Source organism: Eulemur rufifrons, chromosome 24 (genome assembly GCF_041146395.1).
Source record: "Eulemur rufifrons isolate Redbay chromosome 24, OSU_ERuf_1, whole genome shotgun sequence".
Taxonomy (NCBI): domain Eukaryota; kingdom Metazoa; phylum Chordata; class Mammalia; order Primates; family Lemuridae; genus Eulemur; species Eulemur rufifrons.
The window spans coordinates 7,791,534-7,863,622 of NC_091006.1; the positions used below are offsets into that span (position 1 = coordinate 7,791,534).

The 72,089-nt window shown below is 45.8% G+C and overlaps 1 protein-coding gene and 1 pseudogene across 1 annotated transcript; both read right to left on the reverse strand.

Annotated features, from left to right (window-relative positions):
* Positions 1–12,594: 12,594 nt before the first annotated feature.
* On the reverse strand, positions 12,595–37,567 carry LOC138374645 (cytochrome P450 2B6-like; annotated as a pseudogene).
* A 13,556-nt stretch (positions 37,568–51,123) lies between these two features.
* On the reverse strand, positions 51,124–69,345 carry LOC138374643 (cytochrome P450 2B6-like). Its single transcript, XM_069457674.1, has 9 exons — positions 69,050–69,345; positions 61,293–61,455; positions 61,018–61,167; positions 58,961–59,121; positions 58,389–58,565; positions 57,723–57,864; positions 55,649–55,836; positions 55,314–55,455; positions 51,124–51,770 (listed from the first exon to the last, which is right to left on the reverse strand). Exons 1-9 carry the CDS (start codon positions 69,218–69,220, stop codon positions 51,589–51,591), a joined length of 1,476 nt encoding a protein of 491 aa, XP_069313775.1. The 5' UTR covers positions 69,221–69,345; the 3' UTR covers positions 51,124–51,588.
* Positions 69,346–72,089: the final 2,744 nt, after the last annotated feature.

Here is a 72,089-nt window from a genome sequence, read left to right on the forward strand (position 1 = left end):
TTCAGAGTGCAGGAAATTTCTCTGACACTGTCTTCCTACCTCCTTCTAACTTCACATCTCTGTTTTCCACTTTAGACTCTGAGTCCAGGAGTGCAGACACTGGGTCCACTTTGATTGATGTACCCTGGCTCCCATCTGTCTCCATTGCCAGTGTGAGCCTGGACCCATCCAGCCTGTGGCAGGGTCAGTCCATATTTTCCAAATATGAGAATAAATGTGTCCATGTTCACTTGTGTCTGCCCAGCCATGACTTTCCACCATCAGGTAGTAACAATTTTGCAATGTTAAGCAAACCGCTGCTGGACCCGGGACCTTGACCCTGGCAGTTCCTTTGACCCAGGAGTGAGGTACAGACAGATTAGGTTCTTAAGGGGTGGAGGGTGTACTTTCCTGACCTTGGAGAGCTACCAACGTGGACTCTCTTGAACCTACGACCTGAATCTTGTTGTGCTATGCAATGTGGCACTAAGTTTAGGTCACAGATTACAAAATAAGGATATACAAATCAGTGGACTTTTTATATACCAAGAAAAGTTAAGCTGAGAATAAAATCAAAGCCTCAATTACCATTCCCAGTAGATCAAAAAAATGCTTTAAGAATATACTTAATCAAGGATGTGAAAGGTCTGTACAAGGAGAACTACAAAACACTAAGGAAAGAAATCACATATGACACAAAGAAATGGAGGAATATATCATGTTCATGGATTGGTAGAATCAACATTGTTAAAATGTCCATACTTCCCAAAGTGATTTACAGATTCAGTGCAATCCCCATCGAAACACCAGTGTCATCTTTCACAGATATAGGTAACCTATGCTTCGTTTGTAACCAGAAAAAGCTTGAATAACCAGAGCAATTGTAAGCAAAGAGAACAAACTGGGAGGTATCAGTCTACCACACTTCAAGCTGTACTACAAGGCTATAGTAACTAAAACAGTATAGTACTGGCACAAGCACAGAGATATACACCTTTGGAACAGGACTGAGAATCCAGAGATGAAACCTTCCACATATGGTAATCTAATCTTTGACAAAGCAGACAAAAATATACACTGGCGGAAAGAATCTCTTTTCAATAAAATGTGCTGGGAAAACTGGATAACTACATGCAGAAGATTGAAACTGAATCCCCACCTCTCACCTCTTACAAAAATCAAATCAAGATGGATAACAGACTTAAATATAGGGCATGAAACCTTAAGAATCCTAGAAGATGATGTAGGGAAGACCCTTTCAGACATCGGCCTAAGCAAAGAATTTTTGAAGAGGACCCCCAAAGCAATCACAGCAGACACAAAATATGTTCTAAGTTCCCTTTTTATTTCTTCTTTGACTCATGCGTTATTGGATCTGTTATTTCAATACTTTAAAGATGTTGCTGTCCTGTCTTCTCACTTGCACAGTTTTCGATGAGAAATCTTTATCTTTATTGCTCTTTATACAATGTGTTTTTTTTCCTCTGTTTGTTTTTAAGATTTTCTTTTTACACTGAGTTTGAACAATTTACCTATGATACATACTAGGTAGTTATATATCTATATTTCTTGTCTTTGTGGTTCCTTGACATTCTTGGATACATATATATATATATATATATATAGTTTTCATCAGATTTGATATTTCTTCAGCCTTCATTTTTCTAATGGTGTTCATCTTCCCAACTCTCTCTCCTTTCTTTTAGGGATTCCAGTTATACACACAGGAGGCCACTTGATGTTGTTGCATGGATTTATTTTGCTCTGTTTCTCTGTTTATTTTGTTTGAATTATCTTTTCTCTGTGTTTTATTTTGAACAGTTTCTATTGCTATGATTCAAGTTCACCATTTCTTCTCCAATTTCTCATCTGCCATCAATCCCATCCAGTGTATATTTTTGTCTCACATACTGTAGTTTTCATCTCTACAAGTTTGATTCAGATATTGGTTATATCTTCCATATCTCTATTCAGCTCTTTGAACATATGAAATACAGTTATAATAGCTGTTCTAATGTCCCTGTCTGCTATTTATAACATCTGTATCCATTTTGATTGGTACTTCTCCTCCTCATTAAGTCATATTTTTTCTACTTCTTTGCATGCTTGTCAATTTTTGTTGGATGCCAGATGTTATGCATTTTTCCCGATTAGGTACTGGATATTTATACTCATATAAATACTCTTGAGTTGTGTTCTGGAACCCAGCTAATATGGAAACATTTTTTTTTTCAAGTCTTGTTTCTAAGGTTTGTTCAGCAAGTTTGGAAAAGTGTTCAGTCTAGGAATAATTACTGTGCTCCATGAAGGCAATACTTTCCTGAGTCCCAATGCCCTATGAATTATGAACTGTTTTCTTTCTGCGTGATGGTAGCAGGCATTATTCCTGGCCCTGTGTGAGCAAGTGAGACTGTTTCCTCTAATTCTTTCAGCTGGATCTTTCCCCATCTTCAGATAATTTCCTCGCACACATGCACTGAACAGGGTCGCCTGAATCCCCACAGTGCAGCTCCTAAACTGTGCTCTGCCCTGTAAAGTTGATCTGCCTTGGCCCCTCAGACTGTCCATTCTATCTCCTCAATTCACAGCTTTGGGCTCTTCCTTCTTGCTCTGCAGCTTTGAAACCCTCTCAAGGCCGTAAAATGAGGCTTCTCTCCTTTGTCTCCTATCTCTTGAGGATCGCTCTCCTGCATTGTCTGAAGTTCTTTCTCTTAAAAACTGTTTTGTCTTGTGCTGTTTTGGTGTATGTTTTCCATTTTGTGGTTGTTTTGGTGGGAAGGTTTCTCTGGTCATTGTCACTTCGTCTTGACCATAAGATGTCATGTGTCTGTATTTGTATGATGCTGTTGCTGTAGATTCTTGTGGATGAGTCAGTGTAAGCCTGTATGTTTGCATGGTTTATATGTGACGGTGTGGTTATATTGGTGTGGTGGTGGTATATGTTCCTGTGTGTCTTCATGTGCTTGTAGAGTGTGTGGGTGTCTTGGCACCCATCTTTTTTTTTTTTTTTTTTTAAGTTTTTTTTTTTTTCATGATAAATTATTAAGTGAACAGTGCAAGTTAAAAACAATAGTTTCATATTTTTTTCCCCACCCCCCCTTTCCCGAGTCAGCACCTTCAAGTGTTACCACTCCCCAAACGGTGCGCAATGCACTCATTGTGTAGGCATACCCCCATCCCCTCCCCCACCCCCCACCTCAGTCTGATGTCCAATTGGTGTCGTTTCCAGATTTGTATTTAGGTGATGATCAAGGAAACCAATTTTCTGGTGAGTACATGTGATGCTTGTTTTTCCATTCTTGGGATACTTCACTTAATATAATGGGTTCCAACTCTCTCCAGGAGAACCATAGAGATGTTGTATCTTCATCATTCCTTATAGCTGAGTAGTATTCCATGGTATACATATACCACAGTTTACTAATCCAATCATGTATTGATGGGCATTTGGGTTGTTTCCACATCTTTGCTATTGTGAATTGTGCTGCTATAAACATTTGGGTACACATGCCTTTGTTAAAGAATGACCTTTTTTCCTTTGGGTATATGCCCAGTAATGGGATTGCTGGGTCAAATGGCAGGTCTACTTGAATCTGTTTAAGATACCTCCATAATGCTTTCCACAGAGGTTGCACTAGTTTGCAGTCCCACCAGCAGTGTATTAGTGTTCCTGTCTCTCCACACCCACGCCAACATGTGTTGTTTTGGGTTTTTTTGATAAAGGCCATTCTCACTGGGGTTAAGTGATATCTCATTGTGGTTTTGATTTGCATTTCCCTGATGATTAGAGATGTTGAACACTTTTTCATATGTTTGTTAGCCATTTTTATATCTTCTTTTGAAAAATTTCTATTCATGTCCTTTGCCCACTTTTTGATAGGGTTGCTTGATGTTTTCTTGCTGATTTTCCTGAGTTCTAAATAGATTCTTGTTATCAGTCCTTTATCTGATGTGTAGTATGCAAAAATTTTTTCCCATTCTGTAGGTGGTCTGTTTATTCTCTGGACTGTTTCTTTGGCTGTGCAGAAGCTTTTTAATTTAATCGGGTCCCATTCATTTATTTTTGTTGCTGCTGTGATTGCCTTGGGGGTCTTCTTCATAAATTCTTTGCCTAGGCCAATGTCTGTAAGAGTCTTTCCTACATTTTCTTCTAGAATTCTGATTGTATCACGCCTAAGGTTTAAGTCTGTTATCCACCGTGATTTGATTTTTGTGAGAGGTGAAAGCTGTGGGTCCTGTTTCAGTCTTCTACAAGTGGCTAACCAATTCTCCCAGCACCATTTGTTGAATAGGGATTCTTGTCCCCAGAGTATGTTCTTTCCCGCTTTGTCGAAAATTAGGTGACTATATGAGGATGGTTCTATATTTGGATTTTCTGTTGTGTTCCACTGGTCTGTGTCCCTGCACTTGTTGGCACCCATCTTTGTGTGGCCTGCAGATATCCAGTGTCTTTCTCCTTCCCTTCTCCTTTTCTGTGACAGCCATAGACACAGAGATGATGACAGAGGGGACGAGAATGACCAAACTGGTGAAACCTAGAGGCAACGGTAGAACAGGTGGGGAAAGGCAGAGAGCCTGTGATATGGGGACAGCCAGACACAGCCCACTGTGGAGCCTTTCTCTCCTGGACTCCTTGTGTCTCCCTGCTTGAGCTGGACAATTCTCTCCCTGTCTTTTGCTGTCTGTGCCTTTTCCTGGTGTGTGGCCCTTTCCGCTTCTCTCCCTCTCTCTTTCTCTGTATCCGTGTTTCTTTCTCTAAACTCTGAGCTCCAGGAGCACAGAGACTGGGTGCAGCTGGATTGACATCCACTGGGTTCAGCTCTGTCTCCACCATCGCTGTGAGCCTGCACCTCTGCTGTCTCTGCCTGGCTTCTTCTTTCTCTCTTGTTTAAAATTGGGAAGTAGTCTGGGCAAGATGGAAGGATCACTTGAGGCCAGGAGATCAAGAGCATCCTGGGAAACACAGTGAGACTCAGTCTCCACACACACACAAAACTTAAAAATAAACCATGTGTGGTGGCACAGCCTGTAGTCTTACCAACTCAGGAGGCTGAGGCAGGAGTGTCTCTTCAGCCCAAGAGTTCAAGGTTACAGTGAGCTTTGATTGTACCACTGCACTCCAGCCTGGGTGACAGAGTGAGACCCCGTCTCTAATAAATAAAATAAAATGGGGAACTGGCACCTTGCTTGCAAAGCTAAACAAACCACTTGCTACAATCAAAAATGCTGATCTAGGGAATAGAGTGGCTGAGTCACCCCACATGCCTGAGGGTGCTACAGGACAGTGCTTTATTTGAGTCTGACCGTCAAAGTTGCCAGGCCCAGCCTCACCCTGTACTCCTCTGACCCAGGACAAGGGGACCAACAAAGGGCCACCTGTACTTTCCTGACCTTGGAGAGGAGCCACCATGGACTTTCCTGACCCTGGGACCTGGCTCTGTTCTAGAGCTGAGGGTAACACTGAGAACAAACAGACAAAACTCCTTGTACTTGTGGCACTGACATCGTGTATGGAGGGGAAGGGGGAGGGGCACATAATAATCAAGAGACATGAGAGGTAACTCTTTGTATGTGATGCCAGAAGGTGCTAAAAGCTGTGGGAAAATAAAGTCCGAGCAGGCTGAGGGGGAGAGGAGTGTGGGATGAGGCCAGGTGTAGTTAGGGAAGATCTGGCTGAAATCAGGACATGTGAAGAGAAACTTGAAGGAAATGAGGGAGTGCTCCAGGGGGCGAGTGTGGCCTGCGAAGGATGAATGAGTCCACCAACGTGGGGGACGAGGACAGAGAGGTAATAGAAGAGTAACCCATGGAGGGATTTTTGAGCAGAGAAGGGACTTGATCTGAATTATGTTTAAAAGGACTTCTCTAGCTGTATCCCTGTCTGGACCCAGCAGCAGTCTCCTCTGAGGCAGGTGTAGGCAGAGGAGGGGCCCAAGAGATCATCCCCTCAACCCTGTGTTACCACCCAGATCCTACAGGAGCAGGGTGCCAGGCCTGGATCCCCAATCATGCTCTTGGCTCTGAGCTGCAGAATGTAGGCATTGCCTGCTTTCACCTGGCTCTTGCCTAACTCTCAGTGCTTGATTAAGTCCTGTTATGCAAAGAGAGCTAGCATGGTGGGTGACTCAGAGAATGCTGTTTTGTAACATCAGCCAGGGGGAGTAGTCAGTTTATAGCAAAGATGATCCTTCATATCTGGATTTGCCAGATTCATTCTGATGGATGCCTCCTGTCCCGGTTTAATCATTATTCATTTATTTTTTTAAAAATGGAGTCTCACTCTGTTTCCAAGCCTGGAATGCAGTGGCATCATCATAACTCTCTGCAGCCTCGAATTCCTGGGCTCAAGGAATCCTCCTGCCTCAGCCTCCCAATGTGCTGGGAATACAGGCATCAGCTACTGTGCTGGCTTTGGCTTAATTATTAACAGTACCTCTTTAACTCTCAAAAAAATCCCAGTATGTACAATAAATTATGTTGTCTCTACTTTTAATGCACTTTGATTTTACAGCCCACTTATCTCAGGAAAAAATGGATTTATGAGCTTCAAAGAGTAAATAATGTCACAAGTACGTTGAATGTTAGAATTGTGCACTCCTCAAACAAAAATAGCTGGCATTTATTAACTTCTTACTCTGTGCCAGGCAAGGTTTTAAACATTTTGCAATTATTAACTTCATTAATCCTCCCACAACATGAAGAAGGAGGTACTAATGTCTCATATACAGAATCTGTCTTGCTTGTCCCCACACAGTTATTTGCCAACTCTTCCTAGTTGCAGGAGCCACAGGGGTCCAGTGGGTCCCAGTCGATCTGTGGGACTCCAGAGCCCGGTCATTCTGGGAGGACTGCCTCCTGGAGAGGCTTCCGAGTCTACTGGTGTGGACTCTTTCCCCATCCTAGTCCTTCATTCTCCCATTCATTCTGCCCTGCCTGTGGCTGCGGAGACAGACAATTTAGCCACCACTCGGAGGCATCCACTGTGAGCAGGGTTCGCACTTTTCCTTTTCGGGCCCTGCAGTGGACTGAGGGGTGCTGGGACTGTGAGCTCTATACTCACCAGGACTTCCTGGCACTACTTGCTCAGTTAGTTACTCCAGCAGAGTGGGGCAAAGACCAAGGCGCAGAGACACTGATCCACCTTGGGCACTCCTTAGGAGACTTGGCACTAGCATTTTTTCTCCCTGGCATGGTCAGAGGAATTGATTTCCATGGCCTGGGGGACAGGCCTGCAGGCCAAATCCCATACACCCAGGTCTCAATTGCATGGCCCAGGACCACAGAGGAATATTTGTGAACTAGTGTACTGAGGTGTGTGTGCCTTCAGGGGCAGATCAGAGTGGGTCCTCGCTGCAGCATGCTCGAGGGGCACCCCTCTTCCCATGGGAGTGCTGTGCTCCCAGCTGAGACTCTCAACCTGGGCAGGGAACATCCTGGCCACCATCGCAGTCATGGGAGAGCTCAGCTGGGTTAAGCTCCTGCCTGCTGGCAGTGGCCCTGAAGAAGCTCTGGGCATGGTGGAAAGGGGCAAGTCCTGCTCCAGACCACCAGACTGTGGGTCTCAGCCAGCCCCACCTCCACACACAGACTTTCTGGTTGATTGGAGGCATTTCAGCCCCTCCCTGGCAGCTTTGCCCAGAGGCAGGGGTCAGACCTTTGACGCTTGCTAAAAGCATTTGTGGAGCTAGAGTGCAGGCTCCCCCAACCCAACTGCCACTACGGAGGGGGAGAATAAGGACACATCTGCAAGTCCCAGGGCCCCAGCCACCACCTGATGCATTAGAGTGTTTTCCAGAGGACCTAGAGCTGCTTACAGGACCCAAAAACAACATTGCAGCTTGCTCCTCCTAGCAAGCACCACCTACTGACAGGAGAGGTCAATTTGCAAGCCCTTTTGCCGCATTTACTGACTCATGATACAGGGTTGGTCAATTCTGACCCACAACCTGTTGGTGGGCGAAGCTTGATCATGTCCCCAAAACGCTGGTGCCACTGGTGCTCTGCTGGGGCAGACCACCAACACTGGGATCCCTAGATGTTGGGGGCATGCAGTGGTCTCGGGCAACACCCCGCTACCACCCTGAGACATTCGTGCCCTTGGAGGCAGGGAGAAGCAAGAGAAGCCGCTTTCTCTGTGGGACTGGCGTGAATCTGCCTGGCCTTGTGGCTAAGCAATAAGGGGCAACCTGTAGATTCCGTCGGAAGGACCAGTGTAGACCATCTGATAAGAATATAACTCTAGGGCTTGCTATTGGTGTCCAGGTGCTGCGAGCTTTTGGGTTTGTGGACTGGGAAGGACACTCCTGGTCAGAGTCCTCAGCAATTGCACCAACTGACCCCTCCTATCAGGAGCAGCCTCCCAAGTGTGGCAATAGAGCCCTGAAAAAACAAATTAGTGGCTCCACCTAGTGGTAGATCAAGCAACCACAGAAGCATACAGTCTCAGGCTTGTAGGCACCAGTTGTGATCTATCTTACCCTTACCCCACCTAAAGGGGGAACAGGGTTCAAGTAACCCTCGGGTGTGGCAAGACCCTTCCAAAAGATCAGGACATTCCTATACCCCATCAAGGGGTCCAGGGCCCAACACAGAGGAATCAGATTACCTTGATAACTGGCTCCTTCACACAAAATACAGTCAACAGAGAGGACAATCTCATAGGTTAATACAGTACCTTCCATCTGAAGCTATTAGAGGGCAGTGGATCACACACACAAGTGCGATTCACCACCTGAGAGCTTAAGCTGGGGGACCAAACTCATCAATCTCCATTGGCAAGAGGTGAATACAACAGGTCAGAGGTAAGCCAACTTGCTAAAATACCACTAAGGCAATACAAGACCAGTGTGCCTCTCCCCAGCACTGTCAAGGAACATCCCTTTGGGGACTTGGAGATAGGGCCATAAACCAGTCCCATCACCCCCAATTCTCAACAAAGTATCCTGATGAGAAATAATCAGTGAAAGAATGCAGGAAACATGCAAGATCAGAGAGAAAAGTCACCCCCAAAACAAATCATTAGACCGTCAACAATGAATACCAACTTAAACAAAATGATTAAAATGATGGAGGAAGGCTGGGCGTGGTGACTCACTCCTGTAATCCTAGCACTATCGGAGGCTGAGGCAGGAGGATCACTCAAAGTCAGGAATTTGAGAGCAGACTGAGCAAGAGGGAGACCCCGTCTCTACTAAAACTAGAAAGAAATTAGCAAAATATATAGAAAAATTTATCCAGGCATGCTAGTGCATGCCTGTAGTCCCAGCTACTCGGGAGGCTGAGGCAGGAGGATCACTTGAGGCCAGGAGTTTGAGGTTGCTGTGAGATAGGCTGATGCCACGGCACTCAATCTAGCTTGGGCAACAAAGCAAGACTTTGCCTCAAAACAAAAAAAAAAAATGATGGAGGAAGAATTCTGAATATGGATTTCAAGAAAACTCAATGGACTTGAAGAGAAAATAGAAACCAAACACAAAGAAGCCACAAGAACAACACAGGAAATGGATGAAAAATTCTCTAAAGAAATTGAAATACTATGAAAGAACCAAACAGAAATTCTGGAAATGAAAGAAGCATTTTAGGATCTACAGAACACAGTGGAAAGCCTTAAGAATAGAATTGATCATACGGAAGCAAGAATCTCAGAGCTTGAAGAGAATGCCTATGTGCTAAAAAAAAATCATATGAAGAAAACCAAGAATCAAGAATAAAATGTACAAGATTTATGGTATTATGTAAAGAAACCAAATATAAGAATTATAGGTGTCCCGGAGAGAGAAGAAGACACTACACAAGGGCTGGAAAATCTATTTCTTGGAATACTGGAGGAAAATACACCTGGCCTTCCCAGAAATCTAGATATTCAAATACAAGAAGCACAGAAACTCCTGGGAGACTCAATGTGAAAAGGCAATTACCACGTCACCCAGTTATTAGGCTGGCCTAAGTAAACATGAAAGAGGGCACCCTTTAAGCAGTAAAATGAAAACAGCAGCTAACCTACAAAAGAAAACCTATCAGACTAACTGCAGACTTATCAAGTGAAACCTTACAGGCCAGAAGGGACTAGACACCTATCCTAAATCTTCTAAAACAGAATAATGGCCAACCTAAAATTCTTGAGACAGAGTCTCACTCTGTTGCCCAGGCTAGAGTGAGTGCCGTGGCGTCAGCCTAGCTCACAGCAACCTCAAACTCCTGAGCTCAAGGGATCCTCCTGTCTCAGCCTCCCGAGTAGCTGGGACTACAGGCATGTGCCACCATGCCCGGCTAATTTTTTCTATATATATTTTTAGCTGTCCATATAATTTCTTTCTATTTTTAGTAGAGATGGGGTCTCGCTCTTGCTCAGGCTGGTCTGGAACTCCTGAGCTCAAACGATCCGCCCACCTCGGCCTCCCAGAGTGCTAGGATTACTAGGCGTGAGCCACCGCGCCTGGCCCAACCTAAAATTCTTTACTTGGCAAAATAAGCTTCATCTATGAGGGAGAAATAAAGACTTTCCCAGACGAGCAATCGCTGACGGAATTTGCAAACACCAGACCTGCCCTGCAGGATGTACTCAGATCTGCATTGTATACTGAACAGCACAATAGACACCAACCAAAATAAAATCACTCAAGAGTTAATTTCCAGAACCTGGATTCCATGATGGCTTGAGAGGTAAAACAAAACAGTAAGAATTTATCCAACAATATGAACAGAAATCTACCCCAACTATCAATTCTCTCAATAACTGTGAATGCTTTCAATTGTCTTCTGAAGAGATATAGACTGGCTGAGTGGATAAAAATTCACAAGCCAAGTATCTGCTGTCTCCAGGAAACACATCAATCCACCAAGATGCTTTCAGACTCAAGGTCAGGGGTTGGAAAACAAACTTCCAGGCAAGTGGAAGCCAAAAGAAAGCGGCAGTAGCTATGCTTATTTCAGATAACATAAACTTTAAAATACCAAAAGTAAAGAAAGACAAGATGGTCACTATATAATGGTGAAAGGAAAAATCCAACAAGAAGACTTAACAATTCTTAATATTTATGCACCCAACACAGGAGCGCCCAGATACATAGAGCAAACCCCGTTTGATCTAAATAGCATGATAAACAGTATTGCCATAGTAGCTGGGGACTTCAGCACCCCACTGACAGAACTGGACAGATCCTCCAAGCAGAAAATAAGCAAAGAAACAACGGACGTAAACAGAGCTCTAGAATAACTGGGTTTAACACACATCTACAGAACATTCCACCGAAATAAAACCGAATATACATTCTTCTCAACAGCTCATGGAACTTTCTCCAAAATCGATCACATCCTAGGCCACAAATTGCACTCAACAAATTCCAAAAAATAGAAATTATGCCATGTATCTTCTCAGATCACAGTGGTATAAAATTAGAGTGCAAGTCCAACAGAAACACTCACCACTTCACACAGTCATGGAAATTAAACAATCTATTGCTGAATCGCTGTTGGGTCAAGGAGGAGCTCCAGATGGAAATCAAAAGATTCTTCGAACTAAATGATAGTAGGGACACAAGTTCTCAAAATCTATGAGGTACAGCAAAAGCATTCCTGAGAGGAAAACTAATAGCATTAAATGCTCACATCCAAAAGACAGAAAGCTCACAAATCAACAAAATAATAAACCATCTCAAGGAACTGGAAAAGGAAGAGAAAATTCATTATATTTTTTATTTTTACATTTTGACATTGCCATGGCATTTGTATTGCATTTTATGAAAGAATATGTCTGCAGTGGATTAGGGGGAGACACAAGCAGGTCGCTCACTGCAAGCAGTTTGAGGAGCCCTGTCCTACATAGATAACTCCTGCACCCTCTTTAGCTCTCAGCTAAGGTGGCACTTTCTCAAGACGCCTTTTCTGACTGCCTAGACTCAAGTCAAATACCCTCATCAGGCCGGGCGCGGTGGCTCACGCCTAGTAATCCTAGCACTCTGGGAGGCCGAGGTGGGCGGATCGTTTGAGCTCAGGAGTTCCAGACCAGCCTGAGCAAGAGTGAGACCCTGTCTCTACTAAAAATAGAAAGAAATTATATAGACAGCTAAAAATATATATAGAAAAAATTAGCCGGGCATGGTGGCACATGCCTGTAGTCCCAGCTACTTGGGAGGCTGATACAGGAGGATCCCTTGAGCTCAGGAGTTTGAGGTTGTTGTGAGCTAGGCTGACGCCACGGCACTCACTCTAGCCTGGGCAACAGAGTGAGACTCTGTCTCAAAAAAAAAAAAAAAACCAAATACCCTCATCAGAATCTGGGTCTTCTGCTCCATTCGTCACAGTTGCAGTTTTATGTGAGGAAGGTTTTTTTTATGACTGCCCCCCCCCATAGTAGATATGAGCTCCGTGAAGGCGTTGACTATTTCCGTTTTTACTCCCACTTGCATTCCCAGTGCTTGGCCCATAGTAGATGCTTACATAGTATATACACACCTACTGGGTGCAGTACGCACCACCTGGGGGATGGACACGCTTGAAGCTCTGACTCAGGTGGGACAAAGGCAATATATGTAACCTAAACATTTGTTCCCCCATAATATGCTGATATTAAAAAAAATTGTTTGAAGTGAATGACACCAGACACAAAAGATCACATACTGTACAGTTCCATTTATAGGAAACATGTAGGTGAGTCCACCGAAACAGAAAGCAGATTGGTGTTTTCCAGGGGCTGGAAGGAAAGGGAAATGGGGCGTGACTGCTTAATAGGGCTGGGTTGTAGTTGGGTGGGGGAGGGGGGATGATGAAAATGTTTGGAACTAAGTGGTGCTGGTTGGACAGCAGTGTGCATGAACATTGCCACTGCATCTCACATTCTAAAGGGTTAATGTTATTTTATGAGAATTTTCTCTTAATTTAAAACTATGTATATGAAAAAGAGGGAGCTGTGATGAAGAGTTTGGATTCTAGAGCCTGAGTGTGAATCTTGCTCCTCCACTGACTAGCGACGTGACCTCAAACAGCAGATGCTGTCGAGGGGGAAGGACATGGGCTTGTAGCAGGTCTCTCAGTGGCAGGGAGTTGTGGAGAGAGTCGGTGCCATTGTCTTCAGAGGTGGGGACACTTAGTGACCCTGGAATCTTTTGACCTCCTTCCCTCAGCCCTTTCAGTGAGGCTGGAAGCGGATCTGGTATGTTGGGGCTATTTTGCCCACACCACTCTCCTGGGGTGTGAGGTCGATGTCCTCAGGTGCCACGGGGCTGGCCAGGGAGAAGTTCTGGAGGATGGTGGTGAAGAAGAGGAACAATTCGGCCTTGGCGATGCCTTCACCAAGACAAATGCGCTTCCCTGTGGGTACAGAAGGAAGGTCACCAGTGAGGGTACAGGGCGGGTGAACATTCTTTGCCCTGCCACACTCCTCAGCCTGGACACTCCTGTCCATTGCAACAGATTTGCATGAGATTGGCCTTTAACCTGGAATTCAGGGTGGACTTGTAGGTGGTCCCCAAACCCTCTGAAACTGGGTGCAAATCTTTGGGCGGATATGCCAAGTTCATTTCTCTAGCAGGGAGTTTGTGTGTGTTTTTACCTCTAAGTATGTAGGTGTGAGCATATTTCTGACTTCACATTTTAGTGTTCTTCATTTCTCATATGGGGAGAATGGTATCTATCTATGAGGGCTCTTGTGAGATTAAAGAAAATGTCTGCAAAACTTCTTAGAATAGCACCTGGCTCAAATTAAAGATCCTCAATGTGCAGTTCCTGTCTTGTGTTTGTTTCCGGGAGCATGTGTGGGGTGTATGTTTCTGGCACCATGTGTGTGTCTATCCCTGGGCTGTCTTCTCGCCTCAGCCTGAGATCCATGGGTTTCAAGACTTCCCAAAAAACATCCAAATTATATATAAAGTTGTGATTGGGATTGGTGCACATGGCAGCAGGGGGTGGTCTATGGTGCCCATCAGCCTCAGAGGTGTAAGGAACCCCAAGAGCATAGAAACCACAGTCTTGGAGAGAAATGAGAACAAAAGGGGCTGGAAACCCTGAGGCACAGACACAGCAGAGCCTCTCCCTTTACTTCAGTGTTTCCTACTCTGCAAACTGACAGGCTTTAAAGGCCATGTCTCGGGTGGGTTTCCAGGCATTGCCCATGAGTTCCAGGTGGCTGGACATCGTGCCATGTGGAGGTATCTGGGGAAGGATCCACGTCCTTTTGGCACATCCAGAAGACAGGAGACGGGACACATGAGTTTTAAAATACTCAGGGCAGGTCTCTGGGCTGGTATTTCTGTAAGTATTGCCGTGACTTAGCTTTTCCCAGAACAGTCCAATGCCTATCATCTCCCTCCCAACGCACCTGCCCACCGCTGGGGCTGTCCATTTGGGCACCCTCTGGAACCTCGTCGGCTCCAACAGCCTCTCGGCTTGTTTGTCTTTCTTTCCACCTGGAGCATTATCACTGTCTTTTTCTGTGTCTACACCTATCAGGCACTGTTTTTCTACCTCTCTTTTCTTCCTCTTTATTTTGGTTTTCTTCCATGTTGTTAAACTCCCTGTCTCTGTCTAGTGGAATCGCATACTCTCATTCTCCTTCTCTCTCACTCTCATTTTTCATCTCCCTCTAAAAATACCTTGTCTCTCTCATTCATTCTGTTTCTTCCTCTCTACTTATGTCACTGTCTTTCTTTTATCTCTTTTTCTGTTTCTCTCTTTCCTTCCTTCCTTCCCTCCACTTTTCTCTCCTCATCCTTTCTCCTCTTTCCTTGTCCTCCACTCCTTCCTCCTCTTACTCCTCCTCCCTCTCCATGTCTGTCTCCCTCTGTCCTCTTCTCCCTCTATTGTCTAATGTTCACTTTTTGTCTGTCTCTTCCAGCTACTATCTCCCTATGTCTGTCTCTCTTTGTCCCTCTGTTTCTCACTCTCCTTAGCTCTCTGCTGCTCATTTATCTGTCTCTGTCCTTATCTCTCCACATCTCTGCCTCTCTTAAAACTTAGGATGGGGCCAGGCGCCGTGGCTCACACCTGTAATCCTAGCACTCTGGGAGGCTGAGGCAGGTGGATTGTTTGAGCTCAGGAGTTCGAGACCTGCCTGAGCAAGAGTGAGACCCCAACTCTACTAAAAAAAAGATAGTAATTAGCTGGACAACTAAAAATTTATTGAAAAATTCAGCCAGACATGGTGGCACGTGCCTGGAGTCCCAGCTACTTGGGAGGCTGAGGCAGGAGGATTGCTTAAGTCCAGGAATTTGAGGTTGCTGTGAGCTAGGCTGATGCCACGGCACTCTAGCCCGGGCAACAGAGTGAGACAACAACAACAACAAAAAAAAAAAAAAAAAAAAACACAAAAAAACAAAACTTAGGATAGGCCTATCAAATGAAAGCGTTGACCCTTATGACGCCACCCCATGTGTTCCCAACTCTCACTGAAGTTAAAGGAGGAAGAGGGTCACTGCATGATGCAGAGACACAGGCTGACCCAGAGCCCTGGGTGACTGAAGCTGATGGGGAAACTCAAGACCAAGGACTTGTTCCTGGGAAATTCCTTCCTCTCAAAGGGTAAGAAACCTGAATACTGGGCTTTTCTGTGTGTGGAGCATGTAAAATTAAATTATATTTGGCCAAAATTGCCTCTATACATAACACACTGTAACCTAACATAATATGTAAACAAACTACAATGTAACTTGAGCATATACTCTCTTAAAGAGTAACTGAGCCTTGGCCAATCATAACGGCCCAGCTTCAGCCAATCATAGGCTTCAAACCGCTCAGACAGGTCAAAACGAGGCAAACTTTGAGCTATAATCCATCCGGCTGTGTCTGTGGGCCGCTTCCTCCTTCCCGGGATAAATACTGCTTGCCCACATGGCTGATTACATCTCTCTAAACTTTTACTGGCTCAGGATGCTGCCCAATTCATGAATCATTTCTTTGCTCAAACAAACTCTGGTAAATTTAATGTGTCTACACTTGTTCTCTTATGAAGCCAAGGAGTGGAGGATGGGAAGTGGGCCAGGTCAGAGCATGTCAAGACCTTCCCCACCTCCCCAGTGCTGGAGTATAAATCCAAACCTCTCCCACAGTTTTCAAAGCCCTGCACAGCTCAGCTCTTCGCCTTATTTCCTTCTGGAATCTACAACCAAGTCTCCCTGGCCTTCTTATAGTTTCTCAAATGTGTCATCAGTTTTCATCAATCCTCCTGCCTCAGCCTTCCGAGTAGCTGGGAGTGCAGGCATGCGCCACCATGCCCGGCTAAATTTTTCAATATATTTTTAGTTGTCCAGCTAATTACTTTCTATTTTTTTTTTTAGTAGAGATGGGTCTCACTCTTGCTGAGGGAGGTCTCGAAGTCCTGAGCTCAAACAATCCGCCTGCCTCGGCCTCCCAGGCTTTGCCTTTGCTGTTTGCTCTGCCAGGAAAAAACTGTTCCCAGTGGCTGATTGGCCCCACCTATGAGCATCGCAACTTGGATGCCAGCTCATCCGGTTGGCTCTTCCTCACAGACCCACCAAAGTTAGCCAGTGTTTCCTATTTTGTGCTCCCCAAACCCCTTTAGAGCACTTATCATGATTATGATTCATTATGGTAATAATGGCCCCTGTGAGCATTTATTTTATGCCAGGCAGTTCTAACCATGTTAAATGCATCAATTCATTTACTCATATTATTATTTTACTACTATTTGACAGATGCCCATCTGCTCTGCTGGACTGTAACTGTCCTGGGGCAGGAACTGTGTCTCTATATGATTTGATACATTATCTTCAGCCCCCAGTAGAGCACTGGACTCAGAGTAGTGCTCAGTAGACTTTTTTATTGAAGAAGATGAATTGCCTAAGTTTAGAGAGATTAAAATACTTGCCCAAGGTCTTACTTGCCAAGATGTGCCCTTGGGTTTTAATCTCATTGCTCAAGCCCTCTCATAGGATAGTGGTAAAGATGGAATGGGATCACACAGATAAACAAATTAGACTATACTAAGTGCTCAATAAACAAGGACGTGTCATTGTTTGTGTAAGGAGGGAATGGAACGCACACTCCGATGTCTGGGGAAGGGATCTCAGGCCCAGCTTACCTAAGGAAAAGGGAATAAAAGCTTCATTCTTCTTCAGTGCCCCACTGGCATCCAGAAAGTGGTCAGGGTTGAAGTCGTCTGGTTTTTCAAAGTAACGTGGGTCACGGAGAGCAGAGGTCAGGATGGGAAATACTTCAGTGTTCTGAGGGAGGATCACAAGATCAAAAGATATCCTATTGCCTGGCCTCCCCACACAACAACAACAACAAAAAATCCAAAAAAGAAACCCAAAGACAAGGGTACTCTATTGAGAAAGCAACAAAAGTTTGCGATATAGGATAAAGAGAACCCAGGATGCCCACATGGGAGACATGCAGGACCTCCACTGGTCTCACCTTGGGGATGATGTACCCTCGGAAGTGGGTGTCTTTGGTGACTATATGGGGCACACCAAGGGGGAGAAGGTCTGCAAATCTCTGAGTCTCATGGATGACAGCGTCCGTGTATGGCATTTTGACCCGGTCTTCGAGGGCTGGAGGGCGATGTGTGCCAATCACCTGTTCAATCTCCTTGTGAACTCTCTCTGCACAGACAAGGGGACCAGTGAACCCCATTTCCAAGAGACATCTCATTGATTTCTATGGGCCAATGATCCAGGAAAATCCTATATTAAAGGGTTAAATCACTGATACACCTCAACCCAGTCAGCTTGGGGTGAGGGAAGGAGGGAGAAAGGAAAAATAATTCTTACCCTTCTAGATAAAATGAATGTTATTGATTCTATCTCCACATTCACAGGTACACACACACACATACACACACACCACAATTTTACACGGAATTTCAGATTAAGAACTCTAGGCTACAAACGTACTGAAATTCTCTCTCTGAGTAGAAAACAAACTAACATTTGTTGTGTGTGTATGATAAGTGAGGCACTGTGTTAGGTTCTCAAGAATATAAGAGTGAAATCAGTAAGTTAATGCATGAACAACTGGATAAATGAATGAATACTTCAATCAATCAATGGATAGACCAATTCATGAATGGAAAGATGGATGAATGAATGAACAAACCAATAAATGGATGTGTATATTCACTTATAAATCAATAGATGGCTCAATTAACAAATCACTAGCTAATAGAAGGTCCATAAAGAAATCAATGAACCTATTATAATTAATCAATAATCATAAGAATGGCTAGATTTCTGGAAGATAAGGGATTGAAAAAATTGGTGAAGTATGAGTAAATAAATGAATGAGCAGATTCAATGATAAATAAATAAGGAATGAATAAATGAGTGAATTATTTAGTGGGTAAATTAAGGAAGGGATGGATGGATATAGAATGAATTAAAAAATGAAGTGATGGAAGGATTAAGGAATGAAATCTCGTTTATAAAAGGATGGGTGGATGCTCGCATAAATGAATGAGCCAAGGAATTAATGACAAATAGTGCATTCAACATATCACTGTTGCAAAGGATCAACTCATGGATCAATTAATTCAAATAAATGATGAAAGTGTATTTCCTTGGAGGAGTGATAGATGAAAGAATCAGTGAGTATGCAGGTGAATCAATGAATAAAAGGAAGGACAGATGAAAGGATGGATGGATGAATGGGTAAATCTTTAAGTGATGGCACAGAATGTCAAATATCCCATGTTCTCACCCACACATGGGTGCTAAAACGTGTGTACACGTGGACGAAGAGAGTGGAACGATGGACAGTGGAGACTTGGAAGGGTGAGGGAGGTGGATGATGAGAAATTACTTAGTGGGTACAACACATGTTATTTGGGTGATGGATACCCTGAAAGTTCTGACATGACACTACGCAGTCTATGCATGTAACAGAATTGCACATATATCCCATAAATTTGTACAGATTAAAAAATGTAGAATGTCATCCCCCCTGAAAAAAGTCTTTAAGTGATGGGGTAAAACAGTGGGAGAACAATCCAACAGATTCTGCGAGCCTCCACCAAAAAAACACTAAATGGAACTGGAGACTGTTCTAAGTGATGTATCTCAAGAATAGAAAAACAAACACCACATGTACTCGCTATTACAGTGGAACTCAGCCATGAGCACACATGTGCACAGAGGGAAGTAAAACTCAATGGAGATCAACCTGTGGGGAGAGGGAAGAGGGAAGGTGGGGGAGGAAAGGAACAATACCCCACCTAATGGGTACAATGAACACTCTTTGGGGATACCTGTAGCCGGGACTCAAGCATTACAAAGGCTATCTATGGAACCTAAAATATTTATACCCACAAATACAATGTTTTGAAAATAAACAGAAAAAGGTATGGCTTAGTTGGAGACTGGTCCAAAGCCTGCAATACTTCTGGAATGACCCAGTGTCTCCTCTCTCTTCCAGGCAGGACCCCTCGCCCCACTTGTGTGGCTCACAATGAAATTGACAAGGAAAACCCTCATCTATTACTTAGCACAGCAGCCACCTGAGACCCCCACCCCTCATGGAAGACCCACATTAGCATATTACTAACCTAACACCTGGCACATTAGCGTATCACTAACCTAACATCTGGCACATCAGTATAACACTAAACCTATTATCTGGTGCAGACACTAAATCTATTACCTGGCGGGCATCAGTCACCTGAGACCCCTCCCCTTGGATCACCCCAACTTAATAAAAATGGGAAAAATTGGGTAGACGGGGCTCAGAATTTGGTGGTGAGACCCCCTCTGAGCCGGCAAATAAACCTTGATTCTCCGACTCTCCGTGTGCCACTCTGTTTGTCCTCGGGAGCACTCGTTGTAACACTTGCTGTAACATTTTGGTTCCTTGACCGGGATAACAGACCGCGCTGGCCCCTTGAAGCCACCAGTTCAGGGATGGGCACAGCGACTGGCGGGACCTCAGCAACAGAAGCGTACTAACGCCAACCGCCTTTTTGCGGAATATCTTCGCTCCTCGGGAGCTCCAGCCGGCTGCAGGGTCCCAAACTCGCCCGGACACACCAGAGAGAAGGACAAGTCAAATCAGGTCTGGAGGCATTGGACCAGGTAGGGTCCGGGGACCCGTCCGAGTCAGGCCCGTCAGACGACGGAAGAGGAGCTTGATCACCTCCTGAGTGCAGGGAATTCCCAGGGTGGGAATGTGTAACCTCTGCCTGTCTGAGTGAGTGAGTGAAGAGTGACTGTTTGTGATTCCATGGCTACGGCTACGGAATCTGAATGGGTCCTCACCTGCGGTTCTGTGGCGGCGGCGTACGGCATAACGGTGATTCACTCCCCTAAAAGGAGCGACCAGGCCTGGGGTTTATACGGGCACACCTTAGCCAAGATGCGCCTAAGTTCCCGTGAGGGACGCAGCCAGGTGGACACCTGAGAGAAACCCCCCCCCCTTTGTCTGTTAAGCTGCAACACTGTTCAAGGGTCTAGGATGGGTAGTGTAGAATCTAAGCCTACAGCCCTTAAATGCGTGTTAAAGAACTTTAAGAAGGGTTTCATGGGAGATTATGGCGTCACACTGAGTCCCAGCAGACTTAGGGCCCTCTGTGAACTCAAATGGCCCACATTTGGGGTTGACTGGCCTGTGACAGGAACCCTAGACCTTCCCACCATGCGAGCAGTTTGGAAAGTTGTGACTGGGACTCCTAGCCACCCCGACCAATTCCCTTACATAAATTCATGGCTAGAGATTGCTCAGACCCTGCCCCCTTGGGTCCGGTTCTGTGCTAATAAGGCACAGAGCAGGATTTTTGTGGCCCAAAGGACCAGAGACTCCAAACTATACAAACCCATCCATCAGGAAGCTCCTGAAGAGGAGCCACCACTGCCACCCTACAACCCTACCGTGACACCTCCTGAAGTGCCCCTGAATCCACCAGATGCCCCACCACCGTCAGTCTCCCCACCGCCAGTTCCAGACCAACCGGGTGCCGACACTCCCATCACCTGCTGGCTGCGGTCAGCTCAGTCCCCAACTTCAGCCCTCCAGATGCCCCTGCGTGAGGTGCGAGGTCCGATGCAGGTTACAGATGATGGGTCCATTCAGCCAGGGCAGCCAGTCCTGTACTACCAGCCCTTCTCCACCACTGACCTTCTGAACTGGAAGCATGACACCCTGCCTTACTCCGAAAAACCTCAGGCCCTCATTGACCTCCTAGAAGCCATCTTTCAGACCACTGTCCCACTTGGGAAGACTGCCGCCAGCTCCTTCTGACCCTTTTTAACACAGAAGAACGACGCCGGATTGTTGTTGGGACCCAGAGGTGGCTCCAGGACCAGGAGGCAGTGGGCACTGAGAGCAGCACCCGAGACCAACCCGGGTTGGGATTTCAACTCCCCGAGTGGACAAGAGGCACTCGGAAGGTATCGGGAAGCTCTCCTCCACGGGGTCCGGGAGGGAGCCAGAAAAACCAACTAACATGAACACAGTCGCTCTGATCACCCAGAAGCCAGAGGAATCACTGAACAAATTCTACGAGCGCCTTTGCGAGGCCTACCAAGTCTATACACCCTTTGACCCAGAGGCATCCGAAAATCAGCGGATGGTGAATGCTGCATTTGTTGGGCAGTCCTATACTGACATCCGATGGAAACTCCAGAAACTTGACAGGTTTGCAGGAATGAACATCACTCAGCTGATGGAAGTGGCCCAAAAGTTCTACATTAATCGAGACTGAGACCAGACTGTCCATAGGGAGAAGGACCAGAAAATGAAACAGAAAGCCGCTCTCCTGGCTGCTGCCCTCGGAAGACCTGACCCAGCCAAGAAACCTGGCCCACCACAGGAAGCAGGACCCAGGAGACGAGGGACCCTGAACCCTGACCAGTGTCCCTATTGTAAGGAGTTTGGTCACTGGAAGCATGAATGCCCCAACAAAAGAAACCACCCACCAACAAACAGGAACCTGCCCAGGGGCTTCCAGCAGGAGCTGGAGACCCAGGACCTCATCGGTCTCACTGGGGTCGACTCAGAATAGGACCGACTGGCTTCTCTGACTCTTGGCCCCCAGGAACCTATGGTTGTAATGGAAGTGGGGGGCTGACCAATAACATTCATGGTGGACACTGGGGCAGAACATTTGGTGGTAACAACCCCCGTGGCTCCACTTACAAAGCAGGAAACCACCATTGTGGGAGCCACTGGAACTCGAGTAGCTCGACCCTTCTGCCAATCCCAAATATGCCAGATGGGTGGCCACCAGATAAGACATGAATTCCTATACATATCAGACTGCCCCATGCCCCTCCTAGGTCAAGATCTCCTGAACAAACTGGAAGCCCAAATCACCTTCCACCCAGAAGATACTGCAAGCCTCATGCTCGGTGCTCCAGAGACTCTCATAATGGCGGTCACCATGCCTTGGGAATCGGAGTGGAAGCTATACAATGAGGCCAAAGAGGAACAGAACTTGCCTGACTTCCAACAGGACTTTCCACTGATATGGGCGGAGGACAACCCTCCTGGTCTTGCATAGCAACATGTACCCCTGGTGACCGAGATGAAACCGAGCACCCAACCGACCAGGACAGTATCCCATCCCCAAGGAGGCTCGAGAGGGAATTCAGGAACACATCGATAGGCTTAGGCGGGAGAGAATTTTGGTGGAGTGCCAATCCCCATGGAACACTCCCCTCCTGCCAGTCAACAAGCCCAACGGAGGTGGATACCTGCCCGTCCAAGACCTGTGACTGATTAATGAGGCCACAGTGACTCTCCACCCAGTGGTACCGAACCCATACACCCTGCTAGGCCTCATTCCTCCTGATACTGCCTGGTTCTCCTGCCTGGACTTAAAGGATGCTTTCTTCTGCATGCAGCTCGCTCCGAAGAATCAGCCCCTGTTCGCCTTTGAGAGGGAGGATCCTCAGACTGGAAGAAAAACCCAGCTCACCTGGACACGACTACCACAGGGATTTAAAAATTCACCAACTCTGTTCAGGGAGGCCCTGGCCACTGACCTCATCTCCTTTCTGCGAGAAGAAACCCGCTGCACACTTCTACAGTATGTCGATGACCTCCTTCTAGCGAGCCCAACCAGGGAACACTGTAAACGGGAAACCCGGTGCCTGCTCCAACTGCTCACTGACAAAGGATACAAAGTCTCCTGGAAAAGGGCACAGATGTGCAGGCCACTGGTGAAGTACCTCGGTTTCCACATCACTCAGGGGCGTCGGACACTGGGACATGAACGTAAGCACACCATCTGTACAATTCCCAGGCCGACCAGTCGGAGACAACTCAGGGAATTCCTCGGCGCAGCAGGATTCTGCCGCATCTGGATCCCAGGTTTCTCCTTAAAGGCCAGGCCTCTATAGAAGGCCCTATGTGGGCCTGAAAACAAAGAACTGTACGAGGCCCAACTCGGGCCTGAAAACAAAGAATTGGAATGGGCCAAGAATCAAGAAAGGACTTTCCAGGAAATAAAAGACTTACTAAAAAGAGCCCCCGCACTAGGGCTACCGGACCTCACCAAAGACTTTAACCTGTTTGTACACGAGAAGAAACAAGTGGCTCTGGGGATTTTGACGCAAACTGTGGGCCCTTGGCAGAGACCAGTGGCTTACTTGTCAAAACAATTGGATCCGGTAGTGGCAGGATGGCCACCTTGCCTCCGAGCACTGGCGGCCACCGTCCAACTAGTCAAGGAAGCAGACAAACTCACACCGGGACAAAACCTCCGTATGCGAGTCCCTCATACAGTGATATCTCTAATGAACACCTCGGGGCACTGGTGGCTCTCAAGCAAACGGTTAGCACAGTATCAAGGACTGCTATGTGAAAATTCGCGGGTCACGCTGGAGACTGTGTGGACCCTGAATCCTGCCACCCTCCTACCCAGTAAGCCAGGGCCCCCAGACCATGACTGCACCGAGGCGGTAGAGGAGGTCTATGCCAGCCGGTCAGATCTGAAAGATAGTCCTCTACCGACACCAGACTTAAAACTCTACACAGATGGCAGTAGTTTTATCCAGAATGGGAAACGACTGGTGGGCTTCGCGGTCACCACAGTGGATGAGGTCATCATGTCAGCCCCTTTGCCCCAAGGGTGGTTGGCACAAAGGGCGGAGCTATGGGCCCTCATCCAAGCCCTCAGGCATGTACAGGATAAGAAGGCAAACACATACACAGACTCTAAATATGCCTTTGCCACAGTACATATCCACGGGGCAATATACAGGGAGAGACGAGTGCTGACTGCAGGTGGAAAGGAGATCAAAAATAGGGATGAAATCCTCCAACTGCTGGAGGCAGTTTGGGAGCCAAAAGAAATTGCGGTCATCCACTGTCGAGGGCACCAAAAGGGCACAGATCCAATTGCCACCAGCAATCGCCTGGCAGACCAAGCAGCCAAAAATGCAGCCACCCGAGAATGTTCAGAGGACAACACTGCAACCCAATGCCAAATCTTGTTGGCACCTGAGTGGCCTGAAAAAACAAAATATACTCCAGAAGAGAACCAGTGGGCAGAGCAGGAGCAGGCCAAGAAGGATGCAGATGGGTGGTGGCACCTACGAAACCATAACATCTTTATCCCCAGTAAATTAGCATACTCTATTGTCTCCTGATATCACAACCTGACTCACTTGGGGAAAACAGCCCTCACGCGGCTACTCGCTTGGTACCACTACATCGCCAAACCTCCCTCCATTGCAGCAGCAGTCAGCGCCTGCTGCCAGACCTGCGCTGAAAACAATGCAGCAGTCAGGCTGAGACCCACCCCAGGAATTCGGTACACCCGAACCTCTCCGTGGAAGTTGATTTCACAGAAGTAAAACCATGTTGGGGCTATAAATGCCTGCTGGTAGTGATATGCACCTTCTCAGGCTGGGTCAAGGCAGTCCCTACCCGGACCGAAAGGGCTAGGGAAGTGGCAAAGTTTCTGTTGAGAGAAATCATCCCCCAGTATGGTCTACCACTCTCATTTGGCAGTGACAATGGACCAAGCTTCACTGCGGAGGTCATGCAAACCCTCACCAAGGCACTAGGAATCAAATGGAAACTACATACAGCCTACAAGCCACAGAGCTCAGGGAAAGTAGAGCGCATGAACTGGACCCTCAAGACCACTCTAGCAAAGCTATGTCAGGAAACACAATTACCCTGGGTAGACATGCTAAGCCCAGCCCTGTTCAGAGTCAGGTGCACACTGCGGCCCACAGGATATTCACCCTTTGAAATTCTGTTCGGTAGACCTCCCCCACTCATCAAGCTATTAAGGGGAGACATCAGACAACTAGGGGAATTAAATATAAACACACGCCTCCAAGCATTAGCCAAAACTATGTGCCATATCCACCACACCGTCCTAGGAAAAAACCTTATTGCCCTGGGTCTCCCTGTCCACCCCCATCAACCTGGGGATCTAGCTGGGTAAAGGACCGGAAAAAAATACCCCTAGAGCCCACCTGGAAAGGTCCCCATACTGTGATACTAGTTACTCCCACTGCTGTTAAAGTTGCAGGTATCACTTCGTGGATCCACCACTCCCGAGTGAAAAAGGCTGAACCAGACAACGAAACTGATCTCTGGACTGCACATCAGGACCAGCGGAACCCACTGAAGATCCAGCTTAACTGTCTGCCAACGAGGACAGCCACACCCAGGACTGAACAGGAGTAAATGGGACCACTGGCCCTGACCTTCACTGGGGTTGTAGTGACTTTACTGGGTATTGGACTCTTCTCGGTAGCTCCGGAAATTGGACTGTACTGCAGAGGGCATCTCTAATTGTGATATATTGGCTCATTGTGGGATGTCTGCTCGTGCTTCAGTCACTACCCTCCTCCTGGTTGGGGCACTCACCCTAACAACTATGGCAGAGAAACCCTGCCCTGAGACTTGCTATGCTAGGACTTGGATTCCCTCCACTAACGGGATTACTTGAGGCTTCTGGACCATGGGAGGTTTCACAGTCAGCACCTACATGTCAAAGACATGTTATAGTGAAGCTCAGGTGTGCCACAGTGGGGGAAAGAAATACTGGACTGGCACCATTGTAGGTGATACTCGAACCTGTATAGCCCCAAGGGGCAAACCAGCTTGTTGGACTTACTACACCCACTGGGGAATGTCTGATGAAGGAGGAGTCCAAGAGCAGGCTAAAATCCAACAGATTGAGGACACAAGGGCTCAGCTAATTAAGACAGCCTCAGTAACAGAGTCGACTTATAAGAGGGCTGATCTTACAGGCATACGAAAGATCAGTGAACCCCTGGAAACCTCTCCCCTAATAACTCGGTTCCTCAGTGTGACCCTCCAGGCCCTACCCAACCATACTTCATGTTGGGTCTGTTTACCCCTCCAGAAACGAGTCTATATTGGGGTCCCTGTACCTCCAGGCTGGAACTCCAGTATCTTAAACCCGGACCCAAACAAAACATCCCTCATGGGCCCAGTAGCATGCAATGTCTGTTTAGCCATAACTTCCCACATGGATATCACTTCCACTACTAACACGGGAGAAAATGAAATATTGGGATTCATACCGGGTGAGCTCTGCACAAATAACCAAACCTTACCCAGTAATGCCACTGCCACCTGCTCCCGGGATGACATATTCTTTCTTTGTGGAGACATTGCCTACCTCTGCCTCCCAGGAAACTGGACGGGGACCTGCACCCAGGTCTTCCTCACCCCAGATGTTTCTATCTTTGAAACCCAGCAACTGGAAGCTCTACTAAGCCCCCACCCAAATACCCAGAAAAGGTGGGGCTTACTAGCATCAGTCCTCATAGCAGGAGGAATTGCTACTGGGATAGGAGCAGGAGTAGGAGGCATAAAAACATCCCTGAGTATCTACCACAAGTCATCCCAAGAACTAAATGAAGACATGGAACGAGCAGCAGATTTCCTACTGTCCCTCTGGAGTCAACTGAACTCACTAGCGGCAGTGACCTTACAGAACAGACGGGCCTTAGACCTACTCACTGCTGAAAGGGGGGGACCTGTATATTCCTAGGGGAAGAGTGTTGCTACTACATAAACCAGACAGGAGTAGTGACCACAAAAGTCAGGGAGCTAAGAGAAAGAATCCAGAAAAAAAAAACAAGGAATTAGAACAAATCTGGGGTTTCGACTTGGGACGATGGACTTCATGGCTACTACCTCTGGCTGGGCCGCTAATAACTATCCTTCTCCTTGTCACTGTAGGCCCCTGCATACTCAGCACAGTTATAAAATTTATAGAAACAACTGTAACCCGGAGAGCAACAGCTCACATAATGGCCTTTTGAGGCTATCACCCACTGGGAAATGATGCCCTATAATAGACCTATACAGGCATGAAAGGGGGGAATGATAAGGAAAACTCCCCTCTATTATTTAGCACAGCAGCCACCTGAGACCCCCACCCCTCATGGAAGACCAACATTAACATATTACTAACCTAACACCTGGCACATTAGCATATCACTAACCTAACATCTGGCACAACAGCATAACACTAAACCTATTATCTGGTGCAGACACTAAACTTATTACCTGGCAGGCATTAGTCACCTGAGACCCCTCCCCTTGGATCACCCCAACTTAATAAAAATGGGAAAATTTGGGTAGGCAGGGCCCAGAATTTGGTGGCGAGACCCCCTCTGAGCCCGCCGGTGAATAAACCTTCATTCTCCGACTCTCCATGTGCCGCTCGGTTTGTCCTCGGGACCACTCGCTGTAAACTTGCTGTAACAAAATCAGAAGACCCCCAGTTAGCTGTCCTTGGCCCACCTGCAACATGAGGGTGTTTGAGCATGAACAGGAAGCCGTAGCGGAGGGTGGTGCTGGTGGTCTCTGTGCCAGCAAAAAAGAGCGAGAGCGTGTTGAGGATGAGGTTCTTCTGGGTGAACTCGCTGTGTGGGTTGGATTTCTCCTGGGTGCAGAGGGAGAGGAGGGGAGGGTCAGGGGAGGCTGTGGCCTCACTGTGCACATTTCAGTGTCTCTGGGTTCCCTCCACCTGTTTCAGGGTCTCCCCCTCTGTCTGACCCGCTTTGCTTTTCTCTGTCCCCTGCATGTCCCGTCATGTGTGTCTGTCTCTGTCTTGCTCAGCTCACTTTGTCTGGCTGTTTCCATCTCTGTACCCATCTCTGGTGTGTTTCTCTCCTTTCATTTCCCAGTCTCTTTCTGCCTCCGTGGGTCATTTCTCCTGTTGTCTTATTTTTGTACCTTGCCTGGAATTTCCTCCTCACCTTTCTCTCTCTCTCTCTCTCTCTTTCTCTCTCTCCTTCTGCTGGTCAGTTTCTCTTCCCTACTTCTCCTTCCTTTCACCTCATCATTCTTTCCCTTCTACAGCTCCTCCTCTCCCTTTTCCTTACACCCCCCATCTCCTCTTCATTCCTCTTCCCTTCCCCCTTCTCCCTCCCCGTTTCCCTCCCTTCCCCCTCCCCTTTCCCTCTCCCACACCCCACTTTTTCCATGCGCAGCAGGTAGGCATCTATGACGCCCCGCGGGGCACTGGGGTCCAGGGTTTCCCGGTGCTCCTCCACTCTGCGGCCAATGAAGGCACTGAGTTCTTGCAGGTTTTTATAGACCTGCCTGTGTGCGCCAGGAAAGAACTTCAAGAAGTCAGAGAAGAGCTCAAACAGCTGCAAGAATGAAGGGCAATGAGGTCAGCCTGGGGCAGGTCACAGGGAGAGGGCAACCCTCCCACATCCCAATTCCTCCATGGGGAACCTCTGGGTCTCTGTGTCTGTTTCTGTCTCCTTCTCTCTCAGTCCCTCACTCCCTGACCCTATGTCTCCTTTGATCTGTTCGTGTCTCTGTACATATCTCTTTCTGCTTCCTGCTGCCTGATCTTTGTGTCTTTTCCTTGGTCTCTGCCACACCTCCCTGTCTCTCTCCTTTCTCCCTTTCTTTATCTCTCTGTCTCCCTTTCTTACCATCTTTCCCTGTCTCTCATTGTCTACCTCAGCCTGCTCCTTTGTTTGTCTCATTCTGTTCTCTGCTTCCTCCTTCCTCTCCTCATCTCCCTGGCTGTGTCAGGCACTGATAAAATGGTGCTTACATAAGATGAAACTGTCAGTCTCCTAGAAGTATTTATTTATTTTGGAGCATATTTCTATTGCTTTATCTGATGATAAATTGAATACCTAACTTCTTGCAAAGAATGCAAAAATGTATATAATAAGATGTAAAATTCCTTCTTAATCCCTCCCTCTAGAGATAGCCATTGTTAAGTGTTTGGTGGATCTCTGCCCAGATTTTCATCTCTCCATGATTCTCCAAGGGAGGAGAACATTGGAATCCCCTGTGGGGCTTGACCCAGGTAGTCCCTGGAGGCCCCAACCCAGCCTTCAGATCAGACCCTCCAGTAGGATGTGCTGGGAATCCACACTTGTGACAGTCCCACGTGGGAATCAGACACACCCTTGCTCAAGAACTATAGCTTCACCTGCAGCTCTGCATGAGTTTAATATTGTTAAACTTAATATGCAGTAGGAATGCTTCCAGGCTAGTCAATTAGAGAAATTTATTATTTGTTTTAAAAGAGCAGCATAGTACTTTATAATCTGAGAAAAGTTCTGTAAAGAAATGCATACAGGCCGGGCGTGGTGGCTCACGCCTGTAATCCTAGCACTCTGGGAGGCTGAAGCGGGTGGATCGCTCGAGGTCAGGAGTTCGAGACCAGCCTGAGCAAGAGCGAGACCCCGTCTCTACTAAAAATAGAAAGACATTATATGGACAACTAAAAATCTATATAGAAAAAATTAGCCGGGCATAGTGGCGCATGCCTGTAGTCCCAGCTACTCGGGAGGCTGAGGCAGTAGGATCGCTTAAGCCGAGGAGTCTGAGGTTGCTGTGAGCTAAGCTGACGCCACGGCACTCACTCTAGCCTGGGCAACAAAGTGAGACTCTGTCTCAACAAAAAAAAAAAAAAAAAAAAAAAAGAAAGAAATGCATACAAATGCATACAAAGGGAAAAGGAGAAATGGGAAAAATGGAACAAATGTGGTTCACTACTGTGATACACCGAGAATTTGCTCAGATGAGGGGATTTACCTAGGACAGAGAAGCAAAGACACAGGAATCGGGGTCTAGAGAGCAGAGAGGCTGAAAGTCTAACTGAGGCTCCTTCTCTCTCTCTCCTCACGCCCACAGCCCCTCCCCACACACATACTACTATCAGCTCCAACTCTCAGGATTCCCTTATCGCTGCCCTTCCTTGTCCTGTTTTCACTCATTTCTCTCTATCCTAAACCCTCATTCTCTTAGTCTTCCTCTGAGTCTCTATTTCTACCTCCCATCACCCCCTGTCATTTCCCTCAGTCTCTCTGACCCTGTCCCCAGGTCTCAGTGTCCCTGTCTCTCCACATGTCCCTGCCTTTCTTCTAGCCATAAGCTGCATTTCTGGCCCCCAAAGAAGATCATCCTTTCCCCTGCCTTGGATGTCACCTCATCCCCCTTCCCTGTCCTTCTCCATCTCTCTGACCTGGCCAGATAAAGAGCTGGTGAGTGAGAAAGACTGGTAGAACAGGTCCAGCAGCTTCAGAAATTCTTCATCTCTGTAGTGGAAGCGTTTTCCAAAGACAATGGAGCTGATGATGTTGGCAGTGATGGACTGGAAGAGGAAGGTGGGGTCCAGGAGGGCTCCAAGGAGGAGGAGGAGGAGGGGGCAGGTCAAGGGACATGGACTCAGAGGGTGGGGAATGTTTGGATGTCCCCACCCCATCTCTGTGTGACTGTCCAGCATTGCTCAGTCATGGTAAAGACAAGGAAAACATCGCAGTCGACGCTCACTCCCATTGTGCACCAGGCCCCATTCTAAGCACTTCACATATCATTTTATCTACTCCCAGAGCAACACTGTGAAGTAGATGCAATTCTACTACTTCTCCCATTTTTTAGCTGGGAAAACAGAGAGTTTAAGTAATTTGACCAAGATAACACAGCGACTCATTACGGGGGCCAGGATTCCAATCTAGGCAGCCCAGCGACAGAGTCTGTGCAGTTGGTCCTCACCCTGCACCTGTGAGCTAAGAGGGTTAAGTCCCAGGGCCAGGGGTGGGGCAGAGTAGGTGTTCAATCAATTGCTTATGCAAATCTAAAAGCCCTGATCTCTCTCTCCCTATTGTGATTTCCCCTTAGCCGCTCCTCTCCAAATCTGGGGCTCTCTGGGCATCAGGAGTTGCTCCGCACCTGTTAGTTGGGGTCTGTGCACACAGGCTCAGCCCTGGCCCCGGCTGCACTAACACTGGGCTGTCAGCACCTGAGAACATCAGGCTGCTGTGGCCTCTCTCTCTGGGTCTCACCTGTCCGTCTTCTCTCGTTCCTCTGCAGACCTTTTCCTGAGCCTCGTCTGTCTGCGGCTCTGATTTTCCCAGCCTCCATTTCTCTCTGCCTTCGTTTCTTCCTGGCTCCCTGAGTCTCTCTCCCTGTGTGTCTGGGCACATCTCTGTGTGCCTTTCTCTTTGTTTTGGTCCCTCCTTTGCTTTGTCTTTTTCATTTCCTGCGTCCAACCGTGTCCGTCTGTGTCCTTCTGTTTTTCTTTTCAATCTCTCTGTCCCTGTTCCCTGTTGCCCCCAGGTCTCTGCCTCTCATCCCAGAATCTCTTGAGAAGTTTTGATTATAGAGATGGTAAAGACCTGGCATAAATTAGGTGGAGATTCTAACTAAGGACCCTGTCACCTGTGTGTCACATAAATACTCAGTTATGCAGAATTAAAGAACAACCACAGGCCAGGCACGATGGCTCACGTCTGTAATCCTAGCACTCTGGGAGGCCAAGCCTGGAGGATCCCTTGAGGTCAGGAGTTCGAGACCAGCCTGAGCAAGAGCCAGACCCCATCTTTACTAAAAACAGAAAGAAATGATTTGGACAGCTAAAAATATATAAAGAAAAAAAAATTAGCCAGGAATGATTGCACATTCCTGTAGTCCCAGCTACTCGGGAGGCTGAGGCAGAAAGATTGCTTAAGCCCAGGAGTTTGAGGTTGCTGTGAGCTAGGCTCACGCCATAGCAAAAAAACAAACGAACAAACAAAAAGAACAACCAAAGTGCTTCCCTGATGCCCCTACTGGCTGCCGGAGAACAGAGCACCCACCTGCCCTCTACTCACTGGTAGTTCATGAGCACATCACCCCAGGAAAGGAAAACACTGTTCCCTGTCTTCAAATTGTCTGCAGTGTTCCCTTTTCTCTTTTTGATTTCTTTTACATGGTTTCTGTTTTAGCCTGAGATAGATACAACTAATCCATGAATTGCTTTCCCTGAGCCTGGTGAATAGCACACTAGTTGCCAAGTATACATGTTTGGGTTGTCCTTGGACACTATACACCTCTGATCTCCCTCTTTCCTGGGCTGTCTCTATTTCTCACCTACCCACCTCTGTCCCCTTCCAGTCCCCTGTCTCTCTCTCTGTCCCTCTCCTTCTGTCTGATGGTCTCTCGGGCTTTGTCTGGCTCTGGCTCTGCCCACAGATACCTCTCTGTCTTTCTATTGCTGGTCGCCCACCTCTCTCTCTGTTTCACTCTCCTTCCTGCCACCCCAGGACTCACCCTTGGATTTCCGCAGCTCCTCCACCAGGCACTGAGCCTCCTCCTGAATCCGCTCCTCCACGCTCCGCTTTCCCATCCCGAAGTCCCTCATGGTGGCCAGAGAGAATCGCCGGAGGGTCTTCCAGCGGTCCCCGTTGGCAAAGACCACGCCTGCAGTGTGGGGAGGTGTGGGTTGCAGAGGACATCGGGAGGAGCCTGTGGGACCTTCTCCACCCATTTTCCCCCTTCCCTGACGCATCCTCCACCCGGCCCTCCCAGTGTCTTGGAGGCTCTCACCATATCCCTGGAAGACTGGCTCCGAGATGGCGATTTTGCCCCGGCCAGAGAAGTCCTCGGCCTGGTCCACCAGGGCCTCCTTTATGGCCTCTAGCCCAAACAGCATGACCACGGGCCTCCGTCCCAGGTATACCGTGAAGACATCCCCATATTTCTCTCGGAGCTGCCAAGCATACCCACACCCTGGGTTATATGAGTCAGCACACACCTCAGTGGTCAAACTATTAAACACTCACACACCAGACTGGTGTTTAGCTGCCTTCCCCAAGACCTGCCTCCCTAGGCTGCCCTTTCACCTTCCCAGGACCCAGCAACTAAAGGGTTAACGTGTGGACTAGCTAAGATCTGCTCTGATTGGTTGGTGCCCTAAACAGTGCAGGTGCTTAAATACTTCTAATGTCACCCCCACCACACATAGCCTTGAATGTGTCCACTTCTCCCTGGCATCTCAACCAAAGAATCATACTCTTCATTATCACCCATTTTGCTTTCCGTGATTTCAATTACCCATGGACAGCAGTGCTCTGAAAATCTTAAATGGAAAGTTCCAGAAAGAAACAACTCATAAGTTTTAAATTGTGCACCATTCTGGGTAGCATGATAATACCTCACGCTAACCCACTCTGTCCCACCTGGGATGTGAATCACCCTTTTGTCCAGCATGTCCACACTGCATACAGCACTCACCTTGTACAACGTGAGTGCTGCTACGGCCAGTTTAAGCTTTGTTGTTTACAGAGATGAAAACTTGTTTACTCTGATACTTTCTGAGCAATTATAAGGTGAAAATATTTCATCTTCAAGGAACTTTATGGAGAGAACTCTGACAAATACAGGTTGCTATAATATAACTTTAAGATCATGCCGTTGGAAGGGTAAGAAATCCCGGAACTGAAAGGTTCAAAAAACTGCTAACCCAATATCAAGCAGAACAAAACTTAATTAAATACCAACAAAATGATGTGGCAGATTCTCATGCTAAGTCAGCCAGTACTGAAATTGTTAAGATGTACAACTTGAATTAGTTGCATAAGATTGATTCAAGTCAAATTACCTATGATAACCTATTTAATAAATAGAGTCATGCATGTGAATTGGAGAAACAAAATTGGAATTTAAGAGGATGGTGATCCAATGTTAAGCATGCAGTCTTGGGGAGCCTGGACGGCTGCCTGGTCCTTCCTGAGTTATTACAGCTTCCATTATTAAAAGCTCTGCACTTCATGGCTCATCATGAAAGACATAAAATGATCCAAATTAAGAAAAAAATATTGTGACTGTGCTAAGATTGCTAAAATGGTTTATACCAACGTTTGGTTTGTCCAGCCCATAATTCTGGTGAGACAATGAAGACCTCAGATGATAAATTTCTGGCACTCAAAGTATCATTTGAACACCTGCAGATGGAGTTCACTCAATTGCCACACACAATACATGTTTTCTGCTGGTATAGAAGTTTTGCTACCCAGGAAGGCCAATAATATAACAGTAACTAAAAGGTTATTGGCAATGTATTTCCCTTAAGGGGCATTCCTGGAGAATTTACCAGTGATAAAAGTACTTGTTTCACTGGCCAAGTTGTAAGACAGTTAAAGAAGGTAATACAAACCCAAAGTCATTAGGCAAAGCTACCTGAATTGATTACATTGCTTTGGTCAAAGGTATTACTGATGGCAATCTGATGGCACTCAGATCACTCCCACAGGAAAAACATAGATTGACCTCTTATTAAGTAGTTACCGACCTCAAGTCTTAGCTCCACATCTCTCCATTCAAAGGAACCCTGCCAGGCTTCTGGAACTGTACAACTGTTGGAGACGTTAAGGTTCAGCTGACCAGGGACGTTTCTCCCCAGAAGCAGAGAGCAGCGTAGATGTGGACAGCGTGCCCAAAAATGTGGATGAAGACTTCTCTGCCATTAGGAAAGCATTATCTTTTTTCCTTTCTCCCCTCCTTCCTGCTGTCCTAATCCCTTCCTTTTCATGACAGAAAAACCCATGAGCCCATAATCTGTGGATGCCTTTAGCAAATGCTTATTAGGCTCTAGCAAGAAAACGGAGCAATTGTTGGTTTTGTGGGCTAAAGTTTCCCAAATCAGTAAACACTGATGCCATTGCCCCCTTGTGTTCCCAATGAGAGTCGTCCTTAAACCCCAAAGGAAGAGTGGAAAGCTATCCTTGATATTCCAGACATCACTAATACTTCCTTTCCTACACTCACTGGTAATAGTTCCCTGACCTTTTCAATTCGTATGCTAATTACTATCAGATATAGAAAACCTATACCTGCCACTGGTATATTGTGCTTCCAGTTGTCACATGCATGAGACCTGGGGACTATCTATGAAGGTATGAATAATTGCTGGCATAATGTGGCTGGATTAAATTGAGTAAGGTCCCTTTGCACTAAATGTGGTTATGCACCCTTACAGCATGCTATAAAAAGATTGCAAAAAAGTATTTTTCCCACTAGACCTTGTTCAAGAGCTAGGGAGACTTATGGCAGGACAAATTTAACTGACCTCTGCTCAAATGCCACTAAGTTGTCCTCTTGTCCAGTCCCTGAGGGTCAGCTGAGGATGTGCTTACTCTACTCTGTCTCCTCACTGGTTCAGATCTTGCTAATTGGCCTGGCTCAATCCAGCCTTCCAAATAGCTTTCCCTAAAAGTTCCCATAATGCCTCCCATTATCAGAGGTCAAAGTGGTCAATAACTGAAATTAGCACCAACGTCCAAATAGAAGATAAGTTAGTTTCCACTGAGCAACATTTCCAGTGGGATTCCTGGAGGCCTTAGGTGGTATTGGGGTGCCAGGTGTATGCACTTTAAGACTAATATATACATTGGGGAAATCTCAGCTTTTATAGCCAATTAGACCTCCCAGCATTTCAGACAGGTAAAAGACACTCTTCAAAAGGTGGATGAGAATATTGATATTGAACAAAAGCAATTCGTGCAATATTAAGCAGTTTTAGATCTCCTGTTTGACCATGTTGGGGGCTTGTATACGGTGCAGAGAATAACCAAACATTGCACTTACCTTCCCCTTGATTTTACAACTACAGAAAACTTAATTCAAAAGGTGGCTGATTCTGCTGTTTCTCTAGACAGTGCCAACAAATGCTTTAATGACATTTATCAGGGGAAAGGAACACATGATGTGTTTACAGAGGCAGCTAACATCTGGTTAGCAGGCACCCTGCATGGTGACTGGCAATCCTGGCTACCCCAAGGTTTTCTAACTTTTACACGTCTTCTAGTGAGTCTGCAGGTTACTGTGACTGTGTTCCAGGCTAACTGTAAAACAGGATACCTCTTAAATCACACCATTTAATTGCAAGCTCTGCTCCTTCATCACTATGATGCTCTGAACAAAGGCTATGACTCGAATATAGTTATCTTTATTGCCTGAGTTCTGAATTGTTTGATTTTGTTTGAATTGGTTCTTGGAGACCCCTGTTAAGGAGTGTAGTTCGGTGTCCTGGTCCTATCCTCCAGATGCTCAGCACATTAGCCTCTCTGATGTGTTCTGTCCCCTCAAGTGTCTCAAATGCTTGCATGCTTCCCTCCTTTGTACAGGAAAAGGTCTCCTTACGGTTAGAATAACAAAAACATGAAGAAAGCATAAAGAGTCATCCAACTAATTGACATTATGAATTGTGAATTCCATACTGAGACCAAACAAGTCCATTATGATGGTGACAAAAGGTGGTGTCTGTGCCCAGGGTTTTGGTCAATCTCTCAAAAGTCTGCAGGTGACCAGGAGAGGGAAATTGTTTAATTAAATTAAATTTGCGGCCGGGCGCGGTGGCTCACGCCTGTAATCCTAGCACTCTGGGAGGCCGAGGCGGGTGGATCGCTGAAGGTCAGGAGTTCGAGACCAGTCTGAGCAAGAACGAGACCCCGTCTCTACTAAAAATAGAAAGAAATTATCTGGCCAACTAAAATATATATAGAAAAAATTAGCCGGGCATGGTGGTGCATGCCTGTAGTCCCAGCTACTCGGGAGGCTGAGGCAGTAGGATCGCTTAAGCCGAGGAGTTTGAGGTTGCTGTGAGCTAGGCTGACGCCATGGCACTCACTCTAGCCCGGGCAACAAAGCGAGACTCTGTCTCAAAAAAAAAAAAAAATTAATTAATTAATTAATTAAATTTGGCCTAAAGCCAGCTCTGTACATGGTAAACTATACCCTAACTTAATATATAAACGAGCTGGAAACCAACTTGAGAGTATATTCTTGCAACAAGTAGTTAAGTTTCAGCCACCCAGAGCAGTGGAGCTTTCAGCCAATCACAGGCTGCAAACTGCTCAGACACGTCCAAATGAGGCACATTGTGAGCTGTAACCAACCAGGCTATTTCTGTATGTCACTTTCTTTTTCTCTCTATTTGTTCTGCTTGCCCACGTTGCTGGACGATGCTCTCCTAACCTTTACTGGTTCAGGGTACTGCCCTGTTGTGAATCTTTCATTGCTCAAATAATCACTGCTAAACTTGATTTGTTTAAAGTTTTTCTCCTGACACCACCATCCATGCTTCAGCTCCATGCCCCTTACTCACCAACCTTCCCCACTCCACCCCTGAGCCCAGAAGGCTGCCTCACTCTTTATGCTGGGGGATTCCCAAGTATCAATGCAGGAACAAGCCCACCCTCAGACCCCATCTGTCTGCATCTTACCCTCAGGAAGGACTTGAGTAGTCCTCCTCTGTCCATCTGCAGAATGTCCCCAAGAAGGGCAGAGGATGGGGACCTGGTGGGAGGTGGCCATGGGCCTTTGGGCGGCCCTTGACCAGGAATAGCAAGAGGCCCATGAGGACTGCAAGGAAGAGGAAGACGCTGAGCTCCATGGTCCCAGTCTGACTGTCTTCCACCCCACGGTAGACTCCAGCTGGGCCTTTTATCCTGAGCCTGCCTCCCCATCCAGTTATGAAACTTCATCCATTCCCCGCCTCCTCTCTCATCACAGTCCAGGTGTGTTAACTCAGAAGGAATGTGCGGGGGAACCCATATTTCCTGCTTGGGTAGTACTGTGACCTGTTCCCTATCGCTTTACTCTCCCCCTAGATGCTGGCAGGGATACTGTAGTAGAAATACTAAAGTCCGTGTGACAATGCTAGTGTGTGGGGGTATGATTATATTCATGTGTGTTTATTTTTGTGAGTGTGGGTTAGCCTGTGCTTGTCTACTTAGTTGCATGTTTGTTTGTCCTTGCATGTATTTCACTGCCTGCTTGTATCTGTGTTGTGCTTATATAATGGTTTTTATATATGAAAGGGTGTTTGTATTTATGTGACTGTGCTGGGGTGTGTTTCTCTGTGCAAGTCTGGGTGTGTTTATGTGTGTATTCTTGCATGTGTGGGGGCTTCTGTGTATTTATATAATTTCATATGTGAAGGTGTGTTTGCAGTTGTGTGGTGGAGGTTGTGGTGGTGTTTGTTCAAAACTGAGCAGTTGATCAAAAGGAGGGAATTGTTTAATTAAATAAAAATTTTCCTAAAGCTGCCTTTGTAACATGGCGAATGGGATTCTGTCTCAGACTGCAAGACACTGTATTGCTTCGTGTGTCTGTGGTTGAATATTGGTGCATGTCCTAGCCCCTGTCTTTGTAAGTCCTAGAGATATTCAGTATCTATCTCCAGTGTCCCCTCCTTCACCCTCACTCTGAGACAGCCACAGGTGGAAGTAAGGGGAGAAAGAGAAGGAGGGGCAAGAGATACAGAACTGGTGAGACTTGCAGTAAGGGTCAGATGGAAAGAGCCGGAGAGATTGAGACCTGGCATGTGGAGTGGTCAGATCCTCTTGGTCTCTGATAGCTCTGACTAATGCTGGACAGTTCACTCCCTGCCTCTGGCTAGCTTCAGAGTGCAGGAAATTTCTCTGACACTGTCTTTCTACCTCCTTCTAACTTCACATCTCTGTTTTCCACTTCAGACTATGAGTCCAGGAGTGCACAGACTGGGTTCACTTTGATTGATGTACCCTGGCTCCCATCTGTCTCCATTGCCACTGTGAGCCTGCACCCATTCAGCCTCTGGCATGGTCAGTCTCTATTTTGCAAATGTGAGAATAAATGTGTCCATGTTCACTTGTCTCTGCCTGGCCATGACTTTCCACTATCAGGTAGCAACATTTTTGCAATGTTAAGCAAACCCCTGCTGGACCCAGGACCCTGACCCTGGCAGTTACGTTGACTCAGGAGGGAAGTACAGATTATGTTTTTAAGGGGTGGAGAGTGTACTTTCCTGACCTTGGAGAGCTACCAACATGGACTCTCTTGAAGCTAGGACCTGGATATTTGGTCCTCAGCCAGCCCTGGTGGGAAGATATGAAATGCTTTACCCTCAGTAACTCAGTCCTCACACTTTGAGGTAGTTTTTCTTGTCATCCTCATTTTACAGTTGGAGGGAGTGAAGTACAGAGAGGTTGAGAATCTTACCCAAGGTCAAACAGTGGGTTAGAGCAACATTGTCCAATATGGTAGCCACTTGCCATTAATTGAGCACTTGAAATGTGGAGTGACTAATTAAAATTGAAATTTAATTTAGGTTTAAAAGTTAATACTGACCACCAACTGTCTCAAAGAGTAAACTGGGGATCCCAGTGTAATTCACACTGTTAAGAAGACCACAGGGCTGGGGAAAGAGAAAGGATTTCAAAGACTTCCACCTTCCTCATCAACAAAGGCAGGGAATCTGGCCACACACATAGCTCACCACTGCTACACCTTAAAAACTGCTAGCGACTGAGAAAACCACCACACTAAGGATATCTATAACCAATGCATCTGTCCAGAACCTAGACTGCCACCAAAGCACCCAAAAACAAAGCCAAATGTTCTTAACAAACATATGCTACAGACACACTTTTAAGAGTGACTGGGGAAAAATCTCCATCTAAACAAAAGAAAATTCAAAGACAAGAAGCAACAGTTACTCAAGATGAGGAACCAGTGTAAGAACTCCAGAAAATCACAGCTAAAGGACATCCCCAAAGGGGCACACCAAGTCTCTCTCACTGGATCCCAACCAGAATGAAAATCTTAAAATAACAGGTAAAGAATTCCAAATAAGGATTGTAAGGAAGTTCAATGAAATCCAAGCAAAAATGGAAAACCAACTTAAAGAAACCAGAAAAACAATTCAGGAAGTGAATGAAAAGTTTACTAAAGATGTAGACATATTTAAAAAAAGACAATTGGAACTGCTGAAAATGAAAAATGTACCTTCTCAGACCACAGTGGAATAAAACTAGAACTCAATTCCAAGAGAAACACTCAAATCTACACTCATTGAAATTAAACAACCTGCTGCTGAATGATTATTGTCAATGATGAAATTAAGATGGAAATCAAAAGATTCCGTCAACTGAATGACAAAGGGAACACAAGCTATCAAAATCTATGGGATTCAGCATAAGCAGTCCTACAGGGAAAATTCATATCATTAAATGCCTACATCAAAAAGACAGAAAGATTGCAAATTAACAACCTAATGACACATCTCAAGAAAATAGAAAAGGGAAGCTAAACTAAACTCAAAGACAACAGAAGAAAAGAAATAACTAAAGTTCAAGTAGAACTCAATGAAATGGAAAACAAGGAAAAAAATACAAAGGATGAACAAATCAAAATGTTGATTCCTTGGAAAAGTAAATAAAATTGACAGACCTTTTGCAAGGAGAACCAGGAATAGATGAGAAAGGACCTAATGAGCTCAATCAAAAATGAAAAAGGAGATATTAAAACTGATACCACAGAAATACAAAACATCATCAATGAACACTAAAAAATGTCTATGCAGATAAACTAAAAAATGTTGAGTAAATAGACAAATACCTGGAAACACAAGACTTAACCAGGAATATATAGAACTCTTGAATAGACCAATAACAAGCAGCAACAAAAAATGGCCCACACCAGATGGCTTCACGGCTGATTTCTACCAGACCTACGAAGAAGAACACGTACCCATACTACAGAAATTATTCCATAACATCGAAAGGAGGGAATCCTCACCAACTCATTCTAGGAAGCCAGTATCACCTTAATACAAAAGCCATGAAAGCATACTCAAAAAAAGAAAATTACAGGGCAACATCTCTTGTGAATATAGATGCAAAACTCCTCAATAAAATACTAGCAAACCAAATTCGACAGCACATCCAAAAAATAATCCACTGTGATCAATTGGGCTTCATCCCAGGGATGCAAGGATGATTCAACATATATAAATCAATAAATGTGATTCACCACATAGTCAGAAGCATAAACAAAGACCATATCATCATCTCAATAATGCAGAAAAAGCATTCGACAAAATCCAGCACCGTTTCATGATAAAAACCCACAACAAACTAGGCATACAAGAAACATATCCCAAAATTATAAAAAGCCATATATGACAAACCCATAGCAAACATCAGACTGAATGGGGAAAAGTGGAAAACATTTCCCCACAGAACTCTCACCCACTATCACCACTTCTTTCATCATAGTACTGAAAGTCCTAGACAGAGCAATAAGGCAACAGAAAGAAATAAAGGGAGTGGAAATCAGGAAAGAGGAGATCAAACTAATACCTTTCACTGGTTATATGATTTTTTTATCTAGAAAATCCTAAAGACCCCACTAAGAGACTCCTGAAATTCATAAATATATTGAGCAAAGTCACAGGTTACAAAATAAGTGTATAGAAATCAGTGGAATTTTTATATACCTGTAACAGTTAAGCTGAGAATAAAATCAAAGACTTAATTACCATTCACAATAGATACAAAAAAAAAAAAAAACCTTTAGGAATATACTTAACCAAGGATGTGAAAGATCTCTACAAGGAGAGCAACAAAATACTCAGGAAAGAAATCATAGATGACACAAACAAATGGAGAAATATTTCATGTTCATGGATCAGTAGAATCAACACTGTTAAAATGTCCATACTTCCCAAAGTGATTTACAGATTCAGTGCAATCCCCATCGAAACACCAATGTCATCTTTCACAGATACAGGAAAAATAATCTATGCTTCGTTTGGAACCAGAAAGAGCTTGAATAGCCAGAGCAATCGTAAGCAAAAAGAACAGACTGGGAGGTATCAGTCTACCAGACTTCAAGCTGTACTACAAGGCTATAGTAACTAAAACAATATGGTACTGGCACAAGCACGGAGATGTAGACCTTTGGAACAGGACTGAGAATCCAGAGATGAAACCATTCGCACATGGTAATCTAATCTTTGACAAAGCAGACAAAAATATACACTGGGGGAAAGAATCTCTTTTCAATAAATGGTGCTGGGAAAACTGGATAACTACATGCAGAAGATCGAAACTGGATCCTCACCTCTCAGCTCTTACAAAAATCAATTCACGATGGATAACAGACTTAAATATAAGGCATGAAACCTTAAGAATCCTAGAAGATGTAGGGAAGACCCTTTCAGACATCGGCCTAGGCAAAGAATTTTTGAGGAAGCAATCACAGCAGCAACAAAATACGTTCTAATTTCCCTTTTTATTTCTTCTTTGACCCAGGGGTTATTGGATCTGTTATATCAGTACTTTGAAGATGTTGCTGCACTGTGTTCTCACTTGCACAGTTTTCGATGAGAAATCTTTATCTTTATTCCTCTTTATACAATGTGGTTTTTTTCTCTGTTTATTTTTCAGATTTTCTTTTTACACTGAGTTTGAACAATTTGCCTATGAGACATCCTGGTGTAGTTGTGTATATATGTGTGTGTGTGTATTATATCTTGTGTTTGAGGTTCCTTGACATTCTTGGATCTGTATATTTATAATTTTCATGAGATTTGAAATTTTTTGAGCCTTTATTTCTTCAAATAGTGTTCCTCTTGCCAACTCTCCTTCCTTTCTTTGGGGGATTCCAATTATACACACAGGAGGACACTTGACGTTTGTTGCATGGATTTATTTTGTTCTGTTATTGTTTTTTTTTTTAATTCTCTTTTCTCTGTGTTTTCTTTTGAACAGTTTCTATTGCTATGATTCAAGTTCACTATTTCTTCTCGAATGTCTCATCTGCCATCAATCCCATCCAGTGTATTTTTTGTCTCACATACTGTAGTTTTCATCTCTACAACTATGATTTGGATCTTTTTTATATCTTCCATATCTCTATTTAACTCTTTGAACATATGGAATACAGTTATCATAGCTGTTCTAATGTCCTTGTCTGCTAATTCTAACGTCTGTGTCAGTTTTGATTGATATTTCTCCTCCTCATTGTGTCATATTTTTTCTGCTCCTTTGCATGCCTCTCAGTTTTTGTTGGATGCCAGATATTATGCATTTTACCCCAGTAGGTACTGAATATTTGTACTAATATAAATATTCTTGAGCTTTGTTCTCGAACCCAGGTAAGTTAATGGGAAAACATTTATCCTTTCAGGTGTTGTTTCTAAGATTTGATTAGCAAGTTTGGAGAAGTGTTCTGTCTAGGAATGATTACTGCGTCCAAGGAGGCAATACTTTCCTGAGTCCCAATGCCCTATGAATTACGAACTTTTTTCTTTCTGGCTGATGGTAGCGGCATTATTTCTGGCCCTGTGTGAGCAAGTGAGACTGTTTCCTCTAATTCTTTGAGCTCCATCTTTCCCCAGCTTCAGGTAATTTCCTCGCACACATGCATTGAACATGCACCTGAATCCTCCCAGTGCAGCTCCTAAACTGCGCTCTGCCCTGTGAAGTCGAGCTGCCTCGGCCCCTCAGACTGTCCACTCTGTCTCCTCAATTCAGAGAGTGCTTTGGGCTCTTCCTTCCTGCTCTGCAGCTTTGAAACCCTCTCAAGGCCATAAACTGAGTCTCCTCTCTTTTGTCTCCTATGTCTTGAGGATCGCTGTCCTGCATTGCCTGAAGTTCTGTGTCTTAAAAACTGTTGGGTTTTTTTGTTGTTGTTGTTGTGGTTTTTTTGGTGTATGTTCTCCATTTTGTGGTTGTTTTGGTGGGAAGGTTTCTCTGATCATTGTCACTTCGTCTTGAATGTAAGATGTCATGCATCTGTATTTGTGTGATGGTGTTGCTGTAAATTCTTGTGGATGAGTCAGTGTAAGCTTGTATATGTTTGCATGGTTTATATGTGGTGGTGTGTTTGTATTGGTGTGATGGTGGTAAATGTTCCTGTGTGTCTTCATGTGCTTGTTGAGTGTGTGTGTCCTGGTACCCATCTTTGTGTGGCCTGCAGATACCCAGTGTCTTTCTCCTTCCCCTCTCCTTTTCTGTGACACCCATAGACACAGAGATGATGACAGAGGGGACGAGAATGACCAAAGTGGTGAAAGTCAGAGGCAGGGGTAGAACAGGTGGGAAAAGGCAGAGAGCCTGTGTTCTGGGGACAGCCAGACACAGCCCACTGCCAAGCCTTTCTCTCCTGTACTCCTTCTTTCTGTCTGCTTGAGCTGGACAATTCTCTCCCTGTCTTTTGCTGTCTGTGCCTTTTCCTGGTGCTGTGGCCCTTTCCGCATCTCTCCCTCTCTCTTTCTCTGTATCCGTGTTTCTTTCTCTAAACTCTCAGCTCCAGGAGCACAGAGACTGGGTGGAGCTGGATTGACATCCAGCTGACTGGGGTCAGCTCTGTCTCCACCATCGCTGTGAGCCTGCCCCTCCCTGCCCCTGGCAGGGATCCGCCCATAGTTACCCAGTATGTGAATGACTGTGTCCACCTCTGCTGTCTCTGCCTGGCTTCTTCTTTCTCTCTTGTTTAAAATGGGGAACTTGGCTGGACATGGTGGCTCATGCCTGCAATCCCAACAGTTTGGGAGGCCAAGATGGGAGGATCGCTTGAGGCCTGGAGTTCAAGACCATCCTGGGAAACACAGTGAGACAAAAAAAAAAAAAAAAAAAAATTAAAAATTAACCATGTGTGGTGACTCAGCCTGTAGTCTTACCAACTCAGGAGGCTGAGGCAGGAGTGTCTCTTCAGCCCAGGAGTTCAAGGTTACAGTGAGCTATCATTGTACCACTGCACTCCAGCCTGGGTGACACAGTGAGACCCCATCACTAATAAATAAAATAAAATAGGGAACTGGTACCTTGCTTGCAAAGCTAAACAAACCACTTGCCACAACCAAAAATGCTGATCTAGGGTATAGAGGTGGCTGAGTCACCCCATATGCATGAGGGTGCTACAGGACAATGGGTTATTTGAGTCTGACAGTCAAAGCTGCCAGGCCCAGCCTCACCCCGGGCTCCTCTGACCCACGACAAGGAGACCAACAAAGGGCCATCTGCTCTTTCCTGACCTTAGAGAGGAGCCACCATGGGTTTTCCTGACCTTGGCACCTGGCTCTGTTCTAGAGCTGAGGGTAACACTGAGAACAAACAGACAAAACTCCTCATACTTGAGGGACTGGTATAGTGTACAGAGGGGACAGAGTAGGGACTGCATAACAATCAAGAGACATGAGAGGTAACTGAATTGTATGGGATGCCAGAAGATGCTAAAAGCTGTGGGAAAATAAAGTCAGGGCAGGGTGAGGGGGAGAGGAGTGTGGGATGAGGCCAGGTGTAGTTAGAGAAGGTCTGGTTGAAATCAGGTCATGTGATCAGAAACTTGAAGGAGGTGAGGGAGTACAGAAAACAGCCAGTGCAATTGCCCTGCGGCAGGAATATCCCTGAACATTGGAGAGCAGCCAGGCAGCCAGTGTGGCCTGTGCAGGATGAGTGAGCCCACCAATGTGGGGGACGAGGACAGAGAGGTGATAGAGGCGGAACCCACGAAGGGATTTTAAGCAGAGAAGGGACTGGACCTGATTTATGTTTAAGAGGACTTCTCTAGCTGTACCTTTGTCTGGGCCGCAGCAGCTCTCTTCTCTGAAGCAGAGGAGGGGCCCCAGAGGTCATCTCCTCCACCCTCTGTCACCACCTAGAGCCCGAAGGAGCAGGGTGCCAGGCCTGGATTCCCAACCATGCTCTTGGCTCTGAGCTGCAGAATGTAGCCATTGCCTGCTTTCACGTGGCATTTGCCTAACTCTCAATCCTTGAGTAAGTCCCATTATATAAAGGGAGCTAGCACAGTGTGTGACTCAGAGAAAGCTGTTTTCTAACATCAGCCAAGGGGATTGCTCTCTGCCGCCCCCTGTGGAGTGGTGAGTTTATAACAAGGATGATCCTTCATATCTGGATTTGCCAGGTCTGATGGATGCCTCCTGTCCTGGTTTAATTATTATTCATTTATTTTCTTAAAAATGGAGTCTCACTCTGTTTCCCAGCCTGGAATAAGGTGGCATGATTATAGCTCTCTGCAGCCTCGAATTCCTGGGCTCAAGGAATCCTCCCACCTCAGCCTCCCAGAGTGCTGGGATTACAGGCGTCAGCCACTGTGCTGGCCCTGGCTTAATTATTAACAATACCTCTTTAACTGAGAAAGCAATCCCAGTATGTACAATATATTATGTTGTGTCTAGTTTTAACACATTTGATTTTACAGCGCACTTATCTCCAGGAAAACAAATGGATTTATGAGCTTCAAAGAGTCCACCCACAATTTAAGAAGTAGGTATAATGTCACATATACAGATTCTATCTTGCTTGTCCCCACACAGACATTTTCCAACTCGGCCTAGTTGCAGGAGCCACAGGGGTCCAGTGGGTCCCAGTCGATCTGTGGGACTCCAGAGCCCGGTCATTCTGGGAGGACTGCCTCCTGGAGAGGCTTCGGAAACTACTGGTGTGCAGACCTTCCCCATCCTAGTGCTTCATTCTCCCATTCATTCTGCCCCTACCTGTAGCTGCAGAGAGAGACAATTTAGCCACCACTCGGAGGCATCCACTGAGACCAGGGTTCGTACCTTTCCTTTTGGGGCGCTGCAGTGGACTGAGGGGTGCTGGGACTGTGAGCTCCGTACCTGACAGGACTTCCTGGTGCTACTTTCCCAGTTACTCCAGCAGAGTGGGGCAAAGGTCAAGGCAGAGAGACACTGATCCACCTTGGGCACCCCATGGGTGACTTGGAACCAGCATTCTTCTCCCTGGCATGGTCAGGGATTGATTTCCGGGGTCTGGGGGACAGGCCTGCAGGCCAGATCCCATACACCCAGGTCTCAATTGCATGGCCCAGGGTCACAGAAGAATATTTGTGAACTAGTGTACTGAGGTCTGTGTGCCTTCAGGGGCAGATCAGAGTGGGTCCTAGCTGCAGCATGCTCAAGGGGCACCCCTCTTCCCATGGGAGTGCTGTGCTCTCAGCTGAGGCTCTGAACCTGGGCAGGGAACATCCTGGCCACCATCACAGTCATGGGGGAGCTCAGCTGAGTTGAGCTCCTGCCTGCTGGCAGTGGCCCTGAAGAAACTGTGGCATAGGGCCTGGGGGAAAGGGGCAAGTCCTGCTCCAGACCACCAGACTGTGGGTCTCAGCCAGCCCCACCTCCACACACAGACTTTCTGGTTGATTGGAGGCATTTCAGCCCCTCCCTGGCAGCTTTGCCCAGAGGCAGGGGTCAGACCTTTGACCCTTGCTAAAAGCATTTGTGAAGCTAGAGTGCAGGCTCCCCCAACCCAACTGCCACTGCGGAGGGGGAGAATAAGGACACATCTGCAAGTCCCAGGGCCCCACCCACCACTTAGATCACTAGAGTGCTTTTCCAGAGGGACTGGAGCTACTTACAGGACCCAAAACAACATTGCAGCTTGCTCCTCCCAGCAAGCGCCACCTACTGACAGGGAGGTCAATTTGCAAGCCCTTTTGCCGCATTTACTGACTCATCATACAGGGTTGGTCAATTCTGACCCACAAGCTCTCGGTGGGAGAAGCTTGAACGTGTTCCCCCAACACTGGTGCCACTGGTGCTCTCAGGGGGGAGGCCACCATCTGTCAGATCCCCAGATGCTAGGGCATGCAGTGGTCTCGGGCAACACCCTTCCCCCAGCAGGGCGACTTTCCTGCCCTTGGAGGCAGGGAGAAGTGAGAGAAGCCGCTTTCCTTGTGCCACTGGCATGAATCTGCCAGGCCTTGGTGCTAAGCAATAGCGGGCAGCCTGTGGATTCGGTCTGTGGGACTGGCATAAATCATCTTATAAGAACGTAACTCTAGGGCTCGCTATCCCTGTCCAGGCACTGCCAGCTTTAGGGTTTGTGGACTGGGAAGGAAAATCCTAGCCAGGGTCCTCAGCAATTGCACCAACTGACCCCTCTCTTCAGGAGCAGCCTCCCAAGTGTGGCAATAGAGCCCTGAAAAAACAAATTAGCGGCTCCCCCTAGCGGCAGATCAAGCCACCACAGAAGCAAACAGTCTCAGGCTTGCAGGCACCAGTTGCCACCTATCTTGTCCTTACCTCACCTAAAGGGGGAACAGGGTTCAAGTAACCCTTGGGAATGGCAAGACACTTCCCAAACATCCGGGGATTCGCCTACCCCATCCAGGGGTCCAGGGCCCAATACAGAGGAATCAGATTACCTTGATAACTGGCTCCTCCATGAAAAATACAATCAACAACAAAGAGGACAACCCCATAGCTTAACACAGTGCCTTGCACCTCAATCTATTAGAGGGCAGTGGACCATACACACAAGTGAGATTCACCACCTGGGAGCTTAAGCTGGGGGACCAAACTCACTAATCTTCATGGGCAAGAGGTGACGACAACAGGTCCAAGGTAAGCCAACTTGCTAAAATACCACTATGGCAATACAGGAGCAGCGTGCCTCTCCCCAGCACTGCCAAGGAACATCCCTTTCGGGACTTGGAGATAGGGCCATAAACCAGTCCCATCACCTCCAGTTCTCAACCAAATAGCCTGATGAGAAAGAAACTGCAAGAACACAGGAAACATGAGAGAAAAGTCACCCCCAGAAGAAATCATTAGACCCTCAACAACAGATACCAATTTAAACAAAATGACAGAGGAAGAATTCTGAATATGGATTGCAAGAGAACTCAATGGAATTGAAGAGAAAATAGAATCCCAACACAAAGATGCCGCAAGAACAATACAGTAAATGAATAAAAATTTCTCTAAAGAAATTGAAATATTATGAAAGAACCAAACAGAAATTCTGGAAATGAAAAAAGCATTTAAGGAACTACAAAACACAGTGGGAAGCCTTAAGAATAGAATGGATCACACAGAGAAAACAATCTCAGCGCTTGAAGATAATGCCCACGTGCAAAACAAATCAGATGAAGAAAAGCAAGAGACAAGAACAAAATACACAAGAAATGTGGGATCATGCAAAGAAACCAAATATATGAATTATAGACGTCCTGGAGAGAGAAGTAGAAACTACACAATGGCTGGAAAATCTAATTCTTGGAATACTGGAGGAAAATATACCTGGCCTGGCCAGAAATTCTAGACAGCTAAACGCAAGAAGCACACAGAACTCCTGGGAGACTCAATGTGAAAAGGCAGTCACAACGACAGGCAGTTATTAAGCTGGCCAAAGTAAACACGAAAGAGGCAACCCTTTAAGCCATAAGATGAAAACAGCAGATAACCTACAAAGGAAAACCCATCAGACTAACTGCAGACTTCTCAACTGAAACCTTTCCAGCCAGAAGGGACTGGGTACCTATCCTCAATCTTTTCAAACAGAATAACGGCCAACCTAAAATTCTTTACATGGCAAAACTAAGCTTCATCTATGAGGGAGAAATAAAGACTTTCCCAGACAAGCAGTCTCTGATGGAATTTGCCAAGACCAGACCTGCCCTGCAGGACGTACTCGGACCTGCAATACACAGTGAACAGCACAATAGACACCCACCAAAGTAAAACCCCTCAAGAGTTAAATTCCAGAACCTGGATTCCACAGTGGCTCAAGAGGTAAAGCAAAACAATAAGAATTTATCCAACAATATGAACAGAAATCTACAACAAATATCAATTCTCTCAATAGATGTGAATGGTTTCAGTTGTCTTCTGAAGAGAGATAGACTGGCTGAGTGGCTAAGATTTCACAAGCCAAGTATCTTCCATCTCCAGGAAACACATCTAATCCACAAAGATGCTTTCAGACTCAAGGTCAATGGTTGGAAAACCAACTTTGAGGCAAGTGGAAGCCAGAAGAAAGCGGTGGTAGCTATACTTATTTCAGATAACATAAACTTTAAAATAGCAAAAGTAAAGAAAGACAAAGATGGTCACTATATAATGGTGAAAAGAAGACTTAACAATTCTTAATATTTATGCACCCAACACAGGAGCACCCAGGTACATAAAGCAAACCCTGTTTGATCTAAATAGCATGATAAACAGTATTGCCATAGTAACTGGGGATTTCAACACCGCACTGACAGAACTGGACAGATCCTCTAAGCAGAAAATAAGCAAAGAAACAAAGGACTTCAACAGAGCTCTAGAATAAATGGGTGTAACAGACATGTACAGAACATTCCTCCCAAATAAAACCGAATATACATTCCTCTCATCAGCTCATGGAACTTTCTCCAGAATCAATCACATCATAGGCCACAAATTGCACTCAACAAGTTTCAAAAAATAGAAATTATGCCATGTGTCTTCTCACACCACTGTGCTATAAAATTAGAGTTCAAGTCCAACAGAAACACTCACCACTTCACAAACTCATGGAAATTAAACAATCTATTGCTGAATGACTGTTGGAGCTCCAGATGGAAATCAAAAGATTATTCAAACTAAATGATAGCAGGGACACAAGTTTTCAACATCTGTGGGATACAGCAAAAGCATTCCTAAGAGGAAAACTGATAGCATTAAATGCTCACATCCAAAAGACAGAAAGCTCACAAATCAACAAACTAATAAACCATCTCAAGGAACTGGAAAAGGAAGAGCAAATTAATTCTTTTTTTTTTCTTTCTTTCTTTTTTTTTTTTTTTTTTTTTACATTTTGACATTGCCATGGCATTTATATAGCATTTTATGAAAGAATCACTCTGCAGAGCATTAGGAGGAGGCACAAGCTGGTCTCTCACTGCAAGCAGTTTGAGGAGCCCTGTCCTACATAGATAACTCCTGCACCCTCTTTAGCTCTCCGCTAAGGTGTCACTTTCCCAGGAAGCCTTCTCAGACTGCCCAGACTCAAGTCAAATTCTCCCTTCTCTCATCAGAATCTGGCTCTTCTTCTCCATTCATCACAGTTGCAGTTTTATGTGAGGAAGGTTTTTTTCATGTCTTCCTCGCCCCCCACCCATAGTAGAATTAAGCTCCACGAAAGTGTGGACTCCTTCCAATATTACTCCAAGTTGCATTCCCAGTGCATGGCCCATAGTAGATGCTTACATAGTATATACACACCTACTGGGTGCAGTACGCACAATCTGGGGGATGGACACGCTTGAAACTCTGACTCAGGTGGGACAAAGGCAATATATGTAACCTAAATATTTGTTCCCCCATAATATGCTGATATTAAAAAAATATTGTTTGAAGTGAATGACACCAGACACAAAAGATCACATACTGTATGGTTCCCTTTATGGAAACATATAGGTGAGTCAACAGAAACAGAAAGCAGATTGATGTTTTGCAGGGGCTGGTGGGAAAGGGAAATGGGGAGTGACTGCTTAATAGGGCCGGGTTGTAGTTGGGGGGATGATGAAAATGTTTGGAACTAGGTGGTGCTAGTTGGACAGCAGTGTGAATGAATATTGCCACTGCATCTCACATTGTAAATGGTTAATGTTATTTTATGTGAATTTCCTCTTAATTTAAAAATATCCATATGAAAAAGAGGGAGCTGTGAGGAAGAATTTGGATTCTAGAGCCTGTGACTCTTGCTCCTCCAATAACTAGCGATGTGACATCAGACAGCAGACTCCACGGAGGGAGAGGGACACAGGCTTGCAGCAGGTCTCTCAGACGGAGTTGTGGAGGGAATCAGGGGCCATTGTCTTCAGAGGTGGGGACACTTAGTGACCCTGGAATCCTTTGACCTCCTTCCCTCAGCCTCTTCAGTGAGGCAGGAAGCGGATCTGGTATGTTGGGGCTATTTTGCCCACACCATTCTCCTGGGGTGTGAGGTCGATGTCCTCAGGTGCCACGGGGCTGGCCAGGGAGAAGTTCTGGAGGATGGTGGTGAAGAAGAGGAACAATTCGGCCTTGGCGATGCCTTCACCAAGACAAATGCGCTTCCCTGTGGGCACAGAAGGAAGATCACCAGTGAGGGTACAGGGCGGGTGCACATTCTTTGCCCTGCCACACTCCTCAGCCTGGACACTCCTGTCCATTGCAACAGATTTGCATGAGATTGGCCTTTAACCTGGAATTCAGGGTGGACTTGTAGGTGGTCCCCAAACCCTCTGAAACTGGGTGCAAATCTTTGGGTGGATATGCCAAGTTCATTTCTCTAGCAGAGAGTTTGTGTGTGTGTTTTACCTCTACGTATGTAGGTGTGAGCATATTTCTGACTTCACATTTTAGTGTTCTTCATTTCGCATATGGGGAGAATGGTATCTATCTGTGAGGGCTCTTGTGAGGTTAAAGAAAATATCTGCAAAACTTCTTAGAATAGCACCTGGCTTGAATTAAGAATCCTCAATGTGCAGTTCCTGTCTTGTGTTTGTTTCCAGGAGCATGTGTGGGGTGTATGTTTCTGGCACCGTGCGTGTGTCTATCCCTGGGCTGTCTTCTTGCCTCAGCCTGAGATCCATGGGCTTCAAGACTTCCCCCAAAACATCCAAATTATATATAAAATTGTGATTGGGATTGGTGCACATGGTGGTGGGTGATGGTCTATGGTGCCCATCAGCCTCAGAGGTGTAAGGAACCCCAAGAGCATAGAAACCACAGTCTTGGAGAGAAATGAGAACAAAAGGGGCTGGAAACCCTGAGGCACAGCCACAGCAGAGCCTCTCCCTTTACTTCAGTGTTTCCTACTCTGCAAACTGACAGGCTTTAAAGGCCATGTCTCGAGTGGGTTTCCAGGCATTCCCCATGAGTTCCAGGTGGTTGAACATCGTGCCATGTGGAGGTATCTGGGGAAGGATCCACGTCCTTTTGGCACATCCAGAAGACAGGAAACGGGACACATGAGTTTCAAAATACTCAGGGCAGGTCTCTGGGCTGGTACTTCTGTAAGTATTGCTGTGACCCAGCTCTTCCCAGAACACCCAGACGCCTGTCATCTCCCTCCCAACACACCTGCCCACCGCTGGGGCTGTCCATTTGGACACCCTCTGGAATGTCCTCGGCTCCAACACCCTCTCGGCTTGCTTTGTCTTTCTTTCTGCCTGTGGCATCTATCACTGGTTTTTTTTTTTTTTTTTTTTCACTGTCTATACCTGCCAGGCACTGTTTTTCTACCTCTCTTTTCTTTTCTTCCTCTTTATTTTGGTTTTCTTCTGTCTTGTTGAACTCCCTGTCTCTGTCTAGTTGAATCTCATATTCTCACACTCCCTCTCTCTCACTTTCATTTTTCCTGTCCCTCTAAAAATACCTCGTCTCTCTCATTCACTCTGTTTCTTCTTCTCTACCTATGTCACTTTCTTCTGCCTCTCTCTTACTGTTTCTGTCTTTCCTTCCTTCTTTCCGTCCTCCCTCCTCTTTTCTTGTCCTCCACTGACTCCTCCTCCTCCTTCCCCATGTCTGTCTCTCTGTCCTCTTCTCCCTCTGTTGTCAAATGTTCACTTTCTGTCTGTCTCTTCCAGCCATTTTCTCCCTGTCTCTGCCTCTCCTTGTGTCTCTGTTTGTCCCTCTGTTTCTCACTCTCGTTATCACTCTGCTGCTTATTTGTCTGTCTCTGTCCATATTTCTGCACATCTCTGCCTCTCTCTCTCTCTCTCTCTTTTTTTTTTTTTTTTTTTTGAGACAGAGTCTCACTGTGTTGCCCAGGCTAGAGTGCCATGCTGTCAGACTAGCTCACAGCAACCTCGTGCTCCTGGGATCGAGCTCCTTCTGCCTCAGCCTCCAGAGTAGCTGGGACTACAGGCATGCACCACCACGCCTGACTAATTTTTTCTATATATTTTTAGTTGTCCAGATAATTTCTTTCTATTTTTTTGGTAGAGACAGGGTCTCACTCTTGCTCAGGTTGGTCTCGAATTCCTGATCTCAAACAATCTGCCTGCCTCGGCCTCCCAGAGTGCTAGGATTACAGGTATGAGCCACTGCACCCGGCCTCTGCCTCTCTCAAAACTTAGGATAGTCATATCAAATGAAAGGGTTGACCCTCATCACGCCACCCCATGTGTTCCCAAGTCTCACTGAAGTTAAAGGAGGAAGAGGGTCACTGCATTACACAGAGACACAGGCCGACCCAGAGCACCAGGTGACTGAAGTTGATAATAAGACTCAAGACCAGGGACTTGTTCCTGGGAAATTCCTTCCTCTCGAAAGGTAAGCAACCTGGATATTGGGGTTTTCTGTGGGTGGAGGGTGTTAAATTAAATTATATTTGGCCTAAAGTTGCCTCTACACATAACAGACTGTAACCTAACTTAATATGTAAACAAACTACAATGTAACTTGAGCGTATACTCTCTTAAAAAGTAAATGAGCCTTGGCCAATCATAATGGCCCAGCTTCAGCCAATCATAGGCTACAAACAGCTCAGACAGTTGCAAATAAGGCAAACTCTCAGCTGTAATCCATGAGGTTGTATCCATGGGCCACTTCCTTCTTCCAGGGATAAATAATGCTTGCCCATGTGGCTGATTACATCTCTCTGAACTTTTACTGGTTCAGGGTGCTGCCCAATTCATGAATCATTTCTTTGCTCAAATAAACTCTGCTAAATTTAATGTATCTAAAGTTTTTCTCTTACGAAGCCAAGGAGTGGAGGATGGGAACTGGACCAGGTCAGAGCATGTCAAGACCCTCCCCACCTCCCCAGTGCTGGAGTATAAATCCAAACTCCTCCCCCAGTCTTCAAAGCCCTGCCCAGCTCAGCTCTTCACCTTATTTCCCTCTGGAATCTACACCCAAATCTCCCTGGCCTTCTTATACTTTCTTATACTTTCTCAAATGTGTCATCAGGTTTCTACCTTCAGGCTTTGCCTTTGCTGTTTGCTCTGCCAGGAACACTCTTCCCAGTGGCTAATTGGCCCCACCTATGAGCATCACAACTTGGAAGCCAGCTCATCCGGTTGGCTCTTCCTCACAGACCCACCAAGGTTAGTCAGTGTTTCCTATTTTGTGCTCCCCCAACCCCCTTTAGAGCACTTATCATGATTATGATTCATTATAGTAATAATGGCCCCTGTGAGCGTTTATTTTGTGCCAGGCAGTTCTAACCATGTTAAATGCATCAATTCATTTACTCATATTATGATTTTGTTACTATTTGATGGGTGCCCATCTGTTCAGCTGGACTGCAAATTTCCTGGGGCAGGAGCTGCGTCTCTGTATGATTTGTTTGATGCATTATCTCCAGCCCCCAGCAGAGCACTGGACTCAGAGTAGTGCTCAATAGATTTTTATTGAAGAGGGTGAATTGCCTAATGTTTAGAGAGATTAAAACACTTGCCCAAGGTCCTGCTTGCCAAGATGTGCCTTTGTGATGTAATCTTATAACTCAAGTCCCCTCATAGGGTAGTAGTAAAGATGGAATGGGATCACACAGATAAACAAATTAGAATATACTAAGTGCTCAATAAACAAGGACGTGTCATTGTTTGTGTAAGGAGGGAATGGAACGCACACTCCGATGTCTGGGGAAGGGATCTCAGGCCCAGCTTACCTAAGGAAAAGGGAATAAAAGCTTCATTCTTCTTCAGTGCCCCACTGGCATCCAGAAAGTGGTCAGGGTTGAAGTCGTCTGGTTTTTCAAAGTAACGTGGGTCACGGAGAGCAGAGGTCAGGATGGGAAATACTTCAGTGTTCTGAGGGAGGGTCACAAGATCAAAAGATATCCTATTGCCTGGCCTCCCCACACAACAACAACAACAAAAAATCCAAAAAAGAAACCCAAAGACAAGGGTACTCTATTGAGAAAGCAACAAAAGTTTGCGATATAGGATAAAGAGAACCCAGGATGCCCACATGGGAGACATGCAGGACCTCCACTGGTCTCACCTTGGGGATGATGTACCCTCGGAAGTGGGTGTCTTTGGTGACCATGCGGGGCACACCAAGGGGGAGAAGGTCTGCAAATCTCTGAATCTCGTGGATGACAGCGTCCGTGTATGGCATTTTGACCCGGTCTTCGAGGGCTGGAGGGCGATGTGTGCCAATCACCTGTTCAATCTCCTTGTGGACTTTCTCTGCACAGACAAGGGGACCAGTGAACCCCATTTCCAAGAGACATCTCATTGATTTCTACAGCCAATGATCCAGGAAAATCCTATGTTAAAGGGTTAAATCACTGATACACCTCAACCCAATCAGCTTGGGGTGAGAGAAGAAGGGTGGAAGCAAAGAATTCTTACTCTTCTAGATATAATCAATGTTATCGATTCTATCCCCAGATTCACAGGTACACACACACACACACACACAATTTTACATGGAATTTCAGATTAAGAACTCTAGGCTACAAACATGCCGAAACTCTATCCCTGAGTAGAAAACGAACTAATATTTGTTGTGTGTGTATTATAAGTGAGGCACTGTGTTAGGTTCTCAAGAATATAAGAGTGAAATCAATAGATTAATTCATGAACAACTGGATAAATGAGTGAATACATCAATCAATCAATGGATAGACCAATTCATGAATGGAAAAATGGATGAATGAATGAACAAACCAATAAATAGATGTGTATATTCACTTATAAATCAATAGATGGCTCAATTAACAAATCACTAGCTAATAGAAGGTCCATAAAGAAATCAATGAACCTATTATAATTAATCAATAGTCATAAGAATGGCTAGATTTCTGGAAGATAAGGGATTGAAAAAATTGGTGAAGTATGAGTAAATAAATGAATGAGCAGATTCAATGATAAATAAATAAGGAATGAATAAATGAGTGAATTATTTAGTGGATAAATTAAAGAATGGATGAATGCATACAGAGCGAATTAAAAAACGAATCAATGGAAGGATTAAAGAATGAAACCTCGTTTATAAAAGGATGGGTGGATGCTCGCTTAAATGGATGAGCCAAGGAATTAATGACAAATAGTGCATTCAACATATCACTGTTGCAAAGGATCAACTCATGGATCAATTAATTCAAATAAATAAATGATGAAAGTTATTTCCTTGGAGGAGTGATAGGTGAAAGAATCAATGAGTATGCAGGTGAATTAATGAATAAAAGGATGGACAGATGAAAGGAGGGATGGATGAACAGGTAAATCTTTAAGTGATGGCACAGAAAGTCAAATATCTCGTGTTCTCAGCCACACGTGGGTGCTAAGACACGTGTACACGTGGACGAAGAGAGTGGAACGATGGACAGTGGAGACTTGGAAGAGTGAGGGAGGTGGATGATGAGAAATTACTTAATGGGTATGATGTACGTTATTTGGGTGATGGATACCCTGAAAGTTCTGACATGACACTACGCAGTCTATGCATGTAACAGAATTGCACATATACCCCATAAATTTGTACAGATAAAAAAAAAGAAAAATGTAGAATGTCCTCCCCCCTGAAAAAAGTCTTTAAGTGATGGGGTAAAACAGTGGGAGAACAATCCGACAGATTCTGTGAGCATCCACCAAAAAAACACTAAATGGAACTGGAGACCGTTCTCCTAAGTGAAGTATCTCAAGAATAGAAAAACAAACACCGCATGTACTTGCTATTAAAGTGGAACTCAGCCATGAGCACACATGTGCACAGAGGGAAGTAAAACTCAGTGGAGATCAACCAGTGGGAGAGGGAAAGGGGAGGGTGGAGGTGGAAAGGGGCAAAACTCGACCTAAAGGGTACAATGAACACTATTTGGGCACAACTATAGCCAGGATTCAAGCATTATAAAGGCTATCTATGGAACCTAAAACATTTATACCCACATAAATGCAATGTTTTGAAATTAAAAAAGAAAAATGTCTGGCTTAGTTAGAGACTGGTCCAAAGCCTGCAGTGCTTCTGGAACGACCCAGTGTCTCCTCTTTGTTCCAGGCAGGACCCCTCGCCCCACCTGTGCAGCTCAGAATGAAATCAGAAGACCCCCAGTTAGCTGTCCTAGGCCCACCTGCAACATGAGGGTATTTGAGCATGAGCAGGAAGCCGTAGCGGAGGGTGGTGCTGGTGGTCTCTGTGCCAGCAAAAAAGAGCGAGAGCCCGCTAAGGATGAGGTTCTTCTGGTTGAACTCTCTGTGTGGGTTGGATTTCTCCTGGGTGCAGAGGGAGAGGAGGGAAGGGTCAGGGGAAGCTGTGGCCTCACTGTGCACATTCCAGTGTCTCTGGGTTCCCTCCATCTGTTTCAGGGTCTCTCCATCTGTCTGACCCACTTTGCTTTTCTCTGTCCCCTGCATCTCCAGTCATGTGTGTCTGTCTCTGTCTCACTCAGCTCGCTTTGTCTGGCTGTTTCCATCTCTCTCCCCATCTCTGGTGTGTTTTTCTCCTTGGTCTCCCAGTCTCTTTCTGCCTGTGTGGGTCATTTCTCCTGTTGCTGTATTTTTGTCCATGACCCCAAATTTCTTCCTTACCTTTATCTCACTCTCTCTCTTTCTCCTCCTGCTGGTCTGTTTCTCCTCCCTACTTTCTCCTTCCTTTCACCGCATCTTTCTTTCCCTTCTACAGCTCCTCCCTTCCCTTTCCCTACTCCCCCCTCTCCTCTTCATTCCTCTTCCCTTCCCCCTTCTCCCTCCACATTCCCCTCCCTTCCCCCCTCCCCTTTCCCTCTCCCACACCCCACTTTTTCCATGCGCAGCAGGTAGGCATCTATGAGGTCCCGCGGGGCACTGGGGTCCAGGGTTTCCCGGTGCTCCTCCACTCTGCGGCCAATGAAGGCATTGATTTCCTGCAGGTTTTTGTAGACCTGCCTGTGTGCGCCAGGAAAGAACTTCAAGAAGTCAGAGAAGAGCTCAAACAGCTGCAAGAAAGAGGGACAGTGAGCCTGGGGCAGGTAACACAAAGAAAAATCTCAATCTCTCAATCTCTCTCTTTCACACACACAAACACATTATCAACTCTGTCTCTCAGGACCCTGTTATCTCTGCCCTTCTTTTTCCTTTTTTTCACTCATCTTCTCTCCTGCCCAGCCCTCATTTTCTTAGTCTTCCTCCAAGTCTCTATTTCTGCCTCCCATCACCACCATCATTTCCCTCAGTCTCTCTGTCCCTGTCCCCAGGTCTCAGTGTCCCTGTCTCTCCACGTGTCCCTGCTTTTCTTCCAGCCATAAGCTGCATTTCTGGGCCCCCTAAAAAGATCATTGTTGCCCTTGCCCTGGATGTCACCTCATTCCCTGTCGCCGTCCCTCTCCCTCACCTGGCCAGAGAAAGAGCTGATGAGTGAGGAAGACTGGTAGAACAGGTCCAGCAGCTTCAGAAATTCTTCATCTCTGTAGTGGAATCGTTTTCCAAAGACAATGGAGCTGATGATGTTGGCAGTGATGGACTGGAAGAGGAAGGTGGGGTCCAGGAGGGCTCCTAGGAGGTGGAGGAGGAGGGGGCAGGTCAAGGGACATGGACTCAGAGGGTGGGGAACCTCTGGCTGTCCCCACCCTGTCTCTGTGTCACTGTCCAGCATTGCTCAGTCATGATAAAGACAAGAATAACAGCCAGAGCAGCTAACACAAGCCAGCACACACTCTGCGCCAGGCCCTATTCTAAGCACTTCATATACTATTTTATCTGCTCTCACCACAACATTGTAAAGCAGGTACAATTCTATTATTACCCCCATGTTATAAATGAGCAGACAGAGCAGTTAAGTATTCTTCAGCAAGGTTACACAGCTGCTCAATATGGGGACCAGGATTCAGACCTCAGCAGCCCAGCCACAGAGTCTGTGCAGTTGGTCCTCACCCTGCACCTATGAGCTAAGAGGGTTAAGTCCCAGGGCCAGCAGTGGGGCAGAGTAGATGTGCAATCGATTCATTGTGCAAATTTAAAAGCTCTCATCTCTCTATCCCTACTGTGACTCTCCCTTTGTCTCTTCTCTCCACACCTGGGGCTCTCTGGGCATCAGGAGTTGCTCTGCACCTATTAGTTGGGGTCTGTGCACACAGGCTCAGCCCTGGCCCCGGCTGCACTAACACTGGGCTGTCAGCACCTGAGAACATCAGGCTGCTATGGCCTCTCTCTCTGGGTCTCACCTGTCTGTTTTCTCTCGTTCAGACCTTTTCCTGAGGCTCATCTGTCTGCGTCTCTAATTTTCCCAGCTTCCATTTCTCTCTGCCTTTGTTTCTTCCTACCTCCTTGAGTCTCTCTCCCTGTGTGTTTGTGAAACATCTCCGTGCCTCTTTCTCTTTGTTTTGGTCCCTCCATCTTCATCTCTTTCTCCTTTCCTATGTCTCTACCTGTGTCTGTCTGTCTCCTCCTGTCTTTCTTCTCAGTTTCTCTGTCCTTGTTTCCCTATTGCCCTGTTGCCCCCATGTCTCTGCCTCTGCCTCCCAGAATCTCTTGAGAAATTTCACAAAGAGATGGCATCAATGAGATGCAGATGCTAACAAAGGACGCTGTCACCTATATGTTCCATAAACACTCACTGGTGGAAAATTTTAAAAAACAGGGGCTGAGCATGGTAACTCCCACCTGTAGTTCCAGCTACTTGGGAGGCCAAAACAGGAGGATCACTTGAGACAAGGAGTTTAAAATGAGCCTGGGCAACATTACAAGACCCCCTTCTATAGCAACATTTTTTAAAACTTAGCCAGGCGTGGTGGCTCACACATCTTGCCCCAGCTACCCAGGAGGCTGAGTAAGGAGGATCACTTGAGCCCAGAAGTATGAGGCTGCAGTGAGCTATGATGATGCCACTGCACTCCAGCCTGGGCAACAGAGCCAGACTCTGTCTCTAAAAAAAAATTTTTTTAATAAAAGGAACAAAAAACAATGGAAAGTGCTTCTTTGATGGCCCCTCCAGCTGTCCCCACTTGGCCTCTTTGCTCATCAGCGCTTCACACAAGGGGACAAAAAAACTCAATTAAATATCTTCAAATTGTCTGTAGTTTTTCCTTTTTCTCTTTTTGCTTTCCTTTATATGATTTCTGTTTTTGCCTTTGATAGATATAATTAATCCATGAATTAGTTTCCCTGAGCCCAGTGAATAGCGCCCTACTCACTAAGTATGCATGTTTGCGTTGTTCTTGGACATTACACACCTCGCACCTCCCTCTGTCCTGGGTTGTCTGTGTTTCTCTCCTATCAATATCTGTCCCTCTCTAGTTCCCTGTCTCTCTCTCTGTCCCTGTGCCTCTGTCTGATGGTCTCTCGGGCTTTGTCTGGCTCTGGCTCTGCCCACGGATACCTCTCTGTCTTTCTATTGCTGGTCGCCCACCTCTCTCTCTGTTTCACTCTCCTTCCTGCCACCCCAGGACTCACCCTTGGATTTCTGCAGCTCCTCCACCAGGCACTGAGCCTCCTCCTGAATCCGCTCCTCCACGCTCCGCTTTCCCATCCCGAAGTCCCTCATGGTGGCCAGAGAGAATCGCCGGAGGGTCTTCCAGCGGTCCCCGTTGGCAAAGATCACGCCTGCAGTGTGGGGAGGTGTGGGTTGCAGAGGACATCGGGAGGAGCCTGTGGGACCTTCTCCACCCATTTTCCCCTTCCCTGACGCATCCTCCACCCGGCCCTCCCAGTGCCTTGGAGGCTCTCACCATATCCCTGGAAGACTGGCTCCACCATGGCGATTTTGCCCCGGCCAGAGAAGTCCTCGGCCTGGTCCACCAGGGCCTCCTTTATGGCCTCTGTCCCAAACAGCATGACCGCGGGCCTCCGTCCCAGGTATACCGTGAAGACATCCCCATATTTCTCTCGGAACTGCCAAGCATACCCACACCCTGGGTTATACGAGTCAGCACACACCTCAGTGGTCAAACTATTAAACACTCACACACCAGACTGGTGTTTAGCCGCCTTCCCCAAGACCCTCCTCCCTAGGCTGCCCTTTCACCTTCCCCGGACCCAGCAACTAAAGGGTTAACACATGGCCCAGCTAAGGTCTGCTCTGATTGGTTGGTGCCCTAAACAGTGCAGATGCTTAAATACTTCTAATGTCACCCCCCCACACACACATAGCCTTGAGTCTGGCCACTTCTCCCTGGCATCTCAATCAAAGAATCATACCCCCTGTGATTAGCAGTTTTACTTTCTGCAGCTTCAATTACCCGTGGTAAGTTGTGGTCCGAAAATATTAAATGGAAAGTTCCAGAATGACACAACTCATAAGTTTTAAATCATGCTCCATTCTGAATAGCATGATAATATCTCACACCATCCCACTCTGTCCCACCTGAGATGGAAATCACCCTTTTGTCCAGAATGTCCACACTGCATAGGCTACTCACCTTGTACAATGTGATTGCATAGTAATAAACATAGAATGTATCCAATGTTTCAGGTACTATCCAATGTTTCAGGCATCCTCTGGAGGTCTTGGAAAGTATCCCCCATGGACAATAGGGCACTATTTTGTAGCTGCCTGGGAAACTGCTGGGCAGTGTTTACTGAAGCTCAACATATGCACACCCAGTGACCCAGCCACTTCACTCCCAGATACATATGCCCAACAAAGTGTGTATGTATGTTCACCAAAAAAATGAACAAGTATATTCATAGAAGCCTTCTTAATAAAAGGTTCATCAACATAGATATAGTGTATGCCATGAGGGATTTACACAATGGAATATTAGTGGCATAAAAGAGCAAACTGTAGCTACACCCAATAACATGGATGCAACCCACAGACATACTGTTGGGTGGCAGAAACAAGACACGGAAGAGTCCACGCATCACGATTCTATTCATATGAAGTTCAGACACATAAAATCAACCTATGGTGTCAGGATAGTAGGAGGGTAGTGACTGGAAGGGGACAAAAGTGGGCTTTCTGGGGACTCTGTTGTTGGCTTCGTCTGCATGTCAATTACATGTGTGTGTTCAGTTTGTGAAAATGTATTGAGCTGTGCACTTTTTAGGGGATGTTCAACTTCAGTAAAACCTTGACATGAAAATCATAAAAACGGTTGAGTTTGCTTAAAAATGTCTCACATTGATCTCTGCAAAGCCCATTCACTGCTCTCCATGCTTCCACTCTTTTATTTTTTATTTATTTATTTATTTATTTTTTGAGACAGAGTCTCACTCTGTTGCCCAGGCTAGAGTGCCGTGGCATCAGCCTAGCTCACAGCAACCTCAAACTCCTGGGCTCAAGCGATCCTTCTGCCTCAGCCTCCAGAGTGTAGCTGGGACTACAGGCATGCGCCACCATGCCTAGCTAATTTTTTCTATATATTTTTAGTTGTCCAGCTAATTTCTTTCTATTTTTTTAGTAGAGACGGGGTCTTGCTCTTGCTCAGCTGGTCTCAAACTCCTGAGCTAAAACGATCCACCTGCCTCAGCCTCCCAGAGTGCTAGGATTACAGGCGTGAGCCACTGCGCCTGGCCCATGCTTCCATTCTTATAGTCCTGATGGTGATTTCACTGCCTTCCAGGTCAGAGTAATTCTTTTAAAATGTAAATTAGTTAATATCCTTAGCCATCACCAAGCCCTCCAATGCTCCTTCTTTGCTTGAACAAGATCTGAAGTCCTCATTGTGGTCCACACGGCCCTACTGACATGGCCCTGATACCCCTCTGGCTTCTCCCACACACCCCTCAGCTCCCTGATTCAGCCTCCACATTGTTCCCTGAGCTTTTCCTACTTCAGGATTCTGTCAACACACCTGCCTTCCTCTGGTGCCTTACAGTTCAATCTTTCAGGGTCCTTGCCTAGAAACAAAACAAGACATGTTTTTTCCCTGACTACTCAATCAAAAGGAGCTCCCACCACTTTTTAAAATATCACCCTGCTTTATTTTAACCATAGCTCTTGTCTACCTAACATTTCCTTATCTGTTTATCATTTCTTTATCTGTCTCCAGCAGTGGAATGTCCATGACATCGTGTGCCTTGTCCAAGATGCCACATTAGCAATTCCTAGAAAATGCCCTGTTGATTATACAAGGTACCCAATAGATTATTATTGAATTAGCAAATAAGTGAATGAGCTGATTAAGGTAGCCACCATTTAATGAGTACTTATATGCCAACCCTATGCAATATCTCATTTAATCCTCACAACAACCTTATGAGGCACACATTCTTGTGGTCACCATCTCATTTGACAGAAGAGAAAACTGAGATTCAAAGAGGAAGCATTGAATCTGGGACACAAGCCCACATTTGTCTGACTCCAAAGGGATTTGGAGGCTAACTTAGGAATGGAAAAGAAACAGTGCCACCCTCCCCAGCCTTCCTATTGTGACACACATACACCCATGTCCTCCCTCTCTTCCCCTCCCCGAAAAAAATGCGATCCTAATGGTGGATTATGGATACTTAGAGGATCTTTAGAGGGTCCATGGAAGAGCTTTAAGGGGTCTGTGAACTCTCCAAATTTTATGCAAAAATGTGTGTGCATATTTGGAGAAGAGGTGGTTACAGCTTTAATCAAATTCTCAAAGGATTTAGTGATCCCCAAATTGTTAAGTGGCTTTAGTCTAAGAGGACTTTGGAGACAAAGGGATGTTCTGCTGGATCCCAGCTTCCCCTCTTATCAACTGTGCATCTGTGGACAAGTGCCTTCCCCATGCTGAGTGACACCGCCCTTACCTCTAACATAGGGGTGACACCTCCCCTCGCCCACAGGAGGATTGTAAGTGGGACCTGGTGAACTCCCATGACAAGATAGGTAAATCCTAGCCACGTTACTCTGAGTGAGAAAATTAAGTCCAAGAATTTACGTGACAGCATAGCACCCTTGTAACACATGGAAAACAATGAAAACAACATAATATGCATTTGGGGCCTCTAGTTATCTGATAAAACTATGAAAGTGGGGAGGGAGGCACCAGATCTGTGGTCCCTGAAGCCAGCCAGAGCTTTCGTTCACTGATGCCTTCACTCACTCATATTCACTTATTTACTGAGCACCTGCTGTGAACCAGACACTGTATTTAGTGCTGTGCTGAGACACAAGCCCTCACGGATTTCTATTTGAATCATCTCACAGGCCTCGCACACAATGTGCATGAGAGAGCGATCCCAACAGTGCCTGAGGACCACCACTGGCGATCACCAGTGCTCAGCTTTCGAGGTCACCGTGTCCAGCACACCCGCGAAAGCAGACCGCTTTCTTTCTCACTGCTCCCCGTGGCTTCAGTGAAGCCAGTTTCTCACCATCCCTCCACAGTTCAGCACCTGCCTCTTCTCTGCTACACGTGTCATGCTCTCCCGTTCACCTGGGTCTACTCCTTCCTCACCCTTTCCCCAACACCCCTCAGGAATGTCTTCTCCCCACTCATCTCACTGCATTCAGGCTTCGAGGCTCAGTTCAAGTCCTGCCTCTTGAGAGCTTGTTTGGAGGTTCTAGCCGGGGAGCACAGCTACTCATATACCTTTGACCAGAGAACGGTCCTCCTCTATCAGGGAAGGTCGTCCTCTTCGACCAAGGGCGCAGCTTCGGGAGGGATGCACGTGGAGCAGTGAGGGAGGAAGGGGACACCCGCTTAGCCAGCCAGATCAGCCGAATCCATCCTGTCGATCACTGGGGTGATGGATGTCACAGCCAGATCACCCTCACATCCAGTCCTGCCTCTTAAATAAACCTTTTCTGGACCCTCGAATGATCTTAAAACTCCTGTTTCTTCTTGTGTTCTGCACTATCCAGGTAAGCATTTAATTCACATCTAATTAATTTTTTTATTTACTCAGAATATTATGGGGTACAAACATTTTGGTTACATGTAATGCATTTAGCCTCCCCCACCCGCCCCCAACCGGCACCCAGTGAGTATTACTACCATGTGAGCACAGTTAGTGCCAATTTGATGGCAAGTACATGTGGCGCGTGTTTTTCCATCCTTGTGACACCTCACTTCGAAGGATGGGCTCAATCTCTACCCAGGATAACTTAAGAGGTGCTAGATCACCATTGTTTTTTGTGGTGAGTAATAGTCCATGGTATACATATACCATATTTTATTAAGCCACTCATGTATTGAAAGGCATTTGGGTTGTTTTCACATCTTTGCAATTGTGAATTGTGCTGCTATAAACATTTGAGTGCAGATGTCTTTCTTATAGAATGTCTTTTCCTCCTTTGGATAGATGCCTAGTAGTGGGATTGCTGGATCAAATGGTATTTCTATTTTTAGCTCTTTGCGGTATCTCCATATTACTTTCCACAGGGTTTGTACTAATATGTAGTCTCACCAGCAGTGTAAGAGTGTTCTAATCTCTCTACATCCATGCCAGCATTTGTTGTTTTGGGACTTTTTGATAACGGCCATTCTGCCAAAGCATATTTTCACCGGACAAAAGAAGACCTTCCTGACCCACCTACTTATGACAACCAAACTTTTCACAGTCTCGAGCACAGAGATTGAGTCTTTTGGAAATGACACCAGAGAAAGACTGCCCTGGAACTCTGTCTGAAGGGGACCATACCAAGTTCTCTACAGCACTATTCAGGGACTTGAGTCTTAGATCCACATCTCTCAATTCAAAAGAGCCTTTCCAGACCGTTGGAAGTGTACACCTATTGGAGACCTTAAGGCAAAGCAGACCAGGGAAGTTTTTCCCCAGAAGCAGATGGCATCCTACATGTGGACAGCCTTCCCAAGATTGCAAATAAAGACCTCTCTGCCATCATTAACACATTATCTTTTTTTATCTTCCCTGTTTTCTAATGTCTAATCCCCTCCCTTTCCTTAGAAGAAAAGCCATGAGTGCATAATCTGTGGATGGCTTCAGCAAAGGCTTATTCTTTAGCAAGAAAACTGAGCAATTGTTAGGTGTGTGGGCTAATGGCCCCAAATCAAGAAACAATTCCATTGATGCCAATTACTCTTTGTGTTCCTAATGAGTCATTCTGAAACCCCCAGGAAAGAGTGGAAGCTACCCTGATATTCTAGACATCACTGCTACTTGCTTTTCTACAATCACTGGTTATAGTACCCTGACCTTTCCAATAAATAACCTAATTGCCACCAAGTATAGAAAACCTATCTTAGTGATGCCTGCAAAAGGTCTATTGTGCTTCCAGACATCACACGGGTGAGACCTGGGGACTACCTCTGGTGGGTATGAATAATTTCTTGTGTAATGTTACCGGACTAAATCCAGTAAGTTCCCTTTCCAAGGTTATACCCTCTTACCGCATGCTATAAAGACACCATTGAAAAAGTAAATTTCCCACTAGACCTTGTCCAGGAACTATGCAGAATTATAGCAAACAAATTTGACTGACCTCTGCTCAAATGCCTCTAGATGGCCCTGTTTTTCAGCCCCCAGGGGCTATATTGGGTCACCTGAGAATTTGCTAACTCTGTTCTACCTCTTCACTGGTTCAGATCTTGCTATTTGGCCTGGCCCACTGCTGCTTTCCAAATAGCTTTCCCTGGCTAATTATTGAGGCTCACACTATAATCCCAGCACTTTAGGGGGCCAAGGTGGGAGGATAGCTTGAGGCCAGGATATCCAGACCAAACTTTGCAACAAAGAGAGACCCCATCTCTGCAAAAAGAAGTCAATCACTTGGCGTGTATTCTCAGCTACTCAGAAGGCTGAAGTGGGAGAATCGTTTGAGCCCGGGAGTTGGAAGCCACTGTGAGCAGTGAGTACACAACTGCCCTCCAACCCCGGGCAACAGAGCCCGATGCTATCTCTAACAACAACACAAAGCTTCTTCTGAATGTTCCCATTGTACCTCCTATAATTAGAAGCCAAAGAAGTCAATAACTGAAATTAGAACTAACTGCAAAATAGACAAATGTAAATTAGTTTCTACTGAGGAATGTTTCAAATGGGGTCCACAGGGGCTCATTTTTGATGGTAGTCTGGTGCCAGTTGTATGGAATTTGAGGCTAATCCACAAATTGAGAAGAAAATCTTGGGTTTTGTAGCCAACTGGACCTTTACTGTCATTCAGGCAGGTAAAAGTCACTCTCTGAAAGGTGGATGAGAATATTTGCGTTCAATCAAAACATTTAACGGAACATCACACAGTTTTAGATCTCCCCTTTGCTCATGTTGGGGCTTGTCTACAGTGCTGAACAAAACCAAATGTTGCACTTATCTTTCCCCTGATTTTACTACTACAGAAAGCTTAATTTAAAAGGACACTGATACTTCTTTTTCTATAGACACTGTCACCGAATGCAGTAAGGAAATGTCTCCGGGGAAATGAATACACTCATGTATTTATGAGAGCAACTAACAGTTGGTTTGCAGGCATCCTGACTGGTGGGTGGCAAGCCTGGCTATGCCAACGTTTTCTATCTTTATGTTTCTTCTAGTGGGTCTCCAGACTACTGTGCCTTGTGTGACCAGGCTAACTACACCTATGGATACGTCATTAAATCAGGCCATTTGATAGCAAATGATGGTCCTTAATCACCATAATGCCCCAAACGAAGCCTGTGACCAAGTGGATTCAAATATGCTTGAACTATCTTTATTGCCTGACCTTCGAATTGTTTGATTTTGATCAGTTTGATTACTGAAGAACCCTATTAAAGAGTTACTTCAGTTTTTTGGTATTATCCTCCTGGTAGTCATCACAATACTCTCTCTGATGCATTGTATCAGCGCAAGTGTCTTAAATACTCGTATGTAGTCATCCTTTGCACATCGAATGTTGTTATTACAGGTGTAACAACAAAAACATGAAGAAGGCATAAGGAATCATCCAACTAATTTGACACTGTAAATTGTGAATTCCACACTGAGACCAAAAAAGTCTATTACAATGTTGACAGAAAGTGGTGTCCGTGCCCAAGGTTTGGGTCAATCTCCCAAAATTGTGAGGCTGACCAAAATCAGAGAATTGTTCAATTAAATTAAATTTGGCCTAAAGCTGCCTTGCTATAGCACATAGCAAACTATAACCTAACTTAAATAAACTGCAAGCTGACGTGAGAGTATATTCTTGTAACAAGTAGCCAAGTCTACACCGAACAGAGCAACTGAGCTTGGAGCCAATCACAGGCTGCAAACTGCTCCAACGTGTCCAAGCAAGGGACACTCTGAGCTGTAACCAATCAGGCTATTTCTGTACGTCACTTTCTTTTTCTCTCTATAAGTCCTACTTGCCCACTTTGCTGGGTGCTGCTCTTGGAACATTTACTGGTTCAGGGTGCTGTCCGATTATGAATCATTTGTTTACTAAAATAAACTCTGCCAAATTTAATTTCTTTAGAGTTTTTCTCTTAACATCACCATCCATCATGCTTGAGCTCCATGCCCGTTACTCACCAACCTTCCCCACCCCACCCCTGAGCCCGGAAGGCTGCCTCACACTTCATGCTGGGGGATCCCCAAGTATCAATGCAGGAACAAGCCCACCCTCAGACCCCATCTGTCTGCATCTTACCCTCATGAAGGACTTGAGTAGGCCTCCTCTGTCCATCTGCAGAATGTTCCCCAAGAAGGGCAGAGGATGGGGACCTGGTGGGAGGTGGCCATAGGCCTTTGGGCGGCCCTTGACCAGGAGTAGCAAGAGGCCCGTGAGGACTGCAAGAAAGAGGAAGACACTGAGCTCCATGGTCCCAGTCTGACTGTCTTCTACCCCACTGCAGCCTCCAGCTGGGCCTTTTATCCTGAGCCTGCCTCCCCACCCAGTTATGAAATTTCGTCCACTCCCCGCCTCCCCTCTCAGCACTGTCCAGGTGTGTTAACTTAGAAAGGGTCCAAGGGAACCCAAGATTCCTGCTTGGGTGGCACTGTGACCTGCTCCCTATCTGTTTACCCCCTCCCTAGATGCTGGCAGGGATAGCATGGTACAGACACCAAAGTCCACAAGAGTGCGTGGGGTTGTGGAGCTATGCATGTTTCTTTATTTTTGCGGTATGGGTGAGCATGCGCTTGTCTACTTAGTTTTCCGTGTTTGTTTATGCTTACATGGATTTGTCTGTGCTGGCTTGTACCTGTGTGTGTTTGGATGAGTTTTATATGTGAAGGAATGTGTGTATTTATATTAATGTGCTGATGTGGTATTCTGTGTGAGTCTGAGGGTGCTTATGTGTACATTCTTTCACATATGGGGGCTTCTATGTATTTATATAGTTGCATTTGTGAAGGTGTGTTTGCACTTGAGCGGTGGAGGTGGTGGTGGTGTATGTTCAAAACTGACAGGCTGGCCCAAAGGAGGGAATTATTCAGTTAAGTTAAATTTGTCCTAAAGCTGCCTTTGTAACATGGTGAACTGTACCCTAACTTAACACGTAAACAAATCGTGTGTGTCTGTGCATACTGGTTGTGTTTGTGCTTGTGTGTTGGCACATCTCCTAGCCCATGACTTGTAAAGCCTACAGATGCTTAGTATGTATGGCCAGTGTCCCCTCCTTCACCCTCCTTTCTGTGATAGCCACAGGTGATGGGACAAACAGAAGGAAGAAGGAAGAGATGCAGCACTTGTGAGACTGATAGGAAGAGGAAACAGGTGGCGAGAGATACAGAGACTGAGACTTGGCAGGTGGAGTGGTCAGGTCCTCTTGATCTCTGATGCCTCTGACTAGTGCTGCACAGTTCCCTCCCTGCCTCGACATGTCTTCAGAATGCAGGAAATTTCTCTAACACTTGCTTCCTCTATCCAAATCCATACCTCTGTTTTCCCCTTCAGACTCTGAACTCCGGGAATGCGGAGTGGGTCCAGTTTTATCAAAGCCCGCTGGCTCCCGTCTGTCTCTGACACCACTGTGAGCCTGCACCCACCCTGCTTCTGGCAGGATCAGTCGATAGTTGCTGAATATGGCAATGAATATGTCTATGTCTGCCTGTCTCAGCCTGGGCATGACTTTCAACCTTGATGTAGCAACTTCCTTGCAATGTTGAGCAAACCACATGTTGAACCCTGGACCCTGGACCCTGACACTGGCAGTTACCTTGACCCAGGAAGAGGGGACAGATAATCCTGATTTTCTCATGTCCTTAGAGAGATGTCAGCATAGATTCTCCTGAACTTAGGACCTGGCTCTTGCTGTGCTGTGTGATCTGGCACAAAGTTTCAGTCCTCATCCTAGCACTCTGGGAGGCCAAGGTGGGTGGATTGTTTGAGCTCAGGAGTTCAAGACCAGCCTGAAGAAGATGGGACTCCATCTCTACTAAAAATAGAAAGAAATTAGCTGGACAACTAAAAATATATAGAAAAAAATAGCCGGGCATGGTGGCGCATGCCTGTAGTCCCAGCTACTTGGGAGGCTGAGGCAGGAGGATTGCTTGAGCCCAGGAGTTTGAGGTTACTGTGAGCAACAAGTAAATAATTATATAAAAAAAACAAATTATGTAATCACCTCCACCTTACTCTTCCCCACAGGCAGAGAACCAGAAGAGGAGGTATCTGGGCAAACAGCTTAATCTTCATAATCACCTGTGAAGAGCATCTGAGAGGGGAGGTCTGGCCCCATCCTTCCAGAACCTCAGGTATGAAGGCGGAGGCTGAGGAATGCCTTCCTTCTGTTAACCCAACAATGGGTGAAACAAAAGCAGGGCAACCTTGTACATGAATGTTCATAGCAGCCTTGTTTACAACAGCCAAAAGATGAAAACAACCCAAGTGTCCACCAACAGGTGAATGGGTACACAGAATGGGTCTGTCCCTCTAATGGAAAATTATCCAGCCATAACAGGAGTGAAGTACTGACACATGCTACAAAGTGGATGAACCTTGAACACACTGTACCAAGTGAAAGAAGCCAGAAAGGGAGGTCACGTGATTATATTTATATTTCATATATTTAATTCATAGGTAACTTCCATAATAGGTAAATTTACAGAGACAGAAGACTAGTAGTGGTTTCTAGGGTCCAGAGGAAGGGGGGACAAATGGTTACAGGGTTTCCTTCTGGGGTGATGACAGTGTTTTAGGACAAGATAGTGGATATGTTTGCCCAACATTGTGAATGTCTGACTGTTCTGCCTTGCTTTTTTTTTTCACACTTTAGTATAGTTAATGATTAACTTTATGTTATGTGAAGTTTGCCTACATTCAAACAAAGAAGCAAACAAATAAAGGCAACACAGGTAGCCATTTTGCTCAAAATTAGATAAGTTTATTTTGATCCCAGTGGTTTAGGAGGTTTAAGATCAGAGAGGTAATGAAGATATTTTGCAGCCACACAGCACAGAGATTGACAGCTGGACTGGCCTTTTCAACTCAAAAAAAGGAGAAAGAATGGACGTGGAGTGTGTGTATGGGGACAAGGAATGAGGAAGAGCACCTGGTTTTGCTGCTGCTGTCATGTATAACCCCGGATATAAATATTTTCCTCATTTGGACCTCAGTTTCCCTAATTTCTATGGGCGGTGGTAAAGCTAAGCTGTTGAAGGTATTTCTAGTCCCTGAGACCCTAAGGCTTTATTCTCAGTCAACTGTGAAGGCCATCTCGGGATGAATGGAGACTACAACAGGCTGG

What these genes read in the sequence shown, in the direction of transcription:
- LOC138374643 (XM_069457674.1), bottom strand. Translation starts at nt 69,220, where the DNA reads ATGGAGCTCAGTGTCTTCCTCTTTCTTGCAGTCCTCACGGGCCTCTTG. An exon ending in TACTCAAGTCCTTCATGAGG is followed by an intron (nt 61,456 to 69,049) that starts GTAAGATGCAGA and finishes TATGCTTGGCAG; the next exon opens with TTCCGAGAGAAATATGGGGA. An exon ending in ACCTGCTGCGCATGGAAAAA is followed by an intron (nt 57,865 to 58,388) that starts GTGGGGTGTGGG and finishes CTCTGCACCCAG; the next exon opens with GAGAAATCCAACCCACACAG.